The following is a 71,366-nucleotide window of genomic DNA, read 5'->3' on the forward strand; positions in this document are numbered from 1 at the left end:
CATCACGTGATGGAGGCACATATGGGCGCCTCAGGCTTGCTTCTCCTAACGTGGCTGCACTGCACCGCCTGTACCCTCCTTCCTAGCACTATAGCATGCCGCAGCGGGGACTCTGCTCCTGCCTCTCTGGCTTCGCACTGCTGGGACACCCCTCCTCCCAGCCCAGGGCCTGCAGTATTGCCTCACTCCTACTGCTGCTGGCTTCCTGCAGCGGTGACCATGCTCCTGCCTCCTGCGACCCTGCTCCACCACCGCCCCTCACCCCCAGAGAGCCAGGTAAGCTACATTTGGACTACAAGATGCACCCCCATTTTCCTCCTAAATTTGGGAGGGTGCGTCTTATAGTCCCAAAAAACACAGTATATCAAATCCAGTGTCATATCCCAGGGAAGGAGTGTAACAGAGATTATGGCCAATTTTAAAGACCTAAGGACACAGAAGTGGAAGTCCCCCTCACACCTCCATCTAATTCACCAGTCCGACCCCTGCAGAAACTGCACGCATCCCAAAGAATGACTGTGACTACTGCAGAGACAACCAAGTCACAGCCCTGCCTGCAACTGCTGTGACAGACCAGAATCTTCCCAAGAACAGATTAACATGGCCACAAGTATGTGGTATGTGGTCATTGATCTGGTGAATTTTTTCTTTTGAATCCCCATGAGAAAAGATGATCAGAAAGAGTTTGCATTCATGTGAAAGGAGCAGCATTATTCATTGACAGTTTGCCTGAGTGCTATAGTAACTCTCCCGCCCCTGACATAATATAGCCCAGAGAGATCTAGACTACCAGGCCCTCCTGAAGAATATCACGTCTTCCACGGCTGACCATGCTGATCAGGCAGGAAGAACAACAGAGGGTTAGTTCACTGAAGGTTTTGGTACACATGTGTTCCAGAAGATGGGAGATAAACCCTATGAAGACTCAAGGATCTACCACTTCTCGAAAGTTGTTAGGGATCCAGCGATCAAGGACATACTGGGAAAACCCTTCCAAAGTAAAAGACAAATCGCTGTGCCTAGCACCCCCTGGCACAGACGTGGCAGCCAACTGGCTGGTAGGCCTCTCTCGGTTCTAGAGGCAACACATCCCCCAGTTTCGGTCTATGTCCTGAGGGACACAGAAGGCTGCCTGCTCTGAGTGAGACCCAGAGCAGAAGAGGGCTCTGCAGCCAGTCCCGGTACCAGGCCAGCAGCCCTGCCTCTTGTGCCATCTGATCCAGAAGACCCCACGGCGTTGGTGGTAGGAAGACATCCTGCTGTGGTAGATGAGAAATTAGATCGCTGCCTCTCCTCCTATTCTTAGTTCTTCTGTTAATTTCCATGATAAATTTCAATTGTACCTTTATGTGTAGTTCTGTCACCTGCAGACTGCCCACTTCACTCCCCGCTTTGAAAATAAAGTGTTAGCACCCTTACCTTTTTCCATTTGCCATCTCCCTGTCCTCTAAACCCGTTACTTTTACATCGTCAAGGCTGGAAGCATATTCTGTTCTTCAACTGAAATTGTTTTCCATTGTTTATCTATAGGTTGACCTTGAAAGTTTAAAATCAATGAAGTATATTAACATTAGTATGGCTATGTAATAATTATTTACTACAGTACCAAATGCCTCACAGTGATTACATTTCACTACTTTTTTAGTTGTTTGATTTTTTTTCTGGCTTTTCTAATTGCCTTTGTGGAGGCAGGGGTTCTTTTTTATGTGCCTTTGTTAGAGCTGCATTTAATAAGGCCTCCTTATTAGAGCAGTAATTCTCTTTGATACCACCCACTTTTTTCCGCAAGATGTTTCTTCTAGACCTACTCTCCTGTGCTAATTTAGACTGGCTGCTTTATTGATCTGCACTGCACACCTGTTACACTGGGGCTTCACTGATCTCCTGGTTTGGATCTGTTGTTTTCTAGACACTATAAATGAAATCTGTCCAGAAGGTACCCACCCATGTAATATGAAAAATAGAGACATTTATTGAAGAAGATACAAGAAACATTGTACATAGGACAATGAAGCCTCAGTCCCCTTCAAAGTAGGCACCTTGGGACCTCACACAACCCTCCCAATCACCATCAGCCGTCCCGTAGTATTTTCCTGAATCTCATCAACAGTCTCAATCTCTTTCCTTTCAAGGGTGATTTTAGTTTTGGGAAAAGCCAGAAGTTGCAGGACGCCAAATCTGGACTGTAGGGGGCTGAGTCACCTGAGTGATTTGATATTTCGCCGAAAACTCTGCATGTGACATGACGCATGATCAGGTACATTGTCGTGATGAAACTGCCAATCACCAGTTGCCCAGAGCTGCGGCCTCCTGAATCATCGGAATAGTTTCTGCAGAGGAATGTTCAAGCTCAATGCAAAATCTGGTGCAGATTTGTTTTTACCTGCCCATTCATTTTGAATGTGACAGCCACACAGTACACATGCTCACTCGATGGCACTCCCCAACCCCATGGACTGGTACAGTGAAGTCATCATTGTCCACACATGCACATTCCAGTCCACTCTCCTTGGCTGCCAGGTTACATCAATGTCACGCAAACCATTCTCGTTGTATTAACAATGGCTGGACTTTTTCCTGACAGACCTCATATATTTCTTTTTCTTCTCTTTCTTCAAATAACACCCTATGAAATAGGAGGCAAACTTTTTGATTTCTTGCTTCTGAAAATGTCTTTATTCAACTGCCATACTTAACTGTTGGCTTTTTGGGGCATAGAAAAGATTGAAAATAATTTTTCTTGTAATCTGAGGCCATGGCTTTATTCTCTATATTCAATCGGTTTTGTTGGAGATCCGATACTGACTCTAGTCTGAATCTCAATTTTCGTGTGTTTGGTTTTTGTTTCTTGGAAACTATTGGATCTTCTATTTCCCCTTGATGTTCTAAAATTTCACAAGTAGTTGTCTAGGTAAGAACCGTTTTCATTCACTGCGCTTGGTACTGAAAGGGACCCTTAATATGAGGACTCATGTCCTTAGTTCTGTGAAATTATTTTTTATTTATTTCAGAATTTGTCCTCCTTTTTTCTTTTCTTATCTTGAGTTTCTATTAATCAGATATAAGAACAGTTGGGGTGGCATTTTTGTCTCTTATCTTTTCCCTTATTTTTTATGTATTTTTATCTTTTAAATTCTACTTTCTGGGAGATTTTCTCTGTATTTTACTTTCCAACTCAGAAGAGAAATTTATTATCATTTTATTTTTAGGTAGTCATAGCTTTAAGGGTTTTTAAAATAACATCCTGTTGTTTTTTTCAAGCTATTACAAATTATCGAATTCTCACTGAGATTTGGGAACTCATGGTATTCATAAGACAAGACTTATAGTTTCTTTTGACAGGTCTATTTTGATTTTTGGAATTTTCTCCTCTTCCAATCTTTTCATATTAGTTACTTTAATGTTTCTCTTTCGTATTATAAGATCTTTGGTTCACAGTCATATTTAAGTGTGAGACAACAAGTAGGCACACTGTGAACTCTGTGTACACCGGTGGGACAGATCAAAAGGGCAAGGGGCAGAACACAGGGCACTGTGCTTTGAGATTCCTAATTGCCAGCGGGGCCAACTCTGCTGTTGTTCCCTCAGCTTTCCCCGAATAGTCTGTTCTGTTTCTTTAGTGTCGACCCCTCCTCTCTTCCGTTTGTAGGTATATAGCTGACTGCCTCACACTTTTGCACACGGTTAGTGGGGATGTGTGGAAAGCTGACTGTTATATCTATAAATTCTTGCTATTTCTCCCTGTGTTTAGGCCCGGGCACTCTCCTGAGGTCTCGAGCTTCTCCAGAGCTCTGCAGGACAGATCAGTTTTCTCGCTGGCTACAGCCGTCTCTGAGTGCGTATCCTCAGTTCTCTCTCCTCCATAGTGCTTCGTCAGTCACTACTGCTTCATCTGCTTTCAGTCTTCCACAGGTATGTTGAAATCCCTTGTGCCCTGATGCCCCCCCTCTTTCTATCTTGGTCAGAGAGGGATGATAACTTTTTAATTATTCCTTTAGAATCACTTCATATATTTTGGGGAGGGAAGACATAAATGTTCATGCTCAACTAACCATCCTGAGCCAGAGGTTTCTATCTTAATATCATTATTCTCTAAGACCTAACTCAATTATGCTTTTACTGTCACCTATAATACATGCTGATTAGAAATTAATATCTTTCATATTCACCTATTCTTTTAATTCCCATTTCCACTATTTAGATCTGACTCTCCCTATAGATCACCTAAGTTGTTACAATGACTACCTAGTCACTCTAGCTTGAGGTCTCTACCATCTTCCATAAAATATAAATCATGTCAATTTCCTGCTTAAAAATTTTAATGTTCCCTAATAACTGTAAAAAACAAACAAAACCCCCCTAAAATTTGCCTAGCATTGAAAATTCTCAATAATGTCTCTTGTGAGTGATCCTATCTCTAAGACACTTATCAGATTGCTTCTTCCTCCTAGAAAGTCCTTATTTCCCATTTCTACAGCTGGTAGTCTTATTCTTTTTATTTCCCCCTTTATTCACACAACAGCTAACCTCCTTAGGTTACCTACCTAAGGTGCTACCTCCTTCTGGAAGATCTCATGGTTTTTTCACTTCCTCCCAAGCCCCTCCCCCAAGCCCCAAGTCTGGGCCCTCTCTGAACACTGGCTGGGCCTCTCTGAGCAGGTTACTGAAGTCCTCCTGAGGGCAGAGACCTGCCATATGTGCCCCATGTCTTTATGACCAAGCAGAGTGGCGGGCACATAGTAAGAATTCAGGAATTATTTGTTCAAGCAAAATCACTGAATTTGCTTTTCTCTCTTTTTAAGCCCTTTTCTATGGTTGCAGTGCAGACCTCTGCCCACTGCGTTTAGTGCGTGGCACAGGATAGCACTCGAACATTATTTGATAAACGACTGGATGTTATCACCACTTTGTTTTTCCCTAGGAAAGCTTTAAAGCCCTGCAAGCTATGACTTTAGTATCAGCCAGATAAATCTAATAAACTAGTTTATGCCAAAGTGCTAGTGGAAAGGGGCTGAAATTCAGGCTCTCTATAAGTGGTGAGCATTGCAGGTGAGCCTTTTTAGAAACCCAGCCTTTATTATCTCAAAAGACCCCAACAGTCAGCTATTAGCCTGGTGAGGGGGGTCCCCGCCTACCTGGATAATGAAGCTGGGGAGACCAAAAATCAAGGTGAGAGAGAGAGAGCCAGAGGCAGACAGCATGGGGGGCGATGTTTAAATAACTAGGCTGCGACCCCGTGAAATGAGGGAGGCGATCACTGTGCACACAGCCTCCTGGTGACCAGCGTGGAGGCCTTCAGGATGGCGATGGGTCTAGGAAATGGAGTAAGTCCATAAGGAACCAACCAAAAAGTAAACATGAGTCACTACTGGGAATTATCCTAATCATTATTTCTCCTCGACTCGGAGCGTATTAATGATTACTTGGTTAATGATTACTTGGTTTGGTTAATTAGGTCGTCCTGGGTAAACGTTTGTGGTGTTTAGTAGACCAAATCCACTAGGTAATAAACCAAGTGCCTCTTCTTGTCCTGCATAACCCACACTCTCCATGTTAGGCAAATCCTTTTTAATCGGATGTACTTGGAGAGGAAATAAGAGCTACATACACATGTGCTTGTATGTTTATGCACATGCATATATATATATATATGTGCACATGCTGGGTGTTGGACTTAAAACAACACTAAAATGATCTTTTTTCCTAATGCTCATATTTCTTTTTGCAAGCCAGAACTAGGCTACACAACCTTCTCTCCCAAGACGCCTTATGGTATTCCTTCAACAACCCAGGGCTTAAATCAAAGTCTGTGGCCACTCACAGTTTAAGCCAGGGCCTTTTAGGTAAAGAGCCAGAGAATTTGGGCTCTGGGAGGAAGTTCCTTCTGTGGGGTTCCAGAAGGGGAAGGAGACTTTCTAGTTTCTCCACTTTTCTCCCTTGGCCTTTCTAGGTGTGATCCTGTGCTGGGGCCCCGGGGCCTGGAGTCAGGAGAGGGGTTAGCAAATGTTTCCCCTCAGTGTTTCTGAGGGATTCCTGACGGAGCCCATCAGAGCTGCCTTTTATCACTGCTGCACGCTTTAGTGCGCCTGTCAGGGCTCACGGACATCAGGCGTCGCGCTCCCCGCTGGAGTAATCCTGCCTGCATTCCTATTCAGGATGTGGGACGCAGGGAGGGAGGGGGCAATGGGAGGGAGAGAGGGGAGAGGGAGGAGGGAGGGAAAGGGAGGAAATAAGGTGAGGGGAGAAAAAGAAACTTTGAAACTACCAAATGACAGACCTAGGGAGAAAAAAACAAATTGATTTGCAAAATGTGGGGGTGGGGATACTTTTTTAAGAAATTAAAGCTAAAAAATCTGAAAAGAGAACAAAAGACTAAAAAAAAATGGGTAAACTCAAAGTCCCAGAATGCAAGGGATATTCAAAAGACTCAAGCTTTAGTCTAATGCTATCAGAGGCGGTTTATTTTTTTAGGTCATAAAGCAGAGGGATCACTCACTGATACATTCTTTCACATGGTGCAGGTTTAGTGAGGGCCTGTTATGTACGGGCCCCATTGTAGTCTGCATTGGAGAAGTTTTCAGGTACGCAGTTCTGCTATAAGCTTTCTCTAAGGCCTAGAGGAGATTTAATACATCAGAGCCTCAGTTGTACTTTCTGTAAAACTTGTACCCAAATCAAACCTATTAAAAAAGCACTTCGGCATTCCCTCCATGGTAGGTGTTTTTGAATGAAAAGGACTGCTGGCTTGGCACACAATGAACCCCAGTTGTAACAGTGCTGTGCGTGTTAACGCCGTGAAGAGCCTCCCCATGTAGGCTGCCCAACACTTCCTCCTCTTCCAGTGCTGGGGTTCAGAGAGTCAGGTCTCTCCTGTGAGACCCTAGGGGCACAGACACCGGAGATCTCTGTCACTGTGAGTGAGCATCTTAAGGACAGAGACTTAATCTAGTTCATTTCTATTTCCTCTCTGTATGTTGAAGCTGCTAACTTAGTAGATACTCACTCAATTTTGTTGATTCTTTGAGAGGGATCAGGAAGGCATCAGAGAACTCATACATGTGAACTGGGCCTGGAAGCCTTAATGTACAGGCTGCATTTAGCATGCAGAAGCTACTCAGTAAAGGAAGCTTAGTAAGTCTGTGGGGAGGAAGAGTAAGGCAGAGGGGAGATAAAATGCATGCTATGTTGAAGGAACAGAGTTTGTTGAGTGTGGCTAGACTAGTGTCTCCCAAAACTTTGTGTGTATAAGAATTGCTGAAGGAACTAGTTTTGACATGCAGATTCCTGACGTCTCTGATTCAGTCGCTCCGAGATCCAGCAAGGCTATCTGCATTTTAAACAAAGACTGCCAGTTCATTTTCTTACAGGTAGTCAGTCTACAAACCACACTCTGAGAGGCACAGGCCCAGATTAGGAGGGGGGAAGGGGTGGAGCGGGTAGAAGGAGGTGGGAGTGGCCTGACTGTGTGGAAAGAGGAGACCAGGGTGGGTGGAGAAGAGCTTGGACTCTGTCCAGGAGGGGAGCCCTCCAGGCTCTCTAAGCGGGGGAGTGACAGGGCCAGATCTGTGATGGAAATCAACTGTTCTCACCAAAGTTCGGGCATTTTCTCTTTGCTTTTGCTTCATTAGATATCATTGCTTCAAGGGCCTTGAACAAATAACGTTCCATTAAAGCCTCCAGATTTCGCAGGACCCAGAGTTCCAGTTACCAGAGGAATGTGAAGTTCACAGGCCGCGTTCAGGCTTGCAGGGCGAGGATTAATTAGGTAAAGAGGCAGTTGCACACACAAGTGGGTGCCCACACCCCAGTCTGCCCTGGTGTTTCGGTGCACTCACTCAGGCATACAATACTCTTTTCAGTTCTAAGCGCCACATCTTGAAACAAGTTAAAAAGCAAATTCCAAGTGAGATGCCCAAGTGCTGTGTTTTACATGGACTAAGGATCAACAGCCTTCTGTTGTTAGGGTCCTGGCAACCAGCGGGGCTCACACTGCTAAGGACGCGGTAGAGAAGAATCCGCTGCGTCTAGCATCCAACTGCATAGCTAAGTGCTGAAAAACATGATTTAGGTTAAAAAAAATATTGTGTTACTGAAATTATTTGTATCTAAACACATGTGCCATTTTTTGCATTTAAAAATGTTTTTATTTTTACATTAAATATGCCATATGTTTAATTGTATTGAGACAGTGAAATTAAATTTAACATTTGTAACATGTTTTACCCTTTGAAAACACTTTCACATTAATATCTCCATTGATTCTCAAAACAATCTTGTGAGACAGGTATTATCATTATCCCCACTTTACAGGTGAAAAAACCAACAGTAAAGTTTAGTGATTTGTTTAACGCCATACAGCTGGAAATGGTGGCACCAGGAGCCAGTCTCAGGTCTTCTGGTCACAAGATCCACGACTTCACAGTTGCTGAAGGAAATCTAGCTGTCAGCGGGAGCACAGGTATGTCACTTACCACCCTCCCACCTCAGCACCAAGATGTAGCCAGCTTCACAGCTGGCTGCCTGAACACTGTGTTCATTTCAGATCTCGTGACTGAGAGAGGTGGATGAGGTCTTGGATACCATGCCTAAGTTGATAGCTAGATTGGAAACAAGGTTGCCTGTGAGAATAAAAATATAAAGTTAACTCTAATAGATAACAAGAGATATCCCAAGTCACTTTAGAGGTAGAATGGCTGCCAAACTGTAACCAAACAAAAACAGAGGTTCAGCTGCCTGGCTCCACAGAAGCCAAACTCGTGAGGCAGATGCTGGTGCAAAAGGAAAGAGATTTTGTTCAGATACCGCACAACCTGAGAGAATGGTGGACTCAAAGATCATCTCTTTCTGCCATGGAAAAAGTCCAACAATCCTCAGCAAGGCCAAGACAAAAGCCAGTGTCCAGAGTTCCTGCTCCATTTTAAAGTGCAGTCCTTTGGAGCCCACAGGCGGCTACTAAGTGGTCTTAGTCCCCACCCAGGTAGCTTAGCTTGTTTCCGGCTGCCTCCCATTTCAGGCTCCCTCCTGGCCTATACATCCGTGTGCCTCATGGCTTCTGGGGCCACACATCACATGCTCCCAAGTGAGAAAGCATGTGAATGCACTGACAAGTGGATCACCAAGTGGGCTAGAGAGAGCAAAAGGCTCCCTCCTGGAGGCCATGGAGGGAATAGGAAAGTGCCGGGCGAGTGTGGGCCGTGAGCCAGAGCGAAAAAGCTTCTTTGTTCCCCTGGGATTATACTAGTTTGGGTGTGGGACAGAGCAGGCGCTTTCTTGAAACCATCAATCAACTTTCCAAACTTTCACAGGCTTTCAGTGGGTCCACCTCCCAACCAATCCCTTCTTTTCCCAGGCTAGTCTGACAGGCCTCTTTGGTCTAGCACCTCCCCCTTTGCCATTTTGACTTCTGTGAAGCATGTGCCTGCCTTCCCCAGGTCCCACCTCCAATCTCATACCGAAAGGTGGGGGGAAAGGCTTTTTCCTATCCAATTATCTTACTAGCTTTTCACATACTCTAAGAATTTCCCCCTGCCACCATCTTGACTGATGTGGGAGACCCCCCCCCCAATGCTCCAAATGACTGTTTTACGGCAACAAAACCTGTAAAATATCTTAATGCGTCTAAGAAATGATATAGCAAGCATAAAGGGCAGTCGGCCATCTTCCCAGAGACAAATGTGGCAAGACCCACTTGAGTTCAGCTTAGGGGAGGATGGGGCCCAACTACTTGGCCCATGCAAGGCTAGTGCCATGGACAGCTTCACTGTGATGATAGATGCCATCCAATAGTTGGGCCACAAAATCGGACCCCCTTGTGTTATTTCCATGCGTACTAAGGTAACTCTGGGGCTTGACTCCCCTATTTAAGATGTCTGTGAGGCATCTGAGATCTAGGCCTCCGCCTCTCCAGGGCACTCCTCATTCTGGCCCCTGGCCAAGCACTCATTTACTCCTTTAAAACACCCCGAGCACACCCTGGAGATGATGCTCATAGCTCTGGAATAGGCCTTAGCATTTGTGGAGACCCGCACTACACCATGGCTGCTTACACGGACCTCTGGTTTTTAACTGAGTGACTTAAAATAAGAAGTGGGGATTTTTCCATTATAGTTAAAAAAATTTTTTTCCCTGCTCCAGTGAACCATTCTGAACTCTTCCATTCCCTCAGTGCATCGTTCTCTCTCAGAGGACTTCAAACATGCCTTTCTCCATTTTCCACCTTTACTCACATGGTCCCCCTCATTCTCTCAATGTTGCTTTTTACGTAACTTATGGAAAAGTTGCCAAGAAGATACAATAACTTTTCATACACCCTTTGCCCAACCTCGTCTATTGTTATCATCTTCAACAACCTCAATTATCAAAACTAAGAAACTAAATCAATACAACACTGTTAACTATGGACTTTCTGTAGATATGATCAGTGTTCTTACTAATGCCCTTTTCCTGCTCTAGGATCTAATCCAGGGCCCTACATCGCACCCAGGCGTCATATCTCCTTGGTCTTCTCAGTCTGCAACAGTGCCTTAGTCTTTGCTGACTTTGACACTTTTGAGAAGGTTAGGTTAGTTATTTTGTAGAATGTCCCTCAATTTTTTATGTCTGAGATTTTCCATTTTGGAGCAAGAATAACTGAAAAAGTGAACTGTCCTCACCATGTCATATTTGGGGTACGTAATGTCAGTATATCTTATTCCTAGTGATGTTGACATTAATACTTGGTTAAGGTTGGGATTCTTCACAGTAAAGGTAGTTTTTAAAATAGATACTTTGTGATTAATAAATAACTTAGGGGTGATATTTTTAGACTATGCAAGTATCTTGTTTCTCCTGAAATTTTTCCCCATGAATTTTAGTATTCATCCGTGAATTTTGGCCTGAAAAATTGTTGCTGTGGTGTTCTAGCAAAGATGTTCTATTTCCCTAACTGCTTCTACATTTATTGTTTGGAGTTCTTCTCCAAGCAAGAACTGCCCCTTTTACTTTACTTATTTATTTATATCAGTATGGATTCATGGATATTTATTTTGTTCTTTGGGTTATAATCTAATACAATGGCTGCTTATTTTGTTCCTGGAATCATTTCAATTTTGGCTGCAGGTTGGCCACTTTGTCCTCTCAGCACACCCCCGTCTGTCTGGGGCACTTCCTTGTTTTCCTGGCAGCATGAGATGCTCCTGGCTCATCCTGGTTTTTTCGCACCCCAGCCCTGGGACCAAACACTTTTCTAAGAATCCCTAATTCCTTATGGTGGAGAGTGGGGTGTAGAAACCAAGACTTGGGTACTGGGTGTGCTCCCTACTACTGGGATGTCATTGCTTCTAGGCCCTCTCCGCAGAGAGAGCTAGGCAATCTATAGATGAGTTACTAGGACCGTACTAGGTACATACACACATCTGTATTTATTTCTGTCTCTGTCTGCCCCCCCTCCATATATATATATATATATATATATATATATATATATATATATATATATATGTAGGGTTAGGCAAAAAGTCCGTATGGTTTTTTCCACAAAATAAAAGAAACATTTTTCATTTTCACCAATTACATTATTGATTTGGATATTTTGAGTATGTTGGCTGTCTCCCATGTGGTATAAGACTGATTGTTCTCAATGAATGTCTCAATGCGATCACTATCACCTTCACCTGGCTTACCTGGCCATGGAGCATGGTCCAGCGAGAAATCTCCTGCACAAAACTCCATAAACCGTTTTTGACATGTTCGATTAGTCACAGCACCATCTCTATGCACTGCACAAATCTTTGTTTTGGGGGGGGAGAGTTTGCATTTCTGTTGTGTTTTTACCTTTCTTGAAATAATAAAGCATAATATGCTGGGAATTTTGTGTATTCCATCTTCAACATTAAAATGGCTGCACAAAACTTCAGCAATTTGGATACTTTTTTTTAAATGCACTCTGATATGACAGTTGTCACAATACAATGTAACAAAATTGTTTCAAATGAAATTGAAGACAAGTAAGTGCTACTAGAGCCATCTTACAGAAAAAAACAAATGAACTTTTTGGCCAACCCAATATATAACATATATGCAGGGGTGGGAACAAGTAGATTTACAGTTGTAATACAAATAAATAACACAATAAAGAAAGAAGAAAGAAGAGTAAACTCTGTGCATCGTGTAGTCATAACTAAGCTTACTTTTGCCCACCCCGTGTATGTTTCAAACCATGAATTCATACTCACACCTCTGAGTCCAATGCAATAGCATAGAGTACATCCTAGACTTCCCCCTTATTTGTAATTTCTTTCTCTGACAGTTTGAAGCCTGCCTTTCATTATCTACAATGTATTTAATTATTTGTTCAACTCAAGTATATATACAAAGTAGTTTCAGACTTGCTAATCCATATCCCTGTGAGAAATAAATTTACTAAATAGAATATAGTATTTGTATACCGTTCTTTTGGCCATTAGCCTTACAGTATCCAGTCAAAACACTGATGTCCAAAGTAACTTGAGTTGCTTCTTTCCTTCCCCACCACCTATGCTATGGTTATGTTATTCATTTGTAATATAGTTAGGTTCAATTGTTACAGTTCATATTCCATTTTGGGTTTCCCCTCATTCCGCTTGATTTTTTAAAAATTTATATGCAGTAAAATTCTTTATGTGGAGTATAGTTCTCCGATGTTTCACAACTGCATTTTAAGTTAAGTTGTTTTTCTATGTCCATAAAACTGGATTTGTCTCTTGCTGTGTGTATTTAGGCATCTCTATATATTTTTCAAAATGCTTTACCATAACTTTCTGAATTAGTCATTGCTGAGGGAGATAAGTATCAGCATGTCCATGTTCCACATCAAAAGGCCCCCAGTTGAAGAGCCAAGTTGTGTCTGTACACAGCCACTGCTTCCGAATGGTCACATCATTATTTTCCATCACCTAAGCAACCCATGTGTGCACAGTCAGATTGGCTGCGCTGTCAATCTGTATTGGCTCTGAAGACATCAGACAGACGAGGGGAGGAGGAGTGGGCCCCAGGCTAGGAGAGAAAGAAACACTGCAGGCTGGCAGCTGCAGTTCTTCCTCTCTCCTTCTCTTCTTTTTCTTCCTTTTCCGCCAAACAGCCACCCAGTGTACCTTACTCCCTAAGTTGTACAAGGCATTAGGACTACAGTGGTGGTTCAGGCCCAGGACTGGGTTTCGAGGGTGTTACATGAGGTGGGGAAAGTTGAAAACACCCACAGTATAAATGGCACGCTCTGCAGCTGAGAACCTGACAGCCTGAAATAGTTCATTGTAAAGCAGTACAGAAGTGCTAAAAGGGTGAACATCGAGAGAGAGTCCTTGGATAATAGGCACCTGTCCCACGCGAAGGGGAGGTGGCCAAGGAGGGCCAGAGGAGCTAACAACTGGGCTAAATTTTGCAGGACAAGTAGGAATTTGGTGCAGAAGGCAGTGAAGGCAGTCCAAGCAAGGGCACCACATATACAAAGACCTAGAGATACAAATGGTCCTGGAAGATCAACCTGAAGAATTCTGTGTGGTGGGAAGGCAACAGGGTCTGAGGTAGGACATGGTAGGAGGTCCCATTCAGGAGATACTTGTGAAAGATTTTGTGTGCTTTGCTAAGCAGTTTATTTTCATCCTAAAAGTAATGAGGTCACTGAACAATTACGGAGGAGGGAGGCATATGACCTGGTCAAATTTGCCATCTCTAAAGTTGTGTCCATCCGGAATGTGGAAAGTGGACCAGTGACAGAGTCAGGTGGGAGGTAGGGATGTTAATGAAGAGGTCTTTGCAATATTCCACGTAAGAAATGGATGGAAGTCTAGACTCGGCAATTTCGGAGGGGACTGGGTGCAGGTGACACGAATTCTGGGCAGACTGTGGATGTGGCAGTGCAGAAGGCAGTGACTGTTGAAGGAGAAGAGTGAAGGAAGAGGAGGCGACAAAGGTGGCCCTCCAGTTTCTTTCTCAGACAGGTAGTTTGCTAAGGTAGTTTGATCTAAGGCTCTTTTTTTTTTTTTTACATCAGACAGAGAGAAAGATGCAGATTATTTTTCTGCCGAGTAAGTGGGGGTTAGCTAGTATTACTCGTATTCACTGAGGAGGGGTCACAAAAGGCAGTGTCACTGTTCCATGCCGTCACTGCTAGACCCCACTGGAGAGGAGAGGGGAGGCTCCCAGTCCCCAGGAGAGCAGCAGGTTACAGTTTCAGGTTGTTTCGAGTCTGATGTGCTCGGGCAGCTTCATGGGCACACAGCCAGTGCAGTTACACAGAGCCCTGAGCTCAGACGGGCCCGTTGCTTGGTTTTGATTTCTGTGACTGCCATTTTGAAATTCTATCTTGGAATTTCTGTTTTGTGAATGAAGCGTAACCAGACGAAGGGGCATGCGCAGGAGACTCGGAGACTCAGCTCACGCGTGGTTCTGCTTCCCACCGCTCCCGGGATGGGTTCAACGGAAGTGACATGACTGGTCCGGCCTTCGCCTCTCCTGGATAAAAAAGTCAAGGTTTATGGATTTTATTTTATTTTCATTTTTGTTTTTAGGAATGTGAAAGTCAGTGGACCAAGCAATTCATTTTCTTAGTCCTTCCTTATTTCTGGCAGAGGTTCATAGGTAAGATGCTTCTCAAGTTGGACCCACCAAGTCTCAAGTGAATCCATTTCCTAGTTGCTGAATCCCACTAATAGAAGGCAAACAATATGAAACTGGTTTCTGAAGGGGTCCTCCACAACACTGCCAGCCCCAGCATCTCCATCTTCCTCTCTACTCCCCCCCTTCTTCATGGCCTTCCCCCTGAGGGAAGAACCCAAGGAAGTGAGGTGGAGGAGAGTTAGGGTGGGGCATAGTTTCTGTTATGACCAAAAGTCCCAGTAAATCCCCAGTACCTCATTAGCAGGGAAAAAACACAATATATTGGCAGCAAAATAAGCCAGCACATTACCTGTCTCTAAGCTTGCAAGGGCAGTTTCAGCACTCTATTTTGCCCTGCTCAGTCCCTGGACATTGATCCCCCTTCATGGAAGCATCCCATCGCTAAAACCCCTATAGGGCGTGTGAGAAACTCCTTCCCTCTAGGATGGCTGACTGAACAAACTTAACGGAGGCTGTTACCCACTGAGTTTGGTATCAAAGCTCGGAGGTCCAGTTCCCTTTGAGTTTTTGCTTTCATCTGGAGTCTCTCACCCCCTGTCCTCCGCCCTGCCGTCAGCCACACAATATCAAACAGCTGGAGTCTGGGCAGCTCCAGAACTCGAGTTTCTGAGCCTAGCACATGAGGGCGTTGGGGGTGGGGGACAGATGGAGGATGTCGAGGAGGGAAGGAGTTTCATGTGGACTAAATGGGGCCTGCACTAGCTTCAGAGAATCTATCTTGGAATAGTGCAGTCTCTTACAGCTCATTGTCAACAGACAGATTCTGTTTGGTGCTTATGGAGTGTGCAAAGATCAAGCCCGCAGCACGGGTCACAGAAATGGTCTGGTATTACCCTATTGTCCATTTCTCTGTTCTAGCTTCACCGTTGACTCAACATTTTTATTAACTAACTAACTTGGAGTGCCCACCACATATGCATGGCATGGGAACGGACCAATCAGAAAAAGCGCTAGCCATAAATAGCTGGTGTAGTTCTGTACCAGATAACCTACTGAGAGTTATATGTGAGAGAGAGACTTCATATATATTATTTCTAATTTTTACAGGTGAAGAAATGGACTCAGAGTGTTCAAGGTCATACAGCTTGGTCAAGACTGGACCCAAACCCAGTCTTGATTCCACAATCTTGCTTTTTTATGTCATCCTTCCCTAGGGTACCCTTGTCTGCAGGCAGCCTGCGAGGAATCTAGAGACTGATCTCTTCAAGTCCACAGAACACTTGGCCTGCAGGAACCCTGAGGTGGCCCCGGGCTAATGAAGTCAGACCCAGCCAGCTTAACTTGTAAGGCGCTGATGGCCCTGTACAAGACTCACCTGTAATTCTGCCTGAACCATGCAATTTGGGGTTTAATTACATGTTGTCTTGCATTGTTTACTAATTGTTGCAGAGGTCAATCTTATACTTTCATTTACCATTCTTCATTCAGTCATCAAATATTTTGGAGCAACTATGCTCACTGCTTCTCCAGCAGCCCTTGTGATGCCAGCATGAGAGGTAGACTGACTCACATAAATAGTGAATAGACCCACAGAAAAAGATGAGGACAAAGTTTTTCATTAATAAATGAATTAATGTCTGCATTTATTTTTCTAATGTATTCAAATATTACCTCTATAAATGTAAACTTTATACATTTAACAGCTAGAATTTGTGGCTCAGAAGTTGGATTCACAAAATATTTTATTTCTAGTACCTCTATCAAGATAAAAAGTCTTTTTTTAATAAAGATTTTATTTACTTATTTTTAGAGAGACGGGAAGGGAAGGAGAAAGAGAGGGAGAGAAATACCAACGTGTGGTTGCCTCCCACGCACCCCCCTCTGGGGACCTGGCCTGCAACCCAGGCCTGTGCCCTGACTGGGAATCGAACTAGTGACCCCTTGGTTCACAGCCTGCACTCAGTCCACTGAGCTGCACCAGCCAGGGCAAGATAAAAAGTCTTTATCCATACATTAGTTATGAGAATAGGAATATATACAGAAGTCAACTTACTAATTACTATTAGTAATGTGAATTTTAGTATCTAGCCTTTAATCTTAACTCATACATTAAAACTGCACCCTCCTGAGGTATACAATCTTTGGACTCTTCTCTTAATTACAATTAGTAAGTTACTGTAGTTCTTTGAATATATTTGAATGCCCTTTAAAAAACAGTCATTGGGAAGCCCACCAAAGGCTCCTTAATGGCTTGACAAAATTCAAGCATCTTCTAAATTATTACCCCACCGGCCTGTAACTCATGCAACAGTTGCAGAGAAAACATGTGTTGGACCGGAAAACCCCTGGTTTTGGAATTGGCACAACCACTCAAGTTGCCGAGGATCTTAGGCAAGTTACCTAATTTTCCATATTTGTAAAACGGAGATAATCCAACCTACAGCCAAGGGCTGTTGTGGGGATTCAAGACTGAAAGCGCACACAGAATCCAGCACAGAGGCTGTGAGAAATGCGTGCTCAAAAAAGTTAGCTCATTTCTCAGAGGGTTGTTGGAGAGGTTACATAAGATCGTAAATATAATAGAGCTCACATAGTCAGCAATTACTGTTTAACTCTTCCCACCTGGGGGTTTCTCCACTGTAGTGAATATTGAGCCATTGTCTTCTTTACCTGGTCAGTACGGTCATCCAAACTAGATGATTCAATCCAGCCTCCACGTGGGACCTCGTGTTTGATGCTCTCATTGCTGCTGAGGTCCCAGAGATGGAACTGTACATCGGGGCCACAAGAGGACAGTTTGCAATGCCAACCACAAGTCTTTAAAATGTTATATCCATTGATCCAAAACTCTTAGTCACAGGAATTCACCCTTGGGAAATAATCAGAATTGTAAATAAAGATTTATGATAAGATGTTTAGTCAACTGCAATGCATGATTGGCACAAAAATGGAAACAATCTAAACGTATGACAACAGAAGGATGGTTAAGTAAATAACTATCTCACCCTGGACGGGTGGCTCAGTTGGTTGGAGCGTCATCCTGCACATCGAAAGTGGCGGGTTTGATGTCCGGTCAGGGCACATGCCTGGGAGGCAGATCCCAGGAGGCATGTGTATAGGAGGTAATCAGTCGATGTTTCCCTCTCATAGCCGTGCTTCTCTCTCTCTTTCTCTCTGCCCCCTTCTTTCTCTCTGAAATCAATAAGTATATCCTTGGGTGAGGATTAAAAATAAAATAAAATAAAATAAAAATATAAATAACAATCTATCTTTCTGATGCAACACTACACAGCTATTAAAGTTGAACTTTGGAGAACATTTAATGGCATGGGGAAAATAATCACATCAGAATATTAAACCTGAAAAGTAGGATAACTTGTATATGCTATACAATGAACACAATTTTGCAAAATATGCAAGTACCAGATAAATCAATGAAGAAACTGGCTCCTGCCTGAATTACCAAATGCATAAGCAAAAATACTACAAAATATTGATAAAGTTATCTGTTTATGTTGCCCTTTAAAACATCCTGCACTTCTGATCAATTAGACTCATAGTCTGTGTAGATAAAGTATGTATTTGTATTAATGAGCAACAAAAAGAAGAGAAGAATGACTAGAAAAGTCACCTTAATCTGGAAACACTGGCATCCCAATGTATTGATTGGATGTAAGGTGATTTTCCCCTCCTTTGTGCTTTTCTATATTTTCTAATTTTTTTTCAATGACCATATTCATAATCAGGAAAAAATGTGTGTGTGTGTGTGTATACACACATACACACCCCAGGACAGATGTATTTGTATTTTTTTTATTTTTCAATTAGTGTATATTCAATATTATTTTGTATTAGGTTCACATATGACTAGACAGTCATACTTACAAAGTGTTCCCCCTGATAATGCCCACCCGGCACCATACATAGATATTATTGGGTTGGCCAAAATACCCATTTAGTTTTTTCCATAAAGTAAGAGACACATTCTTCGTTTTCACCAATAACTTTTTTGATTTGGATATTTTGCGTATGTTGGCATCCTGCTATTGGCTTCTAGTGGGCGGAGGCCAGGGTGCTGCCGAGCATCGTCCAGTGCATGAGACAGCCCCACAGCAAACTTCTTGAACCACTTTTAACATGTTTGATCAGTCACAGCACCTTCTCCATACACTGCACAAATCATTTCTTGCATGTCAGCGGTGTTTTTACCTTTCTTGAAATAATAAAGTATAATACTCTGAAAATGTTGTATATCTTCTTTCATTTCAATATTAAAATGGATGCACAACAATTCACCAATTTTGATAAGTTTTTTTCAAATGCATGCTGATATGACAGCTGTCACAATACAATCTAACAAAATTGTTTTGAGTGAAGTTAAAGACGACTAAGCACTACCATAGCTGTCGTACGAAAAAAGCTAAATGAACTTTTTGGCCAACCCAATTCAATTATTACTGACTATATTCCCTATGCTGTACTTTTACATCCCCATGACTATTCAGCAACTACCAATTTGCACTTCTTAATCCCTTCATCTGTTTGGCCAGTCCCCCAACGCTTCCCCTCTGGGTAGAACAGATTTGTATTAAAACAGGAGGGAAATTATTCCCTTTGTCTGCATCTTAGTAATTTTCTCAGCACAGTCCTCTCCAGATACCCTTCACAGCCTAGCTCCCTGTGTGTATGATGCTGGTAGGGTGACTGTAGCACACTGAGGAGGGGACACCCTCTCTTCATGTCATTCACTAGGATTCCTTCCCGTTCATTCTGCACCTTCAGTGATGCGGTTCTCATTAGACCTACAGTCTCCACCTGCCCCCAAACATAATAAACGTGATGATCACTTCCACGCTAAAGGCTTCCTTCTTGATGGAGGCTCAGAGAGCCCCCAAGAAAGTTGGGTGCCAGGGGGAAATCATGAACAACAGAGCAGAGAGTGGCAGAAAGCACCTGACCATAGATAGCTCAAACTCTGTCTAACTAGGGAGCGGGAGGGGAGAATTAAGCAAGGAACTCGCCCCAGGCAAAGGGGGAGAGTTCAGAGATTTGATGTTCTTTACAGGAGTAATAACAATAAACACAACTGTGTTAATACAAAGAGCTATAAACACAATAAGATATGTTGTTTTAGGTGCCAACAGTGTACAGAATTAAGCCCTCCAAAGTAAGCTGTGATCTGCATTCTGTCTAAACTGTATGGTAAAGATGAGCAGCCACAAGTATAGCCCAGGGTGGAAGGAACTACAAGGCCATGGGCCTTTCTCCTGGCTAAACAGCGTTGGTGAGAACTGCACTGGTCTTTGTTTTCCACTGTGCTCTGACTCCTTGACGCAGAGCCCAGGGTAAAACCCAAAAGTCAGAATGGAGGGAATGGAGAGTCCTGGGAGAAAGTCCAAGGAAGAGGACAATGTGCAGTGGTGAGGACATCTCCGACATGGTGAGTAATGAATAGTATATATAGGAGTATTGAAGAGTCAATGTGAGAACTTCATGCATTGTGTTCTCATTGGAATCCCACATTGCCAGGGGGAGTGATACTTGGAGCGGCCTTTGAAAACCACACAGCTGGGTCGCCTTTGTGGAGCTCTGAGGCAAGGGGGTGTTTTCACTGCAAGGGAAGGCTGGCTGACCCAGTCCCTTGGAGAATGAAGAGTTCTGTCCCCAGGGTGGACCCCAGGCCTAGTAGCTTGGATTGTGCCTCAGAAGGAGGATAATAAGAAGGTAGAACTGAATGGGGAGAAAAATAGGCCTTGGAGAATGTTGCAGGGAGAATGTTGGAGATTAAAAGAGAAGGAAAGTGGGTAGGGAAGAAATTAGAGAAGAAAGGAGAGGAAAGAATACAAGGGTATAGTTCAAAGAGGGAGTTCAAACTCCTTTTCAACTTGTTGAAAATGGATCATCCCCTTTATCCATTTACTACCGGGACAGGCCTAAAACTCCAGGCACCTGAGCTGAAAGTAAATCAATAAATAAACTGGCTCCTCCCTGAGTTACCAAATACATGAGGGAAAAAAGTGGTACAACACATTGAATAAAATATATTTATGTTGCCCCTTTAAACATCTTTTGATTCATATTTGATTAAAATCATACATTCAGCAAAAAGTATGTATTTTTACTGATGAGAAAGTAAGGAAAGCAACATTGTGGCCCAGAGAGGTTAAGTGACCTTCTCAAAGTCACACAGTGGCTTCTGGACTCCCAGTGCAGCTATAGAGCCACAGAAGGGAGGCAGCACCGCCATTCCACCCACTCTTGGCACACACTCAAGGTTCACTCTGAGCAACTACCTCACCCTTCTGGGTCTTGGCTCCCTCACAATCTATGTTTCATCCCTAAAGAATAAGAAGGGGACCCAACATGCCACCAACTCAGCAAACGTTTGACTTCTCAGTACCCTGGAGAAGTGGTTTTTAAAATATGGCCCTGGAACAGCAGCAACAGCACCGCCTGGGAAGTTACTAGACGTGAAAAGCCCCCAGGGCCTACCTCAGACCCCAGTGAGTCAGAAACTCTGGGGAGGGGCCCCTCAATCTGTGTTTTAATGACCCTCCATGGGGTTCTGGTGCAGCTCAAGTTGGAGAACCGCTAGTCTGCATGTTTTCTGCCCAGCATTAAAGAGAGGGTTCTCCACGCACATGCACACAAGGAGCTAACTCAGTTTTCTCTGGGGCCACTAACTACCCCTCCTTCGCCCTCCCCCTCTCATCCTTCTCCTGGCTCCTCCATCCTGGGATGATGAATGGAGGTCAGGGCAGGGCGCTGTCAAAGAGGACGCGGCAAACCCTCCCGCCCCTCCCGTCTGGTGGGTCGGGGGAGGTGGACCTGAGGCTTCCCCAAGACTGGTTCCCTTATCATTTTCTCGATAGCCGCTATCCGACTTTTTTTGGGAGGGGGCGAGTTTAATAACAAATTTGGTTTTACTGATTTTATTCAATAGTTTATTTGCAGAATGAAGGAGACTATTGAGAGGAGGGTGTCAGAAGAAGACTTGGGAAGAAGAGACTGGGCGAGAGGAGAGAGGAGCAAGGGTCCGAGGTGAAGCTAAAGAGAAAGTGGGGGTTCAGGGGAGGCCCGTAAGTATGGGAGAAAGGCAGAGGACATGTGTATGGGAAAGAAGGAGAAGTTGGGAGGGAAGGCGCAAGACTCAGGCGCAACAGAAAGAAAATAGGTGTTAGGAGCAAAACTGAGTTTGAGAGACTTTTTTTCCAGCTTCCTTTCCAAGACTTTTTCTTTGCTCCGTTTCGCTCCTCCCCCTCCTCCCCGCCCCCTCTGTCCCCCTCTTCCTCCGCCTCGCGCGGTAATGGGAGGTTCCTAGGCAGGAGAAGCAAAAGAAGGAATTGTTTGCGAGTTCAGTCATCCAAAAAAGCTTCTTCCATATGGAGGGACCGGGTGCGCCGGGCGCGGCGTCCTCTGCCCGGTCCTCCTGCCTGCGCCGCCGCAGCGGCCCCCGCTTCCTGCCGCTGGGTCCCTGAGCCCGGCCCGGGTGCCAGCCGCCGCGCGCGCACACGCACACTCTCGCACACAGACACACTCACACTCACGCCCTCCGCAGCCGGCCGCACGCGCCCGCACGCGCCCTCCCTCCCCGGCCGGCACCTTCTGGGTCCGGGGCTCCTTTGTTGCGCCGGCTGCGGCCGTCTCCCGGTTTGTGTGCCCCTCGGTGTCACGGTGCGCGTGGTGTGTCGGTGCGGCGTGGTGCCGTGGGGCTCTCTCCGCGCCCACCACGCTGGCCCCCGGGCCCCGGCTCTCCCTTCCCAGGAGCCGGCTGCACCAGAGGTGAGTCACTTCGCTGAAGTTGTTTTCTTTTCATAAAAAGTTGTGTTTATTTGTTGGTTTGGGGAGGAGAGGGGGCGGGAGGCGACCGCAGGCCGGCGACTCCAAGGAAACGCCAGCGGGTGGCTGATGAGGACGCGCGGGCGACAGAAGCCGGTCCGAGCGCTCGGCCAGCGGATCTGGCGGGGGCTGCGGCCGAGCAGGGGCGCGCCGGCGCGGGGACCGAGGAATTGGGACGAGGCACGCAGCCGGGTGCCCGGGGCGCCGCAACTCGTTCCCTGCGAGTGCGGTCTGGCCGGTGGCTCCCGGAAGCTCCAAGGGTGGTAAAAACGCCGGGACAGCCGCCCAAACTTTCCCCAAAGGTTGACACCAGTGCTCTGGCCCGGTGCGCCAAGCCTTGGGAAGGAGATCGGCCAATACACAGAACCGCCCAACACTCATTTGGTCTCTTTCTGGAGGGAGGGTTTATTGTATTGGCGTTTAAAACGGAAAACACTAAGAAGAGGGACGAAACGGACTGGGAGAGGAACCCAGAAGAACATCCCCAGCTGGAGGGGTGGAAAGGACGAAGCTGAAGTGGGGTGTCTGGAGGTGTCCTTGGGGTTGAGGCAGCGGCAAAAGGGGGTTTGTGTACGTGTGTGTTCGCGTGCAGCGTGCTCCTTGAGTTGTGCTCTTGGAGTTTTTATTTGTATAACTGTGAGAAGGTGGGGCCATGAACCTCTGAACAAGTGGCAATGGACAAGGAACCCAGGAAGAACTTTCTGCTGGGTTTCTGAAGGCCCTACCAAACTCTCGGGGTGCCCAAGGCCAGTTTGCTCTTCCAGATGATGGGAGAGTTAGGAGGGGTGGCCGGCAGGCAGCCCTGGAGTAGTTTTGGGAGCCTTGGGGATTTCTCTTACTTGGTTTTGTTTTGGGGCTGGGGATGGCACTGGCAGGGTTACTTGAATGGCCGTTGCGTCCCTCCAGAGATGTGGCAGTGGAGCTAAGAATACCCAAACCGCACACCCGCAGTCCTAAACGGGCACTTTCTGGGTGTGGTGGGGTGTTCGGCCCCTTCCCCACCCTTTCTCAGCTAGTTCAAATGGGTTCATGCAAGTTTTTGACCCAGAGTTACCTCTTTGAGTGGACTAAGTGAAAAATATGTTTTGGTGCCAGGCCCTCGTGCCACCTCCAGATGCCCTGTACCCAGCTCGTATTTGTCACCTAGTTCTTTATTGCCCAGAACTTTGCAGACGTTGGCCATGGAACGAATGTCATTTTCAAAATTCTTAAATGTGTGTACATTTCTGACTTATTCCACAACTGGGCCCTGAACAGGCAGCCCAGCTCTGTGATGGGTTTGTGTTTTTTTATCCCTCTGGTTACAGCTAATAAATCAATCCCCGTTTTCTCAAGGGCAGCATGGACCATATTAAAACATGGTCCTGTTGGACTGAAGTGGAGGCTGGGGGAGGGGAAGCTCCATACATCTGGGTGACCTGTTTTCTGAACTTTACTTAAAGTGACTCTGAGGCAAGAGCTTGGCCATTTTGAGGTGTGTAACAGGTTACCCAGGAACGCTTCTGAGGTCTTATAATTGGCACTTTTTAATGGTCTCATAATTGAAACCAAGAGGGTTCCCATGGTAATCTCAAAGCACCTTGGGGTCAGTGGGACAGAGGCAGGGTAGGAACAGCCGTGGAGCTATGATTTTCCTGCCAGATGAGTTTTGGGAATGAGTTTATGGAAAGAGGTAAAAATGAAAGAAGTAAGAGCTGCCCCACTGAGCCACTTTGCTGACCCGGCTCGTCCCCGTTTATTACTCAGAGTTGGCCCTTCAGGTGGCTAGAGGCTGTGTACACCTATGACATCTGAAGATTCAGGCGGCAGAAGCTGTCCCTTTTATCCTCTTTTAAGAGATCTCAGAAGAGTAACATTGTAAGAGACATTTTCGCAGGAGAATTGGCCCAGACCACTGGAGTTGACTTTACTTGGGAGAGGGGGTTGGTAGAGGCCAGGGTGGTTGGTTCCTTGACCACATCTGGGAAGGGGACCCTCTTAGCTGTTGATTGGTTGGCCAGCTTGTGATAAGAGGATGATTTATGTTCCTTTCCACCCTACAAATGGGTCCAGAGATTTTCTTTACTTTGAAGCGCTCTTTCAAGTGTTTGGGCTCCCAGCTCTCTTTAGCAACTTATCTGTGGTTTCCATGCCCTAAGAAGAAGTAGATTTTACTCATGAAGTAATTTAGTTGACTTCCCCAGGGAACCCCAGGCTTTAAGCAAGGAGGGCGAGGAGTGAGGCTGGTGGTCACAGTATCTCAAAGGCCCCTGGGGGGATCTGGGTTCAAATTTCAGCAAAGACACTGATATGATTAATGATGGAGGATTTTTCTCTCTGCATCTTTCACACAAGTGAGAAGAAACCAAAGAAGACCCAAGTGCACCAGGTAATTACTATGCAGTACTTCCTGGCCTCTGAATAAGAAAGTATTAGCCTGGCACTAAAATATCTTATGCAATAGGAGCTTGCTTTCTTTTCTTCAAATTCCAAACTTCCCTGTTGTCTAGAAAAATAAGAGAGAGGGGAAGATGGTGGAAGTCGGAGAGGGCGAGGAAGAAATGATTTGTTAGGTTTTTGAAAATCTGTTTACTTTGATATGTGGGACATCTCGTCACGGCCATACCTCAGCACAGCAGGCCTTTACAGCACATTAGACGGAGGGCTGCAAGCGCCTTGTGCCAGGAGAGTAGCCTTTCTTAGACCGAGGGTGGTTCTCTGAGCTACCTCCCCCTCCCAATTTTAATTTATTGAACAAGTATCTACTACTAATAAAGAAACTGTTTTGGAAAATTACCCACAATCCCTCCTATAACACAACTTGTTTTTCTTCATCCATGTACATAATACTTTTCACATAGTTACGATAAAAGTATAGACAGCCCTGAAGTGTCTCTGTGTTTTGACCAAAGACACACAGAAAACAGGTATGTCCAACCCATTGCCATGGCAGAAATGACCCGAATCCTAGGAGTGCTCCCACGGGAAGCCTTCACATGTAATATTTTCATCGTTTATGAGGCTGGATCAAATATTTGGGGCCAGGGACTGGGATGAAGAGGGTGTTTGTTTTTCATCTAGAAATCCATGTTTACTGAAAGCTTTCCTAAATTGGGCTTTTGCCTTGGTGGAGCCCCCAGGGTTGGTAGTGGGCAGAGAAAGGGAGGAGGAATGCAGGAAGTAAGGCTTAAAGGATCCATCTCAAGTGGCACTGCCCTGAGGGTTGGGAAACGTGGGTCGAGGCCCTGGCTCCACATGTGGATTCCACTCACACTGGTTCAAACCACTGAGCTAATGGACTCCTACATCTCCACCGCCACGGAGTTGGACTCCCTCCCCAACCTTATCCAGTCTTTCCTGCCTTCCTTTTATTATTCCACCATCTGCATCACCTTTCTCGTCTTGCTCCCTCCGCACTTGTGCATGTCCTTGACACTGTTGCTGACCCTTGGCTGGACTCCCCACTGTCTACACATCACAACGCACCTGTACTCCATCAGTCCCACAAGCAAGTCACCACCCAGCTTAAAAACAGTCTTAAGTTTACAATCCAAGTTTTTAAAAATATTTTATATATTTATTTTTAGAGAGAGGGGAAGGGAGGGAGGAAGAGAGGGAGAGAAACATCGATGTGCAGTTGCCTCTCACATGCCCCCTACTGGGGACCTGGCCTGCAACCCAGGCATGTGCCCTGACTGGAAATTAAACCAGCGACCCTTTGGTTCAGTCTGGCACTCAGTCCACGGTGTCATACCAGCCAAGGCACAATCTAAATTTCTTAGCCTTCTCATACATGGCTCCGTCCCACTTCATGATAATATTACCTCCCTGGGGAGCCTTCTGCTCCAGCTTGACCCATCTAGTAGCTGACCCTTGACTTTTGCTGGGTTTATTTCTTGCTTGCTGCCTTACCACCCACAAACCATTCCTGTAAGCACACCTTACTTTGTATGAAGCCAGCTGATAATGTGTTCTTGAGAGGTAGTTGGTGAATATTGATGGAAATGGACTGCTAGATGCATGCTTGGGGACCGAACCAGCAACGCAGGCATGTGCCCTGACCAGGAATTGAACCCATGACCCTTCAGTATATGGGACAATGCTCAGTTGTGAGCCACACCAGCCAGAGCATCTTTCACCCATTTTTCACTTCATTTCTAGCAAGGAGCCAGGTAACTGGAGACTTAAGGAAGCCTCTGATCTTAGAAAAACTGCTTTTTCTTTGTTTTCTTATTTATAAAATGGATTAATAAGGCATTACTATGGTTTGTAGCAATGCACCTTATAAAAAGCAAATACTTCAGAAGTGTTTGTTTATTTGGTTGTTCAAAAGATGAGATGTTTCTCTTTTTCCTCAGTCTCAGCACAAGCTTCCGGGAACCCATGACCCACGAAGTCCTGTCAACACTGACACCATCTGAGAGAGCAGCAATGAAGTAGAGGAAGAAGCAGGTGAGGCTGCTGTATCTCTGGCCTGCTGGGTCTGTCAGTTTTCATGTTTTGTGTTGCCACTTGAAGAGAGAATGTTTCTCATCATTTTGCATGGGAATGGTCCAGCTAGAGTGGAATGTGGACTAAACGCGTCGGTTCTAGTTTGGCTCACATGTATTTTAGTCAGAGCCTGCGGTGGCCTCTTTCCCCCGGGGTGGCCATGTGAGCCCCTCTTCCCCTGAGGCAAACTGTTGGACATATTGGATACAAACCGTTTCCTTCAGGATTTGTAGTCTAAGACTGTGTGGAAAAGTCAAGCTCAGGTTTGGGCAAGGAAAGCCCTGTGTTTCTGTCTCTGTCAGTGGTATCACAGCGAATGCCTTGTGATCCCATGTCCCGGGCAGTGTTTATCTCTCAAAACCCAGAGGGATTCTGTGTCGTTCTATCTTCTGAAGTAAAGTTAGGAAATAATTTCTCTTTTCCTAATGGTGAATTTGGCCTTATCTTCAAAGAAGGCCTTTGATGTTTGGGACAGAATTATTGGGCAGTAAGAGGAAATCATAGGAGAAAGATCAGAGCCAGTAATACACAGTCAACTTAACTTGGTTGCCAGAGAAAATGTTGAGGAAAGTCTCAACTAGTTCTCCTGGTTGGTAGCAGGAAAATGTATAATATGGCCAGGGTAAGTAGGATTGAATAAAAAATAATGCAAAAAGAGTTCAGCAGCAGAAAGTATGGCAAAGGAATGTTTATTCTCCTCCAAAATGAGTTTGGACAACACTGGACAAGATGAGGATGATGTCATGTGTATAGACTGCAGCCGTCATCCTTTCCACAAGCGTTTATTGAGTACTTGGTGTATACCAGCGCCCATTGCCGTGTATCAGAACCCCATTCCTTCAGGGAAGGGAGATGAGCGCAGTGCAATACGAACTCCAGTGTTGAAGTACCGGCCTGGGTCAGTTAGGAAAGGCTTGTTGACTGAGGAGAGTCAACCTCTCAGGCCAAGTCTTACCGGCAGAGGTGGGACTGGCAGTACTAAAATGGTTTTTTTACCTTTGCCTATCATTATTTTTCCCTGAAAATGTACCTTTCCTCAGCAGCTCATAGGCTGAAGTATTCTTGAGACAGGAGATAAGTTCATAATAGTTTGGTTTTTTTTAATTTTAGGAAAGTTAAAACCTAGAATCTCTGCACTGAATACAGAATCTCAGAAATGTGACTCCTAGACAGGTGTCTAAAACCAGTTACTGAATACTTTCACGGCAAAAAAGAAGAAATGTGTCTTTTCTTTTTCTCATCTATGTCAGGTTTAGCTGAGAATGCTAGAAACTCATGCCCGATTTCAGCCTTTTACCTTTGAGCTCCATTCGCCCTTTGCTCTACTGTCTGGAATATGTTGGCCTGGCTCTGAAATCATTCCCAGAGTAGCAAGTGAAGGGACATTTATTTTAGGGACAAATAAAAGTCACAGAGCTCTGCTGTCACCCAGAAACCTCCGTGGCTGCTGAGAGATAACTATCACACAGAATGGGAGTTACAGGTCAGAGGAGGAGGGTACGTGGAACCACTGGCCTTGGAGGGTCCCCCCCAGGCTGGGCTGGAATTGGATTCTTGAGGAGAGCCCTCCCCCACCTTCCCTGGCTCAGCCAATGTTTTTCCAGATTAGTCCCAGCCAAGTGCCTTTACTAGTCTGAGTTTACCTAACGTTATAATCCCAGCAGGTTTATTAGGTATGGGTCAACGTTAATTGGAGAGGAAAATTGAGGGGTTCTGGCTTTATTACTTTTCTGTGAAAGCAGATTATTTTACAAATCATCCCCCCGACACTGGACTCTCCTGCTTTCTGTCTAACGCCGACCATCCCACACTGGAATTACTGCAGCCCTTCCTTCGCGTGTACCTGTGCCCCCGTGGAGTTCAGAGTGCAGCCGGTCGGCACAGTGCCCCCTTTTGCAAGTGAGCCCACATGAAGTGATGGAAATTCATGGCTGTTTACCTCTGTCATTATGAATGGATGTTTTGTAGTGAACAAGTTCTATAAAAATCTGCTGTGTTACAGCCACGCGTTTGATTTTAATGACTCTTCCAATGTGCAGGCCTTGGAACCAGTCACCTGCAAGCCGCCTTTGACACCGTTGGTGGTCTGCCATCATGCTGGCTGCGTCAGCGCCAGGTGAAAGCCCCACAGTCAGGTGCTCTGGTTCTATAGCCTTCTGTTGTAGGCATGGAGGCTGGGTAGCTAGGCCTGGCTTTCTCCTGTCTGGACCGTGGCAGCTTGCCAGCGAGTTTCCCTGGGTGGTCTTTGACAATGGGGGAGAGGAGGGGTGGGGGAGCTCAGCTCTCCTGCCCGAAGGGAACAACGAGGTTGGCAACCAGCTCCCCATCACCGAAACACCACAGAGGTCTTGAGCTTGGGTGAAAAGAATGGAACTGGTTGCTGAAGGCAGTGTTGTGATGGGGTTATTTTGTTCCTCCAAAGTTACAAATGAAGCCTGTACGTGGCAAACCTCTCTCCCAAGAGGTGAGCACACGTGAGCAGCAGGTCCCCTTCCTCATGGGAGGGAAGGGTTATCACCCTGTCACTCAGGGAGTTATCCATGGACCTAGAGGGCAAGCTGAGATTGGGGAATCTCCGTACCAACGAGGCAGCACTGCCTGCCTCTGCCATCTTCCAGTGATGTGGGGAATGGTAGCCGCCATTCAGTGAGCACCTACTGTGTGCCCAGTCCTGTGCTTAGCACTGCAAGCATTGCCTCTGCAGGCCCCCAGCAGTCCGGTGAAGATGGGCATTATGATCCTATTCTGCAGATGAGCGAGCTGAAGCTTAAATAATTGTGGTGACTTGTTCTGGTCACACAGCTGGGGAGGGGCTGAGCCAAGATTTTTGCACAGGGCTGCTGACTCCAAAACTCAGGCTTTGAAAGAAACAAAAAAGGCCCAGACAATCTCTCCCCCAAAGCAGAGTTCCCTTAGTTTGGGGGAGCTATTTCTTTTGCAACAAAGTGTAAGGGGCAGGTGGGGCCCTTTACGCAGCTGGGAGGCTCTGACAAGCTCAGTGGGGGCAGCATGAGGAGGCCAGGCTTTGTGGCCCAGCTCGTGTCAGACTTCACAGGCAGGGCAAAAAGTCGCCTCCACCTTGGGTCTCATCTCAGAATGTGTCTCCTGACATTTTGTTTCGACCCCTGGGACGTCGTCTGAACTGGCTCTCTGAATCTTGCTTCACCATAGATGCCAGCTGAATGCCATTGCTCCCTGGGTGTCTGCAAGTCTAATCAAGCAGGTCCTCTGCGCCCCGGGTGGCGTGAGGGGGAGAAGGCGTTTGGCCCAGCAGGTAACATACTGGTCGGGAGACGGGCAGCCTGTACAGAAAAGCACCCCGAGGAAGGAGGTAGCGGCTTTGGCAGACAGGTGACTGACAGGAGAGGGAAGCCTCCAGGCACACACTCACGGGGCAGGCAGCAGGGAGAGCTCCGCAGGCGGTTTCCTGCAGCAGAGCTCCTCCCTCCTGGCTGAGGAGCGTGGCGGAGATTTGGCTTTGGAGGACGCGTTTACCCTCAGTTCCTTGTTTTTCTTTAACAAACGTGGAAAGCCTGAAGCTAGGACATTCTGGGTTAAGGCAGGAACACAGGACACCAGGGTGTAAGATATAATTATGTAACCAACAGTTGGGTAACTGGTTGGAAGTCATGGAAACTCTCTGTGCCTTTATTCCCCTGTCCGCACAAGCTGCCTCCTCAGAGCGCTGTTAGGAGGCAGTGAGACGGCACAGGAAACACTTTTGATTCACAGAGTTCCCGCGCACCCCAAACACCCAAGGCCTCCGGCATCTGTGCCCACCCAAGGTGAATTAGGAGATAGGACATTCTAGGGCATGGGTGCAGGTCTGGGTACAAGGGCCGCACCTGCTTCTGTGGTGTGTTTCTCTGTTCTGAGGGTGAGCCTGGGCCGGGGACAGTTCAGTCCTATAGCCAGAGACCCTTCCAGGTCACTCCGGCTAACTTGCCTTTCCCTCTCTGGCGGGAAGAGGCAGTGAAGGGTCTCAGGGTCCTGTAAGTTGGGAGAGGAAAAGATCTTCTGGCGGGAGGATTCCGGTTAACATTCTTCCTGAGAAAAAAGAAACAATGGAGTTTGGGGACTGTCTGGGGAACCCCACCCAAGAGGACTGAAGTCTGAAGACAGTCGTAGTAGGAAAAGGGTGAGTGCTGCAGAAAGATGGTTCTAGGAGGGAGCAGTATTTCTGGGGCCACTTCCAGGTTGGGGATTGTGTGGTGTTCTGGGTAAAGGGAATTCAGAGCCAGACAGGCATGGATTTGAACCCTGGCCTTGCCAATCACTGGCTGTACGTCCCTGGGCTCATTACCTAAACTGAACTGAGACCCCAGTTTCTTGAGGTTGTTGCAAAGAGGAAGCAAGATGCTGCTTACAAAGAGAATGAAAGGTGTTGTGAGCATTCAGTTGAGAGTGGCTGTTATTAGCGAAAGAAAGAAAAGAGGGACAGAATGAAAGGAGGGTTCCTGATAGACTGGGAGCCAGAGGGATAGGTAGGTGGAAGGCTGTGCTGATGGAACCCTCACTGGTCCAAGTCTACAGAGATAAAGGGATGAGAAGGTGGGGAGAGGAAGGAGCCCACCGTGGGGCATGGCCCAGCCCCGGGTGCACTGGCAGGCAGCAGTGGCCAGACCTGGTCACTGGGAAAGACCTCCTGTGCCGCCTTTTCCTCTGCTTCTGCCCTGGCCCGCATCTTTTGTTTTACCAGTCGGGCTACAAACCTGGGAGTCATCTTTGGCTCTGTACTTACGCTCATAGTCTGCTTTAAATTGGCAAGTGATACTGGTTTTACCTTTAAAATGTATCCAGAATCCTGCAACTTCTCACCACCCAAGTCTTCCAGTGACATTTCCCACCTGGACAATAGTAGGAAATATCACTGGACATATTGTAGGAGCTTCCTAAGTGTTCTCCCGGCTTCCAGATCCCCCGACCTCCCTGCCTCATGGTCTACTTGTAGAGAAGTCAGTGTCAGCTTCCAAAAGAGAAGCCAGAACTCTCTGTGGCATCCTGTTTCAGAGAAAACTCCGAATACCTTCAATGCCCTCAGCAGTCCCCCTTGCCCGGCAGCCCTGTCCTCCCTCTCCGCCCCTGCCCTGCCCGCTCCCAAGGCTACACTGGCCTCCTGTCTGCTCCTCCAGCCCCAACTAGCTGAGCAACCTGCCTTCTCAGGGGCTTGGCACTTGCTTTGCGCTCTGCCTAGAAGGCTCTTTCCCTGGTACCTGCACGTCCCCTCCCTCACTCCAGCCAGGTCCTGAGCACTCTTTATTAAATCGCACTGCCACCGTCATTCCTCTCCCTTCAGCCTAACTTATTTCCTCCCAACATACATCTATTTGTTCTTCTGCTTATTGCCTGCTTCTCCGTTAGAATGAAAGATCCACGAGATCAGGAACTTTGTTTTGTCCCTTGCTCTCTTCCCAGTGTCTAGATAGAATCTCATGTGTAATTGGTGCTTTTTTTTCTTTTACTCATCTGCATGGGTCTCCTGAATCTCAAAAGGGGCATAATGATCTTCAAACAAAATGAAATAATTACAAGCAGAATTATGTAAGAAAAATGCATTCTGGGTATTTGTATGTGGGGGTATGTGGGAGAGAGAATCCTAGTAATATGAGAGTGTCTGTTTTAGAAAACCAGCAAGGAGTGTGCGAGGCTGCAGCAGACACAGCCCATTTCCTCTCTTCCTCAAGGCAGCTGACTTCAGGGGCGTCGCCAGGTCCGCCAGCTGTTCCACCTGCAAGGGGAATGTAAGAATGGATGCCTCCTTGGCCCTTCCACATCACTCGCTTAGGAAGAATTTTTTGAACGTCTACTTTACGCCCAGCAGTGGGCTAGGCCTGGCTAGGAAATGCAGAGAAGCCCAGCGCATCCTCTCCTTCCACCCAGAGCATATAGTCTAGTTGTTGGTCTGGGGTTTCCTGACGGCTTGGGCCGCCCGCTGTATGGCTCCACTCCTGTGAGCCCAGTTCCTGGGTTGAATTGGAGCTCTGGTGAATCTGGTTTGGGACCACAAGCCAGGGACATGAAGAGCGTGGGATGATTTTAAGAATAGTTCAGTCCCCACAGACGTGAGTGCCTGGGCGGGGCGGTCAGGCCCCGTGCCGGGCACCCCGGCCACACAGACGGTGTCCGCTGTTGGGGTGGACAGGCAGGGAAGTGCAGGGGATGGCTTGTTTGGACGTCTGCCCTGACGGGGCTGATCTGACTGCGGATGGCATCGCCGTCATTTCCGACTGGGTTCTAGCTTTAGAAGCTGAGAAAGAATGAAAATAGGGATAAAGATCCCAAAAGGTCTTGTGCTGACGACAAGTATGTTTGAGAAATTACACTTCCAAGGTCCCCAGATCAAACATGTACAGCACCTGGGGGAGCCGGGGGATGGCCCCAGCCTCCACCCCCGGGATTTCTTTTTAGATTTTATTTATTTATTTTTAGAAAGAGGGGAAGGGAAGGAGAAAGAGAGGGAGAGAAACATCGATGTGCAAGAAAAACATTGATAGGTTGCCTCTTGCACACCCCAACCAGGGATCAAGCCCACAGCCTAGGCATGTGCCCTGGGTGGGAATCGAACCAGTAACCTTTCAGTTTTCAGGACAGTGCCCAACCAACTAAGCCACACGAGTCAGGGCTTCTTTTTAACTTAAAAAAATGAATAGCCCTTTTTTAAAAAAAAGCAATTTTAGTTTTACAGAAAAAATTAAGTGAAAATTACAGAGTTGCCATACCCTCCTCACTCCCCACTAATCTCCCATATTACTAACATGTTGGGGTAGGAATTTTGTTACAACTGCTGAGCCGATGTTGACACATTGTTGTTAACTGAAGCCATAGTTTACATGGAAACTCACTTTTTGCATTATATGTACATTCTATGGGTTTTGACAAATGCATAATGACACATATCCACCATTAGAGTATCATACAGAATAATGCTGCCAAAATCCCCTGTGCTCCGCTCTCTAGCCTCCTTCCTTCCCTCTCCCAAATCCTTGGCAACCACGGCTGTTCTTACTGTCTTTGTGTTTTTGTCTTTTCCAGAATGTCATAGTTTGAATCACACAGTATGTAGTCTTTTCAGGTTGGCTTCTTTCACTTAGCTGTCTCCTCCGGTTGTAAACATGGCCTCTCCCCTCTACCCCCTGTACACACACACACATCCATCCATCCAGCTGGGGAGCAAGGGGCCGGCAAAGGAGGAGCCCGGCGCCCTGTGCTGAGACCCACCTGAGCAGAGTCTACAAGGCCGTTCCTTCGTCCACTGAGCAGGCCTGGCTCTGGTGCTACTGGAGTTTAGCCCAGGCTGGTAAACGGTCAGGAGCTGCCTGTGTTTGGGTTCCACATCTGGAAGTGTCAGCTGTGCAGACCTTCCCATCCCATTCCCAGATAGACAGGAGGCGCACCGGGGCTGCCTGCCTCCCTCCTCGGTAGTTTGTTTTACTTGCTTTGGAGCCAAGCACTAGCAGTGGGGAAGTGAGCGGCCCCAGGCCACAGCCCTCCTTCACACCACATCCTGTGCCTGCCACCACTGGACCCCAGCCTCTGGGGTCAGCCCAGGTCCCAGCAGTGTCTGTGCTGAGCCCTGGGAGTGACAGAGCCCTGGGGCCTTTTCAGTGGTCATTCAGGAGGAAGACCCACCAGGCGCAGAGAGATTGAGAACATTTTTGCCTGCCGAGATGCACTGCCCTCTCCAGTCAGCCTCACAGACTAGGATTCCTTGGGAGCTTGGTGGCAGGAACCTCAGTATCCAGTGCACTCAGCAGTCCTAGGCTCTTAGCGGGATAGGTGATGGTGATGGATTTTATAACTGAAGCAGAAGAAGGGGCTCCTCCAACCCCACTCCAACGCCGGACCCCAGTTAGGAGAAAGGAGAGTGCAAGTGAACGGGGATCATGCGGCTCATCCCGTTGAACGAGACTGGAAATTTCCAGGGGCTGAGGAAAAGGGTACTAGGTAGAGTTCTAACCCTGGGGAGCAGGGACAGAACTTTAGACCTCGCTTCCATCGCTTCCTGTTTGGGACAAACACAGAGCTGAGGCCAGCTGGTACCTTCTCATGCTGAAGGACACCAGCCAGGTGTGTCAGAGTTCAGCCTTCCTTCTGAGGGAGGAAGGAGACTCATTGGCCCCCTTGGGAAGGGGGCATTCCATGCTGAGGACCTAAAGTCACACCTCCTCCTCCACGGGTATGCTTTGGTGCCTTAGGCTGCCCTCCAGTCAGCAGCCTGGCCAGTGACTAAGCGCTCTGCGCTGCCATTCAGTGGCTCTACCTGGTTGACCCCAGTGCAAGTGGAGACTAATAACGCCCGTGCCAGTTTCCTCACTAAGACTGTGAGCACAGCATTTAAAGCACATTAAATTCTTCCAGGGATGACACTCTCTTCAGGCCAGCAGTTCTTGCTTCTGTTGTTCATTTCGTAATCAGGGTAGAGCCTCCCGGGTCCTTGGCTTCCTGGGTCTCACTCCAGAGGCTGGGAGCCTGTAACAGTGATTTCTGACCATCTGTGCTTCCAGAAGCCTTGGCCCTTGCCTCAGTTTGTCTGGGGAAGCAGAGGATAGAGAACAGCTGAATCATGTGAATGTGGGCCCCTCTTTCTCACCAAATCCAGCCTTTACCCCGAAATCACCTCCTCACAATTCTGTCCCTAAGAGGCACAGTGAGATTCCCGGAAAAAAATCCCAGGTGGCCTCTCTAGGTACCTGCCAGGTAGTGTGTGTCCAGGGACAGGGGCCATGGCTTCTGAACCCAGAGATAAGTATGTGATCCGACAAGCCATTTCCTTTTCTCCTGATCTGGGGATGGGGAGTCTCCGAAAGGCTTTCATAAATAGACTTTATATTTACAAAGATATAAATTTATAAATGTGATGCATTTAAAAAATCACCTTTAGCGTAAGGGATGGCATTCCGTGCAGCGGAGTCCCGCCAGGCCCTGCAGCAGCACAGCCGCTGTCAGAGTGGGTGCCCCGGGAGGAGGCCCGGGCGCCTTGCTCCTTTGGGAGCTTCAGCGAGTGTTGGCGGAAGGAACTCTCTGGTGCAGTCTGGGTCTTCTCTAGTACTTTCTTTCCAGAAAATCTGGAGAAACCAGGGTTGGGTTCCAGTTTTACCCACTGCCAACCTACTCTGCTCTCTAGAAAAAGCAGGCCTCCCTGGCAGCGGAGTAGGGAGGCTCCTTTCTGACAAAGTTCTGTATGTTTCCAGAGTCAGGAAGGGAAGAGGGACGGGGGCCCAGCTAAGGTGGAATCCTAGGCAGCAGGACTGGTTTTCCTCACACGAGGGAGTGAACCAAATGCCAGTGTTGATGCCCGACGTCTGGATGGAGGAAAAGCACGGAGACCGTGTTTCTTCTGATTTCAGCAGAGATGAGGGGTGTTACCTTCCCTGGGCTGGAGACTCCTGGCCTGTCTCCCCCGAGTGAAGTACGCCATTCACGGAAACTTGTGACCGCCGGCACCCTGCCTCTCTTCGGTCACCTGAGGTTTCGCACTGAGCTCTTCGCGGTTCTCCAAATGCCCAGCAGGGAGCCTTGCCGAGGGCAGCGGCTGTGTGTGCCTCTTCAGGCGCTTTCCACATGGGCCCAAAGATGTGTTCGTGACCATTCAAGAGTGGCCTTTCAGTCACTCAGTCCATAGGTCATTGAGCACTGTGCCTGCTGCCCCCACGGTACGTATGACCTAGATTCCGAATGTTTCCCGAATCCAATCGAGGGCCATTCCACATGGAATCGCATTGCCCGCATTCTCTCATTAGAAGAGTGCCTGGCTCAGAAGTTGGTGCTAGTGGGTCACCATTACTACCATCATGGTTATTATTACTTTGGCTTGGATGAGCTGCTTGCTGATTTGTGATTCTTTCCCAAAAGCCCCTATGCTTAGAAGATTTGGCTACTTAAAGAGTTTTGTCCATTATAGTATATTTGAGGGTTTTGTAGGTAGAGAAATGGAGGCCCAGCGGAAAGGAATGGACTTTCACCTGGACTTCGAGGCCCATGCCCTTGGTTGGTTCTGCAGTCAGGGAAAAGCCAGGCTGAGCTAGGGACACGGTGTTGGTGAGATATGCTCAGGGGCCTGGGGAGGGCCCGTCCTGGACAGGGAAGCCCCATAAAGGACGCAAAGGGCATGGGAGGCAGCTGGCTGGCTCCAGATTCCCTGAGACAGAGCCAGGGAGATGGTCTCCTCAGGTCTCCTTTCAGGGATGGGGCTGCCTCTTTGTCCCACCCCTGGGGAGCATTTGAAGGTATAAGAGGGGGCACACGGCCCTCACCCACCAGAACCTGGGCACCGACTGAAACCTGCCTGATCGTGCTGATGTGGGCTAACCTTGAAGACATTGGGTAGGTGTGAAGTGGTGGTGGAGGGTGGGGACATCCCTGGAAGTTGGTGAAGGATTAGGAAGATTTAGGAGGATCTTGTTCTAGTTATGTTATTGGGGGAAAAAAATCATTATTATCTGCTTATTTAAAAACTCAAACACACAAAAGCAGAAAGAAGAATATCACAAACCCAGTGTACCCATCACCCACAGTCAACAATTATCAACACAGACGAGGGGGTTTTTAAACTACTACTTTGTTTCATCACTGTGCTCCGTATGCCGGCTGGGATGAGGATGGATGCCACCAGGTTACCCCGTCATAAAGAAGTGTGTGAGCCAGTCTTCCCACCCCTTCCTAACAACGGCGTGGAAAGGAAGGAACACCAGCCAAGGCCACTCAGGTTTCATTTGCAGCAGCTCCACAGTGCGCTGCGATGTTTCTGTGTCTTTCCCTACCTAGATGTTGAGCTCTTAGAAAAGCTTGAACTCTATCTTTGGATTCCCCAAGCCTCGTGTCGAATGGGTGGTCAGTAAGTGTTCATTGATTTGTGAGGCAAGTGATTCCATGAGGCAGGGTGGGGTCCATCTGGACAGGTTTGAGTAATGTGAGTACATAGTTTACCATTTGCGGGGGGAGGAGGGGCAAATGATGGGATTCAGAGTTGAGTAAGGGGCTGTCACATGAACCCTGCAGGATCCTGAGTGGACGAAGCATTAGCTGTGATCCTTCTGCAGTGCAGGGGCTCCTGGTTTTGCTGAGAAGGAAGCAGTCAGCACTGAGAGAGAACAGGAGAGGGCTGAGTTGGAGCTGCTGTCTGCCTGGGCCCCAGATTCAGGCATCTGCCTGCCCTGGGTGTGGGGGGACAGGATGCTGAGAATGAGGCTCCAGTTCCAGACCCATTTTTCTGGGTGGCCACAAGCAGCCTGCAAGCCGCCTGCATCGCCAGGGCTCGCGTGTCATTCCAAGTACTGTTTTATTCATTTTGGAGTTGGCAAGGAACAGGCTCCTCCAAGTGTGGGGAATGGAGTCCGCTTCCGGCCCTTGGAGTGCTGGCAGTTTGGCTGCTCTGGCCCCTCTGGGCAGTGGTGGGGGGTTAAAGGGTGTGAAATGCCGTGTAGCGGGAACATGAGGGGCGTTGCTGCCAACACTTGCCCTCAGATCTGACCCCCTGTGCAGCCAGCAGGGGACTCAGGCAGGACATGACAGACCCCCGGGGAAGTCCTCAGGCCCTGACTTTCATCAGGGACCTGCCCCTCCCACTCCTTGCCTGGTCTTTCTCAGTTCAAACTTCCAGCACTGTCCTCCCCTCCCATACACACACGATGCGTGTGCGTGAGTGTTTTAATTTTTATTCTTGGCAGAAGTTAAGACACAAAATGGATTTGGAAGGAGATGAAACCAGTCTGGGTATATGTTGGGCAGCAGCAGCCTCATTCCTGGAGTGGGAGGGCCGAAGAGAGGGGAGGGGCTGGGTGGGACCCAAGTCTCTAAGGTGGGGGTGGGGAGCTGTCTTCTCCCCAGTAGGGACCCAGCTGAAAATCCAACTCCTTAGAGAAGGCCAGAAGCTGGGGGCTGAGCTGTTAACCCTTTGGGATGTCCGGTTCCAGTGATGGCAGAGCCTTCTGATGGGATCTGGTGTTAAGTGGACAGGGGGCCCCTGGGACAGCCAACACCTGTTTCACTTCCTGGTGGTCTGTGAGCCCCTGGAGTCTGTTCTGGCTTTGTTAAGGAAATCACTGGTGGCTTTCAGGTTTTGATGTGCAAGCCTTAAAATGCGCATATGCTTTGGAAACTTCTAGGCTCCTGCTCACCTCCTGGAAGTTGGTGGCCCCAGGCAGCGGGGTGGCTCCTCCAGGGACCTGTTTGTCTTTCCTCTGCTGCTGTGGGGCCTGTCTTGGCCTCCGAAGAGCGAAGAGCGTGCTATTTGCAGCGGTGGCCGCCTCTTGGGTTTTACTTTTTATGTGAAGAGGAGAAAAACAAGAATCAAATAGTCCAGAAGATATCTGGGGAAATCTAAGAGAAGATTTGAGAAAATGTCTTATTCTTTAAAATCAGTGCGTGAAATGAAAAAATAATTCGCTTTAAAAATGACAAGAATTTCTTTCAGATAATACACTCAGGAACATTTTATTGCAAAATTCTCAGTTCCAGTCCTGGTATCCATGCACTCACGGCATTTCTGGCAGACACTCCTAATCAGAATGACCTCCAGGCCCATGGCAGAGGCACCCACTGCTTTCCGACCCTGGCTACACATTACAGTTTTCAGGAACGAGTTTAAAAGTACGGACTGGGCCCCACCTCCAGAAATTCTACTTCATTTGCCTGAGGGGCTGCCCAAGCGTTGGTGAGTTTTCGCGTCCCCAGCTGATTCTTCCATGCAGCCAGAGTTGGGAACCTCCGTTCTAATGCTTGTTTAGGAACAGAAGGAAGATGAGAGAGGCCAGATTCAGAAGTGGGAGAATTTTATTGTCTCTCTTACATGATGGTGCATATAACTTGTAGCCAGACTCAAAGTGCCGCTGCCAACTTCTGCATTGGGTGTAGGCCCTTGGACCTCGACCGACTCTGGGTGGGGTGAGCACAACACATCTTCAGGAGCTGGACGCAGAGTGCATTGTGGGGCTCGCCATCCCAACCGCTCCAGAACCATGGTAGCTGGTGCGTGACTCCATCTCAGACTGTTTTATTTCCACCACCACCCCCAGCCTTTTCCAGCTCCTTTGTTAGAAAACAGTTCCTTGTGTATCTGCTTGACTCTCCCAAGGACAGTACGACCAGCAGGCAGGGGAGGCAGGTTAGCCCTGGCTTTGTGTCCTTTACTTGAGCAAGATGCTTAACCTCTCTAAACTTCGATTTCTGCGTCTGTAAAATGGGGATGATAACACTACCTACTCCATAGAGTTTTCAGAGGCTAGACCAGACAATACACATGTGTTGTCTCGCACACAGTAACTCACAGATGGTCAAATACTTTTCTTTGTTTTATGCTATGATCGATTATTTCTTCTAATAAGAAATTTGCCTTAGTCTCATCCTGTAACAAAACCTGGTCCATTTAGTGTTGGAGGCACTAAATCTCAGTGACTTTTAATTCCATTTACAGCTCAGTTAAATTAGGAAATGAGTAATTTAGCAGGAAAAAAGGCAGTCTGTAAATGTTGACATACCCAACATGATAATTTCAGCAAATTAAGTACTTGATGGATATTTTACACATCTTACTTTAAAAAGCAATTTGATTTGTGAAGGTTAGTAACAGAATATTAAATGTTTTCATTTTTTCCCCCAAACACTTGATCCTATTATGTGTAAACCACAAAACCCTGGAATTAGGGAGGTGTCCTTTATAAGCTGCAGGAGTGGAGTGCTGGAGAGACACACGGGAAGATGTTTAGATGGGACAGAGAGTGACTGACATCTTTGGTCGTTGGGAAATGGCACCTCCGCACCCATGGGAAGTTAAAATACTGTGTGACGACATCATGATAGTTGGGAGTAGCTTTTTAAAAAACATTTGCCTTTTTAATAAAAAAAAGTGATAGCACACCCCACTGAATATTTCTGAAGTGTTTAATGTAAAAAGTGCAAATCTCCTAACCTTCAGAAATAATTGTTGTTAACATTTGTCTCTTGATATTTTCCTGTGACAATCCAAATAATTCCATACCACATATTTTTATGTAATTTTTTTATTTACAAAAATGTGATCGTGCTATTTTACAAATTGCTTTTGGGATATTCTCCAGGAACCTCTTAGGCCAACGTTTCCCAAAGTGTATTTGACGAAACTCCCCTCACTAATGGTCCTCGGGGGAAAAGAGCAGTGTGGTCGTGAAGTCCCGGCCTGCGGTTAAGTGATTCAGGCTTCAGTGCATATTCTGCCCCCCTCTTGGTGATTCATGGTGCGTAGTAGCATATTAAGGCTCTGAAAAGGCCTGCTGCAAATAAACCTAATTAGCTTTTCTTAACATTGCATTTCCTTAAATTACTTTTGCTAGCACATTTTAACATCCACGGGTTTTTAGAAGCACCGTTTTTTAGGCGTTCCTCACTCATCTCCCTTCCACCTACTTCCCCTTCTCCATCTGTAACCTTGTAGAGTAGGCAGAAAAGAAAAGCTCGTGTATTCATTTAATCAACAAATACTTCTTGCATTCCTACTATTTGCCAAGCACTGTGATAGGACAGATGTACAGTAGTGAGTGAGATAGAAGGAGCTCTGGCCTCAAGGACTTGTTCCCCTGCAGCACAGTGCTGGCGTTAGCCACGCCAGGAGGGACTGCACCTGGGAATGGCAGAGCCTCAGTGGGGGTCCTCTGCAGCTGGTGGAGCTGGAGCAGAAGCCTGGAATTATCCCCACCCCTCTGCTCCTGACCCTCCTCCCCAGGCCTTTCCAATTCCCCACACTTTGCTCTGCTATAAATACTGGTGCCTGACCCAGCTGGCAAGATGCCATGTGTTTGTTTTCTCTGCCTATGCCAGCCTTGCACCAAGGCCATGGTGCTTCACAAGTTGGGGGCAGCTAACAGGATTTGGGGGCTTCCAGCAGAAGGCAGGGACTGACAGACAGACTGGAACATGCTTCAGGTTTCAAACTGGTATTTATTTTAAGTTTTAGTTGGTTTAAAAGAGCTTTGTAATTGAGAAAGCTTGGGGTGGGGGACAGAATGTGTGTATTCAGGGGTCAGGGAGGTGGTGACGAAAGTGTGTTTGTATGAGGTCAGATGGGAAAGAAAGTAAACTGTCAGGATTCTATAGCGCACTCACCAGCTGGAGCTGGAGTTGATCGCTGTGAGCACACGTGTGCGTGCCCCCGCGCGTGCGCGAGTGCACGTGTCTGTGTCTTAGATGCAGTGAGAGCATGTGCCTGGAGCGGGAGGCCTGGGGAGGCTGGAATGCCCAGGTTGGGGTGTCTGGCCCTGAGGTATCGCCCATACTCTTACCTCTTTTGTTGAAATACTGAGGATGAATCTGCAACAAGGGTCACACTAATGAAGATACAGTGCTCCTAAAAGTTATCCTAAGAGAGTTGAGCTTGAATGTAGCTCATTTATTGAACAGCTACATTGTACCAGTCATTGCTCTAGATCAGTGGTTTTCAACCGGTGTGCTGCAAGAATTTTTGACACATGCAATACCTGACTGTGTAGTCAGGGGCACTGACCTCTTTTCCCTTAGGTTATCAAAAAAAAAAAAAAAAATGACAACAGCCAACACATCAGTACCCCTCCAGTATGAACGAATCAAAATTATACCTATTTTTTGTTGGATCGGCAAAAAATATATTTTTTGGTGTGTCCCAGAATTTTAGTAATCAGTTTGTGTGCCACAAGTTAGAAAAGGTTGAAACTCACGGCTGTAGATAACTCACTGGTGTAATCTGTTTTTCAGTCGACATCCCTGTGTGGGATGGATTTTGTTGTCCTCCGTCAGAGTGGTTCCACCTCAAGTTTAGGGTGAGGGTTTATCACTCGCAGGAAAGTCCAGGCGAGACGTTGTCCCTGTCGCAGTGCAGTCAGACACCAGCGAAAGGGTGGTCGCTTCTGATCTGCCATCTTTAGCAATTCAGTCATTTTTCCTCAAGGCTTAGCTTTTCATTTGAATGCTTCAGATTTTTCGCCAGCGTGCAGGAGCCTGTCAGGGATGTGTGTGTGTTGGGGTTGGAGGCAGTGTTGCCTGACATTTGCTTGAATCAGCCCCAGAACTAGACAGGCCAGGAAGCAGCAGCCTGATCTCCATTCATCCTGAGCCACAGAACCTGAGATGGTTTTGAGTCACATGGAGATCGGGGAGGTGGGGGGGTGGGGAGGGTGGGGGGGGTGCCATTGGTAGCTGGATCGTCCCAAGGAAGGGGCACAGGAAATGGCTGCAGGTGACAGCTTAACTGGATTTGGTCATTATATTACCTAACAGAGTAAATCAAAGTAAGCCTTTTAACCCCTAAAGCATCCAAAATGCCCCTCCTGTACTAAGAAAAGCTCTCTCTTAGACTACAGCTCTCTCTCTTCTCTGCCATGACCTTCCACCTTTGTGTCTCAAGTCCTTATTCATTCACTCAACAGGTGATTGCTGAATTACTCAGAACTGTGTTAGAGCTGATGGTGCCCTTGTGATCATTGCCATTCCAGATTCCCGAAGCCTTTGGCCTAGCAGTTCGGTGAACTGTAAATAATTTGTGCGATGGTGCTTCCACAGGGGAAGTGCAGGACTCCCGGGGGGCAAGAGCTGGGCCCTGACCACTGCCTTACAGAGAACAGGTGCTGGGAGGGCCTGCTTATTGAAAGAAGCCCGTTTTCTCGGTGCCTGCTTCTCTTCTCCTTCTCCTTCCCCACCCACCTCATGCTTGGGTGCTACAGCAGGCCTGCCTGCCTTCTCCCCTGAATAACAACCCAAGCCAGATCTTGGAGGGAGATAGGATGGAGATAGAAGACACATCACCTTCTGCTCAAGTTCTGATTTGCACTAGAAGCACCCCTGGGGTTCATAGATCCAGACTTCACGGACCAAATAGAGTTAGGCTTGCAAATGATCTTGAAGGTAGGTCTTCACAGCTTATTGAGTATCTACTGTGTGTCCAGGAGAGAGACTTGTAAACAAATAAGTTACTATATAGTGAGAAGTGACAGTGACAAAGCCGAGGCCTAAGAAGTCCTCATAGGCTTCCACTAGCTCCAAGCCCTTTTCCTGCCTTGGCTGTGTGCTTTGACGAATGTTCCAGGACTCTGCTAGGAACGAACATGGGTGATAGAAAGGGGAATTCTTTTAGGACTTGTGAAAGGGGCTCCGCTGGAGGAAGGACTTGTGTCGAGCAGGGCCTGAGTGTGCACATGTGAGTGTGCTCAAGTGTATGACACATTGCTTTTGTCATTCTCCGATGCCTTTGCTAGTGGTCTGGTTTCTTGCCTGTACTTGGTAAAATCTGCAGTTCTCTTTGACTCTGATCTGTTCTTGAGGCCACGCTGCATTTTAATTTTGGTGCAATAAAAAGATGTTGTCAATGCTAAACGTTGACTAGGTTCCAAGTTCTCCAAAGATGGGAGACCGTGCCTCGTTTTTCTCCATATCCCCTCTGCCCTCTGCCCAGTGCGTGGCGCCTGTCCCATTGCTGGATGGCCCCCGGGAAACGCCTTTGCTCTGGCCGTGTGTGTATTGCAGACAGAGATCCTCGCTACCCAGGATGATACATCCGATTCTTCTTGTTGCGTTCAGTGGGCGCTGTCAGGTGGTCAGCGTCCCGGCCCCCCTTCCCCCCAGCCTGCTTATGACAGTACGGTTTGTGTTCACACACAGGTCGCTCGTCAGGTGGGGTGGGTTTTCCCTTGTCCCAGAAGACAGGACCTTAAGAGCCAGGCAGGTCTGGGTCAGGTGTGTTTCTGTATCTTGTCTGTGCTGCCCACCCAGGCTCTAGTCAATTCCTTTCACATTGGATCTTTTGTTAACTGTGAGCACCAGAATGCTTGGAAGTGGGCGCTCCCGTTTCCTCTGTGGTCACCATGTCACTGTGTCACTGTGTTGTTTACTTCTGTGGATGCGGCCCTGGCCATGGGCTGTGACTGGGAACAGGTAAGTGGAAAAGAGCTGGCGGGTTTGTTGCGGCTTCCTGTGTTCGCTGGTGACGTCGGAGGTGAGCTGCTCTCTGGGACTGGCAGTGAGGGTCACAGAGGGGGAGGGGGTATGTTTTCCTTCCTAGAAAACTTTATAACGTCTTGTCCCAAACGACCTACAGTTTGATGGGGACCTTTCCACTTTCTCTCTGAACAAGTAGAGACACTAAGTAGGAATTACCATCATTATCATATCAGGAGAGCGTGGAGAGGGCGTCAGTGGGGTGGGAGGGGGTGGGAGGGAGGGGTTTTTGGCTTAAGTGATGTAAATGTTGAGTACTGTTGGGTGGACATTGAGAGACTGGAAACCAAGTCTTGCCACACACTTGGGGACACTGCCGCACTCTCGGTAGAGCCCCCGTCCCACCGGCCTGTGGCGAGCTTCTGCAAAGCACTGTGTAAGATGTAGGTGTTACTGAAATAAAACAAAGAATATTTCTTGCACTTTTGATGCATGTGTGTAGGGCAATAAAACCAGGCCACAGCTTCATTTTGTGCAGTTTATAAGGAACAGTGAGCCAGAGAGATGATATCAAATGTGTCTGGAGTTGTTAAAATGCAACACGTCTTTCGGTCTCAAGGGACGTTAATGTAAAAGCCCACCAGGTGGCAGTGCCCCGGTACGAGGTTAGACCCCAGGTGAACTGAGGTTAGTAAAGTTCCGTGACACCGCTTTCCCCAAGTTATTGTATGATCGCTATGTGTAATCCTAACTCATTTAAGGGGCTCTGCAGAACAGGTGCTATCATTCTCGTCTTACGGAGAGTAAACCGCAGTCCAGCTTCAGTAACTCACCCGCAGCCGCCTCCTACCACGGGTGCCAGCAGCGGAGCTCACACCCAAACCCTAGCCTTGGGGGTTTTAGTACCGCACACTGCTGAGTTCCAATGTTGTCACTCAGTGGAGAACAACGTCTTTGACAAAAATTGGATTGTGTCCTCAAGTCCTTATGTGGTAAAGCATCAAGAAGGGTTTTGATAAGCTCTTTCCCCGTCTGTAAAGTGCAGACAGGAACACCAGTAACACTCCCAGGGTCGCGAAGATGACAAGTGATGATGTACACGAAGCCCTCAGCACTGAGTTTGCAACACAGGAGGAGCTCATGTATTTAGTGGCCTTTTTGACACCTCTGCTCTCATCCCTCCTACCCTCCCCTGCTCTCTCCACAGGCCGGCACCCATCCCTCCCTTCTCACTTGACAGCTTCCTCATTCCTCCGTCTCCCACTGCTCACTGCCTGCCTCCTTCCGCCCTGGTCCCATGCCGGCCAGGTGACACCCAATCCTTAATCCTGGTACAGTCCTAGAGTAGACTGCGTGCGGTCTGGTGGCTGCAGCCTCAAGCTTAGTTGCGTGCTTGTTTTGGGAGAAGACATAAGAAGGAAGACAAAGAAGGTCCTTGAGTGAACCGTCAAACCATAGGAGCATCGGCAGGGACCCTGACTTTGGTCCTTCCTTCCAGGGCTGCCTATACTCAACTAGGGGCCATTTGGTTTTGAAAAACAAAGGCCGTGGTTATAGTCCTGTCCTTCTAGAACCTCACTCCCCGGTTCCACCACTGATAACAGTGTGCCTCTGTGTGTCCCTGCCATTTGTCCATGGGTCCGATTAACATTCCTCTGCCATCCCAAATTCCTACCATGAACAGACCCTTCACTTCATCAGATGTTGACTGAGCCCGCATGACGTGCTAAGGCTTTTCTCGTTGCTAGGGTTGGCACATCCTGGCCTTCAGGAAGCTCACATTCTGGGGTCAGAGGGGAGATAAGAGGTGCATTACAGGCAGGCACAACATGAAATCCATAAATCACTGGAAATGTGGGCATCGGTGTGCAAAGTGCTGTGGAAACTGGCGTGAGGAACAGCCCCTGGAGCATCAGAGTTCCCCCGATGGGGGGAAAAGAGGAGAAGATGGCGGTTCCGATGGAAGGAAGGAGGGTGGGAAAATGCCGCTTGCTCAGATTTTAGGGCTTGTGGGAGGGAGACGCGGGGAAGGTGGACTCCAGCCGGTTACGAAGGACCTGGAAGGAGTTTGAACTGTGTTTAATCACGCTCAGTTGAGGAGTAATCAAAGGTGGGTCTGTTTGCTGACTTGCTTGTTTGTTTTTGACTGACCTCAAAAGGGGGAAAAATTACTCATAATTCTTTCACATTTTCAAGTCAGCTGCTTTTTATTTGTTTCATATTCTTACTAGGTCTCACTCAACAGCCTACAGGCTTTTTACAAAATGAGATCTATGGGTTTTTTCCTTAACATCTTTTAAACACTTTTCATGTTGCTACTTGATCTTTATAATTATCATTTAAATGGCTGCTTAATGGTTCAATTATTATGTCATAATTTGCTTAAGGGCGTATGGTAGAATGAAAAGACAAAGAGTTTAAAGTCAAGTGGACCCGGTTCAAATCCCGACTCTGATTTACCATCTGTGTGACCTTGGACAAAATATCTTGTCCCTCTGAGCTTTAATTTCCTCATTTATAAAATGAGTTGATCGTGCGCCTACCTGACAAGGCCATTGGGAGAACTGCATCCTGTTAGATGAATTGCGGATTATGCCCCGTGGAAGGTGCTTGCTCCATGAATGGAAGTTGCCCATCTTTAGTCTTCACTGCTGTCGAGGTTGATGTTGCATAGAGAAGGCAGCGGTAACACGGAGGCTGACTAGATGGGGTGAGGAGAGTCAGGGAGCCAGTTCGAGGGCACCAGACCTGCGCTGCCCAGCATGGTAGCCACCAGCACTGTGGCACTCGAGCCCCTGAAGTGTGGCTCGTCTGAACTGGGATGCGTCGTGAATATAAAATAAACACCACATTTAGAAGACTTAGTATAAAACAAAATACAAGATACCTCATTAACAACTTTTGTATTTTGTGTTGAAATGATAATATTTTAGATGTATTGTGTTAAAAGGTATTATTAAAATTATTTTCACTTGTGTTTTCATTGTGGCTACTATAGATTTTTAGACGATACACGCAGCTTGCCTTGTGTTTTCTCTGGCTGCCGATGCCAGAGTCAGCATCCCCAGCACTGACCTGATCCCGGATGGGGAATCGGGGAGAGCCAGCACACGAGACTGAGTCCAAGTCTGGGCAGCTGACTGGGAGGTGAATATCAACATAGTTTTAGGGAAGACAAAGGTAGATGAGTTCAAGTGTGTGTTTTTATAAACAGGTCATGAGGGGGTACTCTCTGAGCAGTGAAATGGAAGGCAAGCGTTTGGTCCAGACCAGAGTAGCTGTTCCTGCCTTCTTGAAGAGTTGGCCATTTTGGCGCTCACATCACGCACTTCCATGCTAAGATTGCCGACCGAAGTGCTTGCTGCAGGGAAGGCTGGGGAGAGCTTGGCTGCTCTGCTCCAGGACTGGCTCACAGTGGAGCTCCGGGGTCACTCGTAACACACACAGTGTACTGGGGTCACAACAGGTGGGAAGAGGGCTACCTAGAAAACTAGAAGTTGGAGGGGAAGGTCTCTTCTGCAGGGAGGGTGAGGCTCTCAGTCCTGCGAGGCCCTGCCCAGTTATCTGTCTTCATGGGCTCTGGTTTGGAGCTCTCAGGGAAGAGGCATTACTGCTTTGATGGGTCCCTAATGGATGTATTGGTTTGGCCAAAAAAGTCCGTTTAGTTTTTTCCATAAAATAGACACATTTTCATTTTCACCAGTAACTTGATTGATTTGGATATTTTGGGTATGTCGGCTATCTCCCGCTATTGGCTTCTAGTGGGTAGAGGCCAGGGCTGCTGCTAAGCATCTTCCAGTGCATGAGACAGCCCCACAGCAAAGAGTTATTTGGCCAAAATGTCAGTAGTACCAAGAAACTTCACAAACCACTTTTGACACCTTCTTCGTACATTGCACAAATCTTTTTGCGTTTCAGTTGCATTTTTACCTTTCTTGAAATAGTAAAGCATAGTACTCCAAAAACGTTGTGTATCTTCTTCCATCTTTGATATTAAAATGGCTGCACAAAAATTCACCAGTTTTTATAAGATTTTTTTTAAATGCAGGCTGATACGACAGCTGTCACAATCAATACATTCTAGCAAAATTGTTTCGAATGAAGTTAAAGATGACTAAGTGCTACTAGAGACATTGTTCGGAGAAAACCTAATGAACGTTTTGGCCAACCCGATAAATGGACAGGGTGCTGAGGCAGGTTTCTGGGTGGCGTTTCAGATAACAAAATACTGTTTAGGTCTTAGAGCCAGGAGTTGAAATTGTGCCTGGCCCTTGAAAATCCATTGTACCATCTCCTGCAGGATTGTTTGGATATAGGGCCTTAAGAGTCCAGATAAAAAATAGAAGCAAAGAAATTATAAGAACTTTCATATACTGTTCTAACAGTCGGCTCCCCTGGGTGGAGCATAGGGAACCACAGATTTGTGACGCATCCCTGTGAGGTAGAAGCAAGGAAAGCAGAACATCGCGTTTGGAAGGCAAAAACCAAACCACAACAAGGACCAGCTCTGCCTCGGGTTGAGCAGTTTCATCCGCCTTAGCCTGCCTGGCTTTGGCATAGGACACGGCAAATACCAGAAGGCCTCTGTGACAGATACTGGTGTCACAAAGGCAAGGCACCATCTTGCTGCTAAAGCCATTGCCACCCATTTGCACCCTGATGGTAGTTGTCAGTTGGGTAGAGTTTCAAGCGCTTGGCCAGCAGTAGTAAAACTACAGGAGCGTGTATACGATTTGTTCGTCCAGAAACCACTCGTGGAGCTCGGCCTGTGTACTAGACACCATGCGTATGTAGTACACCCGTGGTGCTGCAGGTACTTCAGCTGGAAGAGTCTATGCAAGTTTGTATAGCTTTTATTTCTACCTTGATTTTAAATTTGTGATGTTTACAGACACAGAATGAATAGCTTTGTTTCACAACTTCAGAACCCGATTCTTTATTCTTTGAGGAATTCTTTAGTATCTCAGTTACCAATTTTACTTTTTCTGAGAAGCAGGGAGAAATGTGCCCCACCCCCTGTGCACATTTTCTGCCCTCTTTCCCTTCCAAACCTGGGGAAAGAGCACCTCTGACCTCAGAGAGCACCAAGTCCCACTTCTGGCACATCCACTCATGACAAGGCTTCATCTGCCAGGCAGCGCACCCTCCATGCAGAGGCCCCATGTGCCCGTGGCTTGGCTATGGCAGACCACAGCTGTCCTCCCCATCAGCCACAGGAGGAAAAGGGCCCCAACTGTGTAAGCTGGTGGGTCTTCTGCCCCTTCAGGAATTTATGTCTAAAGTGGTTTCATTTCATTGACCTGTGACTCCCCAGGGCAACTGTGAAGAGCTGGGAACTGGTCATTGGCCTGACACCTGGGGAGGAAGATGTCACTGGCTTTTGTGCCCTTCCATTGACTGGGATTAGGGATGGAGTGGTGCTGGGATAGCTCAGCATAGGCAGCTGAATAAATATGAAGGTTTCTGTGCTCCCCGACGGCCCATGCCCACCTGCCACACTCTGTTCCACAGATGCACAGACTCGAGGCCGGACATACCTGCACACCCATAGAGACACACGCCACTCCCCTGAGCCAATGTGCACCCCACTCTGCTCTCCTGGGAGCTCCCACTTCTCACCTCTCCCCACCAGCCTCAACCCCAGCCCAACAGCACCATCACCTTCCTCACTCCTAACTCTCAGATTCAACCTTTCTGCTAGCCCAGGCTGCTCCAGGTTACTGCTCTCTGTGGACCTGGCCCTTTTGAAAGGAAGACAGAGACAGGGGGGGAAACAGAAAGGAAGAGGGAAACAGAAGAAGAAACCACCGAAGGGGCAGTGGTGCCCTGAGCCATCTCACTGCATTACAATGAGTATGGACTCTATTAAGCTCCGTTCTGCCTGTTAGTGTTTCCCGGGGCAACACAGCCCCCATATGGCAAGCATGCAGCAGATTAGGGTAGGCCCCTGGGCCTCATTGAAGGTGGGAGGCTTGACTGGCAGTTGAACCCCCTACCCACCTCCCCCTATGCCTCACACTTGACACTGCCTGTGTTTATCTAAAGCAAGGGAGGGGGGGCATTTGGAAGGTTTTTGTGCGCTCTGAGAGAAGGGGAGAGGAGGCTGGAGGCAGGGTGGAGAGGGGGAGGCAGGGGGGAAGGCGGTGGAGGTGGGATGGAAAGGGGACAGGCAGGAGGGAATGCTTCATAAATATTCAAGAGGAGCATGAATGGAGAGAGAAATAAAGCAGATGGAATTCGTGTTAAAGAACAGCACAATCACCCTGTTTTGAGCCCTCCAAAAACAAAACAAAACAAAAAAAAGAAAGAAAAAGAAAGGAAAGGGAATGGCCTTCTAGGAGAGTAGGAGCTGCGTTTATCCAATTAGCAGGGTTGTCAAATTGAATTTATGTGGAATAGGGGTGGGGGGATTGAGGAGGAGTGTAGAAGAAAGGAAGTGGTTTTCCTTTTCTCTCGGTTCTTTTTTTCCAGTTTAGCAATAAAGGTTTTTGGTTCCCCCGCTCCCAGTAGGTTTCTTAAAAAACCTCTTTAAAGAAATGAGGCTATTTTCAGGAAGAGGTATGTGTAACAAAAAAAGGGGACTCCTCGGTAACTTCTTCCTCAAGTGGTGGAGGTGGGGGAAGATTAGATTTGCCCAGTGGGCGAATCAAGAGATTAGACCTTCCCTTCACTTGGAGGCAGGGTGACTTCTCTCTGGGGGCGATTCCCCAGAGCCAAGGGGCTGTGTCCAGGCTCCTCTTCCCACCCCACCGCCATGGGGAGGGCCCTCACCTGCCTGAGTGGAGACGGGCTCTGTCCATGTTTGTTAGCAGCGTGTTATAAATATCGGGCTCCGTGCGGATGACAAACCCAGGTTTTGCTAATCTGTTCCCTTCTCTAAAACCACCAGTAGTTCCCACCTGCCTGTGGTACGTATTTCAAGCTCTTTCCCTAGTCTCCCACGCGGGGCCCACTCTCACATTCCTCCTCTCATTCTTCCAGGAGAGTCTCCAAAGTGGGGCACCAGTTCCTAAAGGGGAAATACAGTGTCCATTGGGACTCTGGAAGAAAATACCAGACACTCTCTTAATGTTTATTTCTTTCTAGAAAAGGAACAGAAGAGAAATGAAGCTTTCCCAATGTTTAAAGTTGGGAGCGACAGAGGCACCTTAGTGCACGTGCCTGGCAGCCGCGTGCCACAGCAGCACCCAGCGATCTCCACAGCGCAGGGGCTTGACCGGGGGACCTCATTGCCTTTCATTAGCTCCTCAGCTTTCCTGTTCTCTGTTAAATGGATTTACAGATTATATTATTTAGTTTTAACTAAATTACCAGTACCTCTCACAAAAGGACAAGTGGCTTAAAGAGATTGCTACGAAGAAACTGGGTTGTAGAGTAGCTGAAATCCAAGCTCAAGCACACAGGGAGAAAACAGCAGAGCCGACCCTGGTCATGCTGCATTAGGAAGTAAAAACAAGGATGATGGAGTTGCATCTGATGAGAAGTCCCCCAAATAATTAACATTCACGCAGACTATTTGAAAGAGGTTATATCCGTGTTGTTAGTGATGAACCTAATCCTAAATTAGGCACCCAGTGTTAGCTTAATGACATTAAAAAACAACCGTGATTAACAAGCCATTCAAATATGGTTTCACTTTTACCTATTTTTTTACACTTTAGTTCAGCAGTACATACATTTAATTTATAAATACATTCACATGCATAAGGGCTATTTGCCCACAATGTTTTATTTGTGAGAGCAAGATCTGAAAAATTAGAGACTCCTGCTCAATATCAGCAGCCAAATTGCTCGATGCGCCCCCTTCCAAACTCCTGCGTTCCCACCTTCCTGCAGTGCCTTTGTCTCCTTACACATGCATATTCCAGATGGCCCAGCTCCAAACCCTGGATCCAGAACACCTTTCCTGAAAACCTGCTCTCCTCGCTCTGCTCTCATTTGCCATTTCACGTTAGAGTCGGATGTTACATGAGTATAATCCCCAGACTTCAGTGGTTTTGTGCAACAGAGGTTTATGTCTTCTCCTGGCATGGATTGTGCTGCCTTGGGATTGGAGAAGCAGCTGCAGTGGAAGCAGCTCTGTACTTCTCTAGCTCTAAACTGCCTTGGTCTGGAGTGACACGTGACTTGCTCACTTCCACCTCATTGGCTGTGCTAGTGCATGGCCCTAGGCTAAAGGCGGGGAGGCTGGGAAACAAGGAGCTTATGGGTATCTGTGGAGCACTCGCTGGCTGATGGCCCACATTTTGCTTTAAGCTTCTCAGGACTGAATCCATTTGCTATTACAGTGGTGGCTTACATACTTATATGTAGTAGATTGCAGTGATATTTTCTTTCTTCCTAATAGTAATAAAATCAAAGTACACAGTTTTTAAATAGAAGACTCATACACAAAATTTGGATAAAGAATAAGCTAGACGTATGTTTAGAGGCTGGCTCATACTTAAAAACATAAAAGCGATAGTTATTCCCCCTCGATGACATCAGAGTGGTCTGGGTCGATGTTCCAGACACTAGTCTAGAACTGTGTCGTCCACGTAAGTGAACTGTGTCACTTCTGGGCCAGGCAGTTAAGAGCTAGAAAACGAGACCTAGTGGTGACCACCAGCCCTGTGTGGCCACTTAAATTTAAATTAAAAAGGCAATTCCTCAAGCACATTGGCTGTAGTCTAAGGATTTAAGAGCCACGTGTAGCTCATGGCTACCTCGCATTTTGGACAGCACGAGTGCAGAATGTCTTCGTCACTGCAGGAGATTCACTGAGGAGTTTGGGGGAAGAACAGTAAGAGATTGTTCTAGATTAGGGTAAAAATGGTAAAAGACTGAAAGTGTCTGTACAGAAAGTTCCTGTAACAGATAATCATCCAGGTAACATTGTTTTTATGCACAATAAAGTAAATTAAAAGACACCGCAAACTGAGCTCTAAAAGCAGTTCTAGCAGTTGGGTAACCCGCCCCCCAGGGGGCAGTGTCAGGACCGTGGAAAGAGCACTGGACTAGGAGTCAGACCCGACTTGTTCCCCGAAGTCTCCCTTAATTAGCTGGGAGACCTTCTGCAAATCACTCTCTTTCCCCACTGATAACACTCAATACCCATTAGTCATTATTCTAAGCTATTATTTTATTTTCTCTAAGGGTCCCTCCTAATTTAAAATGCTTCCCTTTAATTAGGTCTGTGGGTACAACTTTTTAAGTAAAAATGACCTTTTCACTCCCTCTCTTAAATCTATCTAAACTCACACATTCAGCCCTCTGAGAATTAAATTCACTTGCTTCCCCACTGCCTCCCCCAGTGCCACTGCCCTGTGCGGGGACACCACCCTCTTCCTTGAGGCCAGGGCAGCCAGCACTCCCTCCGCCACTTGGCACCACCTTTTGGGAGGAACACTTCTCTCCACCTTCGAAGATAGTTGGGAAGGGTGAATTTCACTCTACAGAATCAGGGACATGTGAAGAATCTCATGTAGGGTTACAAATATTTCTTTTCTTATGGGCTAGCCCCTCCCAACCAATGGAACAAAAATTTGCCAGGTCTGTTTCTTGCCACTGAATGTTTTTAAAAAGTCTTTTCTATGCTCTCTGCTAGATCACATGCTCTCCTATTCAGCTCTGCTTGGTCACTGGTCATAGGCCATCCAAAGGATGTGTTTTGTGTTTCAGATCATGGAGGCCTCTCTTCTGAGGGAGCTGCAGGGGCCCGAGTGACCCACGTGACATGGGGCCCTGGTCTCTCTCGCTTGTGCTCCAGCCAGTCAGCCACGCTCTGGGGGAAGCTGGAGCTGGCCATCTCCTGCCGATGACCAACTCTCAGTTGTTTGTAATTTTCTTGCAAAATAAATACAGAGGCTGTAATTTCTCATGCTCGTCCTCAACCTCAGAAGGCATTCTGTTGTTGTTGTTTTGGGAAAGGTTCAGAAATGTCTGCTTGGCGATTATTTCAGTGGGAACACGTATGTCAGCAGTTAGAATTTTCAGACAGGTTTTATGTTTCGTGTCCAAATAGCTCTTTAAAAAGCAAGAAGCTAGGCCTCAGGAATTAATGTCCAGAATTCATTTTTCCTTCTCTCTTTTTTTTGATTTTTTTATCTCTCCTCTTCTTCTGAGAAAATGCATAGAAAGTAAGAATCTTTGAAATGAAAAAGAAAATAGACATACTTTGCATTGCTGAGAAAAGTGACAGGCCTAACTGATGCTTTCACCCAACTTTGAACTTGTACCTGTTCATTTCACCATGCAGCAGAGCCACACTGCACGTGGTACTCCGGTTCAGCCTTGCTTGCTTTTTTTTTTAAATCATTAAAGCAAAATGCTCAGAAATCCGTATCAATGGAATTATCTTTCTAGACCAAACTCACTGGGTGACTTGGTCCCCAAGGTAACAAGTCACCCAGCTGTTAAATAAGGTGCATCGCAGTCACAGGGACCGCCGCCCGGCCCCTCCTGTTTGTCACACTTCTTGTATGTGGAGGAAACCTCACAGTGTCCTGCTTTGGGGTCATTAAATGGTGCCGGCTCATAAGTTTGTTGTGGGAATTAATGAGTTAACTCCTTTCTCCTGCTTTGGGGACCTGCTTCCTCTCACTCTCTCTCCCTCCCCAGCTACATTCTTTTCCCCTTGTTGCTTTTAAAAGCAGGATGGTGGCAGGCATCAGTAGTGCCGGTCTGTTTCCATTTCGAACCTTATAAATTACTGAGGCTGCAGAAGTAACAGGAATTGTTTGGCTGGTCCTTGTTAAGCAGGAGGGGGTCGGAGCTGAATTTCCTGAGTAAAACTGTTGTGGACTTTACAACCCAAACACCTCTGCGGCCACCCTGTGCTCAGATACGAAACAGCTCTCCTGTCCCTCTGTCTGCTGGTCTTCTTTTTCTCCCTTTTTTAATCTGTGTTCATTTTCTGTCTCCCTCTCTCTGCCTCCCAGGTCCCTCCCTTTCTTCCTCCCTCCCTTCCTCCCTCCCTTCCTTCCTTCCTCCTTTCCTTCCTCCTTTCCTTCCTTCCTTGGGGCTGGGAAGGAGCAGGTGTCCGCAGACTCCTTAAGAACTTGGGGAAACTGGAGGGCTTCATGAACACTCAAGTTCCTTAAATTTCTATAATCGGTAATCCATGCAGTGTTCCACATAAATGTTATTTCACTTGGAAAGTAGACAGTTAAAACAAGTATCTGGAAAACTGAGAGGACGCCAAGAGCTTGCTTTTTGGTATTGGTTTGTAAACATGTTAATGAACTTTTTCTGTAGAAATCACTGTTACAGGTCCACACTGTTCTACGTCACCCATATTACAACTCTGCCAGGCACCCACTGGGTGCAGAGCACCAATAGGAAACGTGTGAAAAGGTTACTATTATGGTTAAAAGCCCAGAGCTTTGGGATGAGCCCAATGAGGATTCCATTCCAGGCCTGCAGTTACGTGAGCTGGAGCAAGTTATTAGCCCCTGGAACACCATGTTCTCACCTGGGAGATGGGAATAACAGCCCCCACCTTACAGGGTTTTATGAAATTAGAAGAATACCTCCTCCATAAGAGCTTAGCAAGAAGCCTGTAGTGGTAGGAGCCTGTCCCACCCCCACCCAAACCCCCAGGCTGCAGCCCTTCCCAGCCACCCTCACATCCCTTGCAGATTTCCTTTATTTCACTTTGCTAATAACATGCCCCTTGGATTTACTGGATTGTCCAAAAAAAGTACAAACCTCTCTATACTAAAAGGAAAATATTTTAACTTGTCAAGAAAGAACTTTTGAAAAGCTTCTTTCATGTTTTTCTTTCACCTTTTATAGAAAATGTCCCCTTGTCCTTTCCCAGAGCGATGGAGGAGTCTCTGACATTGAAGACACAAGGCAAAGGGAGGGGTTAAAAATCGAAGGGAAAGAGCTCTTGCCTGGAAAATGGACTGAACGTCAGGCTGGTCCTCGACCTGGTTTGGAGGGTGCTTGCTGGCCAGAGGCAATGTGGCCCTCTTGTCTCTCAGCAGCCAGGAGAAAGGCCAAAGGACCAAGGGAGCGTGGAGAAGCTAAAGGTTTAGGCAAGCCCCTAGCACAAAGCAAGAGCCCGAAGCACCCCCCTCATCCCCGTGCGTCAGCAGCGATGCTGCAGGTAGCCAGAACTTTAGAGACTGGTGAGCACCACGCAGCACTCAGTTGTGTAGCTTAACTACTCCTGATTTTTCAATGGTGACTGTAAGTCTTTGAAAGGGTCACTGGTTGGATAACTGGTCCAGAGGAGTTGACATTTTGAATGTACGTCACCCTCCTGGAAATTACTATTAATATTTCCACCTGTGCATAAATCAGGACAATGCATCCACTGTGTGGATTGTCGGCGTGTTGCCCTCCCTGTTCCTGAAGCTCAATGTGCTGCCTCCCTGCCCAGGGAGGACGCTGACACGCTTTCCTCACTGGCCTGATGTCTCTCAGTGCAGCGGTGAAACGCATGGAAGCCAGAGCTTGGTTTCGGCTGTGACAGAACTGTGCATGGAGCGCACACTTGTCCCTCTGCGATTTTGATGAATCTTTTAAGGATTGTAGCTTAAAGGAGTCTTAAAGAAAGAATACTGTGGCAGTCAGCAAGAGGGTGGCCGGTAGCTGAGGTAGGTCGCCCGGGGCTGGAGGTGCAGCGGGGTCAGGTCGAGGGCCCCAGAGGAGTGTTGTTCTGGGGCGGAGAGGCCACATGGCCAGTCCATCTGTTAAGAGAGCAGATTTTGTAGAATTACGAAATGCCAGGACTCCAGCACCGGGGGAGAGAGAAGGTGGGAGCCTTGGCTGAGGTGTGGCTTTTGTTGTGTTTGTGGGGCTGGAGGCTACACACAAGCTGAGGACGGTGGGTTGATTCTAAGAATGAAAAAAAAGTTCACAGAGATACAGGTACAGGACTGGGGACAATCAAAACCTGAGATCCGTGGTGCATCTCTGAGACTCCAGGACTCCGTCATTACTAACATCCCCTAAACAGGGACTCAGCTGCACTGCAAGGAGGGCCGCGCTGTCCACGTGGCCTGTGCCGGTGGCTCATGGCTGAAGGCATCCAGCCACCTGCAAACCAGTGGCAGCAACAGCTTCATGTTTTTCTAGCATCTGTGCTGGATATTCACCATCTCCCTGTGTCCTGTGTCCCCCTGTCCTATGGCTGGTGGTTCCCTGGGCAGGGCTCTAGCATTCTCACCATTGTAAAATCACTGCCTAGCCCAAGGTGTGGGGGTTAACTTAGAAGAAGCTGCTTTTGATGAGAAAAGAAGGGGGTGAGGGGAAAAAGCCAGGCTCTGTGGCTTCCCTGTGGGCGTCCCAGGCCTTCTCAGAGCAGCCATTTCTCTCTCTCACAACAGAGTGGTGCAGGGGACTGCGGGATCTCTGTGAGTGACCCTGGTGGCCTATGGGACGTCGGCTTTGGACGCTGTGTAACACACCTTGCTGCCTGGGATGATGACAGCTCGGGGAGGAAAGAGGCCTGAGGTCACACTTACCTGCCTCCTCTTAGCCACTGCGGGCTGCTTCGCCAGCCTGGGTGAGTGCTGCCCCCTTCCCTTCCTCGGCCTGCGCTTCTCGGGGAACACTTCGCCCCAATGTCAAATGGCAGCATTGTGCATTCTACCAGAACCCTTTCAAAAGCCCTCCTCCTTCAGCATTTCCAAGAATGCTTCATTCCCACTGGCCTTCAGGGACACGCCCAGTGGTACCAGATGAGAAGTGATCTCAACAACATCATATGGGTTATTTTGGGTATTTTAATCATCTCCAGTACATACCAGAGGAGGAGGAGAAGCAATAGTAATAACTGCCTTTTATTGAGCATTTATTATATGAGATTATGGCAGGCAGTTTGCACTGTTTCTAAGCTTCACAACAACCCTCTGAGACAAGTATTATTAGCCCCATTTTACAGATAAGAAACGGAAACCCAAAAATGCTAAAGTCACATGGCTCAGAGCCGTGGGCTGGTGTTCACACTCAGGTCTGTCCGACTCCAGAGCCTGAGTGCTTGCCCGTCCACCACACTGCCACTCCGTTCCACTGTCCGGGCACAGGGACAGGTTGGCGAATGGACCTGAGCACAGTCGAGTTCTTCAGAGAAAGATCAAGTCCTCTGGGTTGTTCAGCTCTGAATGGCTGCCTGGGTGCAGTGCTTCTCAAAAAGTCCCGTTGTTGGATTATTAAGAGTGTCACTTCATTGCTGTATCCTTCTTCTTCCTCCAGTCGAGGTCCCTCAGGTGACTGTCCAGCCTCCTTCCACCGTCCAGAAGCTCGGAGGAACTGTGATCCTGGGCTGTGTGGTAGAGCCCCCAGGTGTGAACACCACCTGGCGCCTGAACGGGAAGGAACTGAGTGGTTCTGATGATGCTCTGGGCGTCCTCATCTCTCGTGGGACCCTCGTCATCACTGCCCTCAGCAACCGCACCGTGGGACGGTACCAGTGTGTGGCCCGGATGCCTGCAGGGGCCGTGGCCAGCGTGCCAGCCACGGTGACATTAGCCAGTGAGTAGTGTCCCTTTGCTCCTGTGCCATGGTGCAGTCTCCCTTCTCTCCCATTCCCTCTCCTCTCCCCCACCCTTTATAACCCATCTTTAGTCTTACCATAAAAGGGCTTCTGATTGTTGAAATTTTAAATTGGAGTGTGGTAGCTGCCCAGCGGTCCCAGTGGTGCAAGGGCCACATGCCCTTGTGGTGCCGCTGTCTGAGTAGGGGACGTGGAGTGTCTGGGGTGAGTGTCTATAAAGAGGGGAACTTGACATGGTTGAATTATTTCTGTGGGCCCCAGAGCTGGGCCCTGCCACGTCTTTCTGCGTGGTCACTCTGTGGTTTTAGGTGGTCATGCCAACTGCTCACTGCCCCTCCATCCTCTGCACAGCGGTTGTGGTTGGAGCATTTACAGGGCTCTGTATGGTCTGAACAGAGCCTGCCCATCCCATTCTCTGAGGGGGGCAAGCGTATTACAAAGGCCTGGAATATAAACAGTAGAACACAGTAGAAAGGAAACTGTGTGAGAAAGGCCTAAAGAGAAGAGAAACAAGGAAAGGATTAGGTGACCGTTTGGTCCAAGGAGGCTTCTAGGAGAGGACTTCACGCTACTCTCATGTGTAATCACCACTTGGTCTGCCATGGCACCCAGGCACAACACACACACTACCGGTTTTCCACCCAGTGTATATACGGCAAATGAGACTCTACTGATTGATTCAAGTTCCAAAGGCTGGAGAGCAGCCCATCCTTACAGGCTGAGTCTAGAGTAGGGTGCTAAGAATTATCTCCCCTTTCCCAGACCCTAAAGTGTAGGGCATAGGGAAATGCGCTGAGACTTTACGGGTGTTTGGATTTAAACTGCGAGATCTTGCCCCCCTTTGACTTAGCAGTGCCCCTTCTCCCTGACAGTCTTGCTTTGGGCTTCCATGTCCCCGCCATTGTTGCCTTCCTGGTGAGGTGGCTCCAGGAGGTTGGTGGTCTTTAGGTTGTGGGTCATGCCTAAGGCAGCAGACTTCCGACATGCTCCTCTGTCAAAGTCAGCCAGGGTCCCTGGGCTGTGACGCAGGAGTCCTGGGAGGAGAGTGATGAGAGATGGGGAAATGAGAAAGCAGGGGAGAAAAGACTCTTCTCTGCCCTCTGGTTCCTAGATCCCTGGAGGGACTCCACTGCACGGGAAACAATGATACAGCCGCCCTTTCCTCAGAGGAGGGAGGAAGGCAGGGTGGGGTCCCATCTCCCTAGGGGGCCAGGCTGAGTCTGGGCTGCTTCTTGGAGCCCCTCTGGCCACGAGAGCCACTTTGTGGCAGAAGGAGCACCCACTGCATCTCTGCATGCTGGGCCTCAGGGGAGCAGGCTGACAGCCGAGCCCTCCCCTCCAGCTGTGCTTGAGGGTGAGTGGGGGGGACTCGGGAGACTTGGGGAGACTTGGGGAGACTTGGGTAAGGGTGGGGGAGGGTGCGTAAGGGTCATCCCTTTGTAAAAAGAAAGGTCGAGGTCAGAGCTACACTTCCTACCATCATAGTCCTTTTATATTTTTAAATTTTGATTAAAATCACATTATAGAAAGTTTGGACTATGTAGAAAACAATGTTTCTCCTAAGCCCAACGCCATCATACAACTGCCATTGTCATTTTGCAGTCACCCTTCTGGTGTGTGTCCGTGCCGTATGTTCACACTGTTGTAATGATGCTACTGAGTGTGCAGTTTCTACCCTATTCTCTTCCCCTGACATTATATGATAAGCATTTTTCAAGGGCCACATGACCATTTTTACGTTTTCCTTACTGAGTGTAAAATGCACCCAGTAAAGCACGTACAGATGCTCATGTTATGTGCACAGCCTGATGCGTTTTCACGGGCGCACACCGAGTAACCATTATTGCAGCAGGCTCCCTCACGCCCCCTTCTGGTCAACCTGCCCCCGCCCCCCACCAGAGCAGGATCGTCGTTACTCACGGCTCTAGAAGGTCCCCCGAGTGTCCCTACCCTAATGTAGTGAACACCTTTCCTGTTGCCAATGGGGTGGCTTCCCGTGTCCATTACTACAAAGAAGATGTGCTTTTTAGCAACGTTTGGGCCTTTGAAGGGTAATACTGCTCATCTAGGAGGGGAGTTCATCTGCAAATGGTCAGCACATGTCTGTGAAGGCTCAAAAACTCCATAACCGTTCATTTGGCCTAATTAGAAGCCAGCCTGAACATTTTATTGATTGGAGGAAGGGAGAGTTGGAGAGTAGAAGATTTATTTTGGAGCCCTCCTTTTACTTTAAGGTGTATCTGTGAGAGGAGAGACAATTTATAGCTTTATTTAAAAAAAAAATTCCTGGCCACCCCTTTCTCTAGTGCTTGAAGGGATCTGCAGTTGGCAGTGAGGACAAAGGGAAGGGTTTGGTTGCAACACAAAAAGGCACAGTGAGAGAAGGGGCTTGTGCAGAAGCCAACCGAGTCTTGTTTGAAAGCCAAGAACTATTGGCTTGTCATTTAGACATGAATCAGAAGTGAAATGTTTGGGCCTGACTAGGAGGACGGAGAGGTTCTGGAAATTGGGAGACGGGTGTGGAGAGGTTGTGTCATGGAGAGCAGGGAGCTGGTGGAGTGGGACTGCAGCCTCCCAGACTTGGAGGAGGCAGCGGGAAGGCAGGAGAGGCGGGAAAAGGGGTGCTGTCTTTGGGTTAATGCCATGGGGCATTTGGCCCAGACTCAGCAGTGAGATTAAGTTTCCGAAAGCACATTCCTGAGCAGAATGGAGGCTGTGTTTTGCTGGTTGGCTGGTGTAGGAGGGAGGCTGAGCAGTAGAAGGGATTACCGAAGGCATAGTCTGCATTTAGAGGCAAGGCTGGGCAGCGCGTGCTGGTGTGCACGCAGGCACACACACCCCACGCCCAGCATGTGAGACTTCCTTTTCCTCGGGGGCCTCTGTGCATGTGTTCAGATGTTTATCCTCAGACAAAAAAGTGTGCAGAGTGGCCTACCTGGCGAGACTCCGCCTCCTGCATCTTAGTGAACTTCTTTTGATGATGGGGGCTAGGACATGGCTGGAGGATTCCGAGTGTGGAGGAGGCCTCGGGCAGAACTTTCCTGGTCCGTACCTCTTTTACCCTGATGCTGGAGTGGGGGTTGCATTTAGACTTCATCCCTTTCTGGTGACATCAGCTTCTGGTCTTCAGGTAAAACTGAACCACCTGAAGTGTCTCACCTCTGCACTCCTCCCCTGTACTCCAGGCTGCCCTGGCCATGTGGGTAATGGCTGCCGTCACGTTCTGTGGAGGTGCCTATCCCAATCTCCTCTGCAGAGGACTTTTTTTTTTTCTATTGAGCCTCAACTTTATTTGTGGTGAATCTCTCTTGCTGCTAATGCCTCACTTTAGACCTCCTTGTCTATTCTTGCTTTTTGAAATGCTTGTGACTTTGATCTCCTTTATTCCTTTCACCTTTCTTTCCACAAGCTTTGGACCAGGAGGCCAAATGTGGCTCAAATGTTCCCACTCTGTGCACCTGAACCAGCAGCAGACATTGCTGATGGACACCATGTCCCCTCTTCCTGGCCCTGACTCAGCCTAGGACTCGCGCTCTCCCAATGCAGCGGGCGCTCATAGCCGGGCACCGGGGCTGGCCTTCAATGTACAAACCATTGTTTCATCCCTTACCTCCAATAAGCTGGCACTGAGATAATTACTCCTACGTAATTCTTCACTTTTCACTTTTTTCCTAAAAGTTTTAAATTAATCCTCCCAATTATCCTATCATCCCTAGGTGCCAGTTGACTTTGGAAATAAGATTAGGTGGTAACTGGGTAGTAATGCTATATCTGGGAATTTTAGTCCTCGAGCTGATGTGACATCTTAAGCTGATGCTGATTTAATGGAGGGTGAACCTGTAACGCCTCCATTCAGGTCTTTCAGTGCTCAGAGCAGGCACGTACTCCTGAGCCATCCTCTCTCTGCATGAGCCATCAGGTGAGACAGCTGACAGGAGAGGAAGGAGTTCCCCTTGGAGGAAAGATCAGAAGGTGACAAGGGCCTGTGTTACCATAATTTAACTCATGAATACACTGAAGAGCCAAACTGGTATAGTGGAAAAAACAAGGAACTGGAAAAAAAATACTGGGTTTAAGTTTTAACCCTGACACTTTGAGTTCATGTGGCTCTGAGCAAGTCACTTAATCTCCCAGACTGTCACAACTGTGAGATGAGCACAGTAATAATGACAACATTCTCATGGCTTTTTTTTTTTTTTGAGGGCCAAATGAGAAAATACGTGATGGTAATATTTTTAAGCATTTTGTAAATTCCAGGCTTCATCCATTCACCAGTTTGGTCAACAAACATTTGTGGAGTGTTTTCTTGCAGGAGTCCCTGGGCCTGTGTCCTGCCCTGAGCTGCCCAACTCCATTCTGGGGACTGCCCTTCAGAATACAGAGCTCAGGGGGGTGGCAAAGCTCCCAGTCATGGCCAGAACCCAGAGAGAGGACAGGCTCGTTGGGAAGTGAGAACTAACCCACTTCCTGTGAGTTTCTCTGCTCCCCACGTACACCTCTTCTCCAACCCAGTGTCCCATCTCCCGGCTGCCTTTCAGAGCAGCCCACGGTGTCACTGCACTGTCGTCACTGGGGCCCACAGGGCTGCCCATGTATGCCTCTCTTGGTACACTGCTGCTCGTTCTTCCAGCCAGACAGTCGGTTTACACTGGCAGTCTGGGCTGACCCTGGCGCTCGGAACGGTGAGTTCCACAGACAGAAGCCATGCCTCCTTTTGCTCAGCTCCCCACAGCTCTGATTCCCATCAGATACTTCCTTGAGGTCTTCTAGGCTCTGACCTTGAATTAGAACAGGCCATTAAGGACCCCTGTAGACATTTCTTTTTTTCCCCCCCCCGATGTTGTGTCATTTTATTCATAGTATTTTAGAATGTCTCTCTAAAAATAGGGGCTCTTTTATGTATACTTCTTTTTTCAATTTTTAAATTATTTTATTGTTGTTCAATTACAGTTGTCTGCATTTTCTCCCCACCTCTCTACCCCACCCCCTGTAGACATTTCTTCCTTAAAGTATCTCTAGCTTCCTGTGTCCCTGTTTTAGTCAGGGTTCTACAGAGAAGCAGAACCAATTTTACATAAATATGTAGAGAGAGAGGGAGAGAGAAAGAGAATTAGAGAAAGGGTGAAAGAGAGAGGGAGAAAGAGGAAGAGATTTATTTTAAAGAATTGGCTCCCAGCCCTGGTCAGTGTGGCTCAGTTGGTTGGAGCATTGTCCTGTAAACCAGAAGGTTGCAGGTTTGACCCCTGGTCAGGGCACATACATAGGTTGTGGGTTTGATCCCCGGTTGGGGCAACTGATCAATGTTTTTCTCTTAACATCGATGTTTTCTTTCTCTCTCTAAAAGCAATGAAAAAATGTCCTCAGGTGAGGGTTAAAAAAAGAAAAGCATAATTTTAGGCCCCTCTGTGGAGAACAGGCCTGGCACATTGGAATTTACTAAACATTAAACAGGAATTTTTATATTTAAAAAAATTGGCTCCCATAACTGTGGAGGCTGGTGAGTCCAAAATCCATAGGGATTCATGAGTTCCACTGGGGAAACAGCAAACCATCTGTTCTCCAGCGCCGGGTTCGGTGTTTGGACGTTTCGGAAATTGGTGTCCTAAGAATTGGAGAGTGTTTAGAATTCCCAAGAGAACAGTGAGACCTAGTCCCCACAGTTGAGGCTCTCTTAATAGAGATGGAGGAGATGGGCTGCAGGAACATGTGAGCCATAGAGCAAGCCAGACCCCTGAGTTGCCTCACAGAGACGTAAACAGATCTTAGTGGGAGCTCAGGCTAGCAGTGATTCACTGAGGGCCGGGAGCGGGGAGAAGACTCGGAGTTGAACTTGAAGAATGTGTGGGAGACAACCTTTACGTCGAATTTTTTGAGTCCTCACATATCTTCCTCAGACCTTCAACACCTAAATCCAGCTGTCAGCGCTGTGAACTCAGACTTAAGCCCAGCACAGTTTCCAGCACAGGGCAGGTCCATGGAGCCGACTTTCCAGTGCGGTATTTCCATGGTGAGTTCAAACAGATCCCAAATCTAACCGCCAGCTGGTTGTCTTCCTTTCTACCCCATCCTATTCCCCACTCCACTCCCAACCCCACTTCTCACTGTTTCTCATCTCTTTTCCCATTGGGAATGTACACTTTGTGATTAAGGGGGAAAAAAGAACCTTTAGTGCTTTTTCCAGCAGCAAAACAAGGAACCATTGCAAATTGGAAAAACACTTGTTGGCTTGGATGTCTCAGGGAAACCTGTGCAAGCCCTTTGCTTTGGGATCAAGGGCTGGCAGCAGCAGTGTGAAGCGTTGGGGGAGGGGAGGCATCACAGGTGGCTTCCTGCGCTGCCCCCAAAGGGGAAGGGAGTCTGCAGCTGAAAGCTGGGGCTGAAGATACCGGCCAGGCTGGTGGGGTCTACTTTGCCAGGAGAGACAAACAGCTCCATGTGGGGGTATGTAGTTGGAAAAGAACTAGCATGAGCTTAAATTGAACTACTTTGTTTGCGCTTTGCCAGGTGGACAAGAACATTCTTGAGAGACAGCTTAGTCCCAAAGATGCTAAACAACTTGAAATCTGAATAGGAAATGACTAAGAAATAGCTTATAGTTTTAGGCCAAAGTCATATTAACACTTTTTGTTTTCCCCTAAATACAAGTAGAAATTCCCAACTCAGAAGCATGTCCTCGATATTCAGATGACACTGGCAGTACCAATCCCATCAGACCTGGTGCAGGCGCCCAGGCAGATATGTGGTATAAGCTCTGCTCAGGGCACCTGGGCGGCAGCTGTCTGCCCTAAACAACCAGGGTTCTGACGCTCTGTTTAGTAATTGTTGATGTTTTCCAAAGGAAGACCTCGAGACTGTGGCACATCAACCAAGGACACGCTTAGAACTCTTACTGTAGCCCACTCTTCTCAGTCTGCTTTTTGCACACATAACTACATGCTCACATAAAATCCGAGGCCCATGGTCTAAGCTAAGGTAAATACCGTGTGTGGGGCAGGATTGTAGACGCTGCGGGCCGGGACACTTTGAGGAGCCCTTTGCACAAGAAGACGAAGGAAGGGTTACAGCAGTGCCCTCTCATCGGTGGTTTCACTTTCCATGATTTGGTCACCCATGGCCAGCTGTCGTCCGAAAATAGTAAATGGAAAAATTCCAGAAATAAATAATTTATAAGTTGTAAGTCGAACAGTTCTGAGTAGCATGACGAAATCTCACGCCGTCCAGCTCTGCTCTGCCTACGACGCGAATTGTCCTTTGCCCGGTGTACCCACGCCGCCAGTCACTTAGTACCCGTCTCGGGGATCAGATCGCCTGTCGCAGTACTGCAGTGCTTGTGTCCGGGTCACCCTGATTTTACTTAATAGTGCCTCATTCACACAACTATTTCACAGCTTACTGTCATAATCGTTCTACTTTATTATTGGTCTTTGTTGTTAACCTCTCAGTGCGCCTATCAGCTTTCCCAAAGACGTACATACAGCCACGTGCGCTCAGTGACAGGGATGTGTGTTGTTGGCCGAGCTCGTTGTTGTGCGAACATTGCAGACTGTACTTACAGAAACCTAGATGGTGCCGCCCACTGCACAACAAGGCCCGCTGCACCCAGGCTACAAAACTGTGTAGCGTGTTACTGTACAAAGCAATATGAGGTTGAATCAAGCTCGAGAGAAAATGATGCAATCAGAATTTGCGGTAAACACGAGCTGTCTGAGGCTGCTGCTGGCATAACGCTGCACACTGTTTACAGCAAACTTCTTTATAAGTAGAAACTACACGCTAACAATAAAAATACAGTAACTACATAAACCTGTAGCAGTCATGTGTTACTGTCGTCAGGTGTTATGTGTCATTGTGTGGACAACACTTTTACGCGGCGGGCAGTGCAGTAGGTTTGTTTCCACCAGCGCCACCACACACATGAGTAGTGTGTTGTGCTGACATTATGATGGCTGCAATGTCACTAGGTGACAGGAATTTTTCAGCTCCACTAAAATCTTATGGGACCACCATCACACACGCAATCTGTCGACCAAAATGTCATCATGCAGCACATGACTATGTGGAATGTATAGGGTTCAGTACTGTCTGCGGTGTCAGGTGTCCACTGGCAATCCAGGGCTTGGAACGCATCCCTCACGAAAAGGGGCGTGGGGCACTGCTGTAATTACCATGTTTTTCGGACTATAAGACACACTTCCTCCCCCTAAATTTGGGTGGAAATGGGGGTGCGTCTTATAGTCTGAATGTAGCTGACCTGGCTCGCTGTGGGGGAGGGGACGGCAGTGGAGCGGGGTCCCAGGAGGCAGGAACAGGACCACATTTTTTGCTTCAAAACTTTTTTTCCTATTTTCCTCCTCTAAAACCTAGGTGCGTCTTATGGTCTGGTGTGTCTTATAGTCCGAAAAATACGGTAACTTGCTTGAAGTCACTGGAATCCTTTAGGAAACATTATGCAAGACAATTTTTTTAAGATATTCATTCTTTTTTAGGGAGAGGGGAAGGGAGAGAGAAAGAAAGGGAGAGAAACATTGATGTGAGAGGGAAACCTTAAGTGCCCAGACCGGGAACCAAACCACAACTCAGGCATGTGACCTGACCAGGAATTGTGACCTTTTACTTTGTGGGTGATGCCCAACCAACTGAGCCACACTGGACAGTTCCAAGACGATTTCTTTAAAATGAAAAAGAAAGAATCGGCCCTGGCTGGTGTGACTCTGGATTGAGCACCAGCCTGTGAACTGAAAGGTCGCCGGTTCATTCCTGGTCAGGGCACAAGCTTGGGTTGCAGGCCAGGTTCTTGGTTGGGGGTGTGCGAGGGGCAATGAATAGAAGTTTCTCTCGTACATACATGTTTTTCTCCCTCTCTTTCTCCCTCCCGCCCCCTCTCTCTAAAAATAAATAAATAAAATCTATACAAGAAAGAATTAAGAGAACAAGTTGAGTCCCTTGGCTCTTTCTTTTCTGTGTGTAGAAAAGTTTAGGGATTTCCACTTTGACCTTGTTTTTAGAGTTTCAGCCATTTTTAGGATCTGGTAAGAAACCTGAGAACAAAGGAACAATGAGTCAGTCCTGTAAATAGAACAAATGTTCACTTCTAAGGTAAAGAACCATTTCTTAATAGTAAGAAAAAAATGTAAGCAAAAAAACCTAAAGACAAAAAAAATCTTGCTGGGGGGAAAAAATAGCACTTTTTTTTTTTCTGTGGGGAAAATTGTATTTAATTTTGAGTGACTCTGCTCTTCTTGTACTAAAAAACATTTGAAGATTCTGGAATCACAGACTAAGACTCAGCCTGTAGCAAGGTAAACACAAGCCTGTCTCGGAGCCCCGCCCTCCACTCTAGCCCCTGCGATCTCAGCCGTTTTCTCAGTTCATCTGGCGCTTGCCCCTTGTTCTTGGAATGGTACCCCATCTGCCTACAGCATCTTCCTCTCCACTCCCTTCCCCAGAAAGTTCCTACCTCCCTTGGTTTAATGAGTTCCTTCTCAATTTTCAAGACTCAAGTATCTTTTCCTGTAGGAATCTTTTCTTGACCCCTCCAGCTCCCCAAGTGTCTGGAGTAGGGTCTCTTCTTCCCAGCTTCCTTACTATCATGCTGGGTGTATTAGGATAGCTGGGTGTATGTTGATCCCACCATGGTCTCATTGCCTGGAGGCAGGAATGTGACCATTCATTTCTGTGACCACACTGCTCTATATAGGCCCTGGCACACAGTAGGCCTTCAGAGTGTCTAGCAAGAGGAAGACTGTAGATAAAATGTGTTTGAATTCTGGAAGATCAAAAATGGCTTGCAGAAAGTGAACCAACTCTTCTTCACCAAATCTTGATATATTAAAAGTTTTAAGGAAGTAAGTAAGAAAGGATGAAGCAAGAACTCAGGATATAAACAGGTTGAAGATACAAAGAAATTCAGGAAGGGTTTAGAAAAACTGGTGGATATGGGAAACATAAAAGGCTGCTTAAAATAAATTGAGATGTTTGGAGGAAACTTTGGAAACTTTCAAAGGAGATGCCAATGCATGTGGTGGCTCCGTGTCCTACCAGACACCTCAAGGACACTGTCGGAGGTGGGGGTGGATGGCATCAAAGCCACTGCTCTAGGACTCTGCAGTTCCCAGGTGGGAGGGCAGAAGCAGTGGGAAGCACTGTGGGCTTCAGTGGCCTTAGGGCAGTACCCCTGCCTCTCCCACCTAGAATTCTGGTTTTAAAGGCGTGCTGATGCTCATCTTCGTTCTTCCTCTGAGTGCCTTGGGCTCCCTTTCACTCCTCTCCCTCTTCCTGCAAAGGCTGCCTGCCTGCCAGAGACTGTGCCAGGGCCCAGCTCTGGCTCTGATGAGTCCAGACCACCAGGATTCGCATTAATTTTCCCATTGCTAGAGTTTATAGTTTATATTGAGTTGATCAGAGAAATATGTGTGATGTGGGTTGCTGGCAAGTAAATCTTTTTTTCCCTTCTTCTCTTTTTCCTCAGTGTATTTTTTTTCAAACCATTTCATTCCTTCCTTTGGTCCAAAGGAAACTCCCCAGTTCTGCTAACCAGCCCCACCTCGTAGCAGAAGCAAAGTCAGATAAACGAGATGGTCTGCAGACGTCCTGGTTCATCTGGCTGCCAGACTCAGTGGAGACACGGCCCCCATCCTTGACTTGTCTTCAAGGATTAATCACATTTCTCATTCTCCTCTTAGGTCTTTTTTTAAAATATATTTTTAATTGGTTCAAGCCAAGAAATTCCTGAAGCATTAGGCCAGTTTATTGCAAATCGTTTAATGACACTGCAAACTAGATTTCTTATTTGTCCCCCTCCTTCCTCTCACACGCCCCCTTCAAGCCTTCTCTCCTCTCCTGCCCACCTGCTGTCGTGGCTTTGATCTTGGCTCCCATGCCCCTGGCTCTGCACGCTCTTCTTCAGCCTCAGCTTTCTCTCCCTGCTCAAATCTGGGTGCAAACTCCACCTCAACTCAAAGGAAAGGAAAGAAACACAAGATTTAACAACTAATGTGTTTGGCGTCTGCAAAGGTTTCTTTCCCCCCACGGAAACTGTTTTTTATTTAAATAAAAGAGCATGTGTCTTGTTTTCATCAGAAAGTGTGTTTAAGAAATTTTATGTCATGTTTCCATGGATGTCAGGAGAGCGCTTCAGAGCCCAAATTATTTGTGCAATTGAACAGGCAGGAAAAAAAAATCCCAAAGAGAGCAAATCTATTTATCCACTCACCCTGCCTACAAAGACAGGAGGAGTACCCACTCTGCCAGGCTCCTTTCTAAATTTTCTCGGGAGACCCAAGTGGCCTGACCCAGGCTGGAATGCTGGTGGAGGCAGAGAGCTATGCTTGGGGACATCACTCTGGAAATTGCTGTATCCTGCCTTGTGTGCTTGTGTACATCTTGTCCATTAAAGCTCCTCATGATTAGGAACTATGTCTTCCGGTATCTTCTGCAGGCCTGTCATAATACATAATCTCCAGTTCCTGGCTGGCTGAAGGAATGTTTCAGTGATGCCTGGAGTGATGGTATTGTACTGAATGCTGACTACAGAATATCCTGATTTGCCCTGCCTTGTGGGTTACTGTGGGTTTGGTTTCAGTGGTCTGTGTGCCAGGGCAACAGACTGGCAAAGGGCTTAGTCACTACCCAGGATGCATGGTTTCTGAGATACGTGCCCATCCCATAGCAAGCCCCCTCCCCTTGCCAGGAGCTAGGCTTTCGACCTACTGAAAGCACTGTCAGCTCCACCCTGTACTCTGCTTCTGTAATTCATTCAGTTGCAAAGCACTTCCTTTCAGAGAACTAGTCTGGGGTCACACCAAGCCATGGCTCCTCAGGTGACTTGGAGACAGAGAGCAGTGTGGTGATTCTCCGCCCATCGCCCACTGGCAAAGCAGTCAGGGGAACTGGGTAGCCTCTGCACTGTCAGAGGCCACATGGGGAGGCAGTGCCAAGGACCCTTTACCTTCTGCGACTCCACCTCCAAGCCCGCCTGTAGAGCAATGAACCACAGGCTCTGCCAGAGACAGCTCGTAGGAGCTTTGCTTCCCTTGCACTCTTCCATCTTTCCAGAAGGGACTAAGGTGCAGGGAAGAACCATGGGGTCAGCATGCCACTGAGGAGCGCTGTTAGAGCAAAACCT

The 71,366-nt window shown here is 47.5% G+C and overlaps 1 protein-coding gene and 1 long non-coding RNA gene across 3 annotated transcripts in view; one reads left to right on the forward strand and one right to left on the reverse strand.

The window, feature by feature from the left end:
- Window positions 1–11,476: 11,476 nt before the first annotated feature.
- LOC139440694 (uncharacterized) lies at window positions 11,477–22,630 on the reverse strand. The gene is made up of 4 exons (XR_011650872.1): window positions 22,177–22,630; window positions 17,580–17,766; window positions 17,245–17,443; window positions 11,477–14,469 (listed from the first exon to the last, which is right to left on the reverse strand). It is a non-coding gene; the product is annotated as an uncharacterized lncRNA (long non-coding RNA).
- Window positions 22,631–58,154: 35,524 nt separating this feature from the next.
- The window catches only part of BOC (BOC cell adhesion associated, oncogene regulated), a 35,875-nt gene continuing 22,663 nt past the window's right edge, over window positions 58,155–71,366 (forward strand). Inside the window, exons 1-2 of one of the 2 annotated variants that reach the window (XM_024577869.4) lie at window positions 58,155–58,252; window positions 58,942–59,220. In XM_024577869.4, coding sequence (XP_024433637.2) covers window positions 58,168–58,252; window positions 58,942–59,220 — 364 coding nt within the window. In that variant the 5' untranslated portion in view covers window positions 58,155–58,167. Of the gene's footprint in view, window positions 58,253–58,941; window positions 59,221–71,366 lie in introns of those variants that run through there. The other variant, XM_071220620.1, reaches the window with a different exon arrangement.

The sequence above is a fragment of the Desmodus rotundus genome, chromosome 2 (genome assembly GCF_022682495.2).
Source record: "Desmodus rotundus isolate HL8 chromosome 2, HLdesRot8A.1, whole genome shotgun sequence".
In the NCBI taxonomy this organism is placed as follows: Eukaryota; Metazoa; Chordata; class Mammalia; order Chiroptera; family Phyllostomidae; genus Desmodus; species Desmodus rotundus.